This window comes from Rhinolophus hipposideros (assembly GCF_964194185.1).
Source record: "Rhinolophus hipposideros genome assembly, chromosome: 9".
NCBI classification, from domain to species: domain Eukaryota; kingdom Metazoa; phylum Chordata; class Mammalia; order Chiroptera; family Rhinolophidae; genus Rhinolophus; species Rhinolophus hipposideros.
In genome coordinates, this window is record NC_138055.1 from 22,151,885 (window position 1) to 22,223,973 (window position 72,089).

Sequence of the window (72,089 nt, forward strand, 5' to 3'; positions counted from 1 at the left end):
CTGCTGCCACTTAAGAGATACTTAGGATTTTTGAATACCAGCTTCCTAAACCATTCCCGCTGGTCTTGGGGGAAGGAATGCTAATAGGCTAAAATCACTGGGTGGGCGGTGGGGGGGGGGGCATAAGAAACCTGTCAGCGGGAGAAGTGGAAAAGAAAAGCGATCGCTCAAGTTTAAGAAATGGTAGGATCCGCCTCCATCCCCACCCCTAAAAAGAAAGTGAAACGAGGTAATTGTTTTAAGTGCAAATTGGAGCTGTTGCAAATTCTGCTAAGTGGATAATCTGCAGTTTTAATTCTGCAAATAAAAATAACAGTTTAGCGTGTTGGTAAAATCCCTTTATCCTCAAGCCTCCCTTACTCCCCACTTTTAAACCGTAATTGTCCTATCTTGCAAGTAACAGGGTTGTGAAATTAGATGGAAATACGACTTTCGAGGTCTGCACTTGAATTCCTTATTATCTGTTAAATAACTGCCTGCGGGGTAGTAACACTGGGCCTGGAATTCCGTTTTGAGATGTCCTTAAAAACAGCATTCGGTGTAAACAAGGAAAAATAAGGCTGTTCACTGTGATCAGATTCGGAAAGCCAAACCTGAGTTATGAACATGGTTATAGAATGTTTAATAATCAATGAGATTCAATTGTCCTGAAAGAGATGAAAACTTCGTATTTTGGCACCCTGATCTTTTTGTTCTTAATTTAGCACTTCAGAGTTTGAAAGAGATTTCAAAACATTTGGCTCATGTAGCTTCTCTCCCCCACCACTTAGATTTCTCCAGCTTTTTCTGTACTAAGTCATTAATTTTGCACTGGATGGCAGATTTTTCAATCCAGTATTTATCAGTAGACTATTACATGTTACAGTTTAGAAATATTCTGATATTGAACAAATAGTTCAATGCATACATCATAGAAAGTTGAAATGTTTTGGCTGTTTTGATGGTGCATTTTTTTCATCCAAAATAATAATTGTTGCAGACTTTTTTAACAAGTGATAGATGAATCCATGTTTAGCATAATACGCAGTGATACACTTTTTGGAATATGTAAACTGGAAAATCTGTTGAAGATTTGGGTTAAATATTTGAAATATGTTGTTCCTACCTAATTGTCTTTATCAACTTTTTCACAGAATTTTCTTCTTGTACTACAAAAGGAAAGGAATAAGCTTTCATATATATAACCTCTACCAAACTTTCCTCTACACACTTGAATTATATTAAGTAAGGTTCAAGAGGATTTTCTGCTCATTGTGTTGTTTTTTTGGATAAAGTCTGATTGTAATTTGTATCCCTAGCACCTGACTAACTGCTTGACATGGAGGAAAACCCTTGTCAATGTTTGTTGAATTGAGTTTTTGAATGGTACAGGGAGGGGTACAGAGAAAGACAACATTTTGGCTTCTTGGTAGCAGAAAAACCAGCTTTGAAGTTTTTCTCCTTCATACAATGTTAGACAGAATGTGGTTTCCAGATTCTAATGGAGTTGTCTGGTTGAGGGAGATTAAAGAGGGGCTGGGGCCACTGGTTTAGGAGTGTAATCGGGATGAGAAATGTGTGCCCAATCATTCTCTGGATTCAATAATGGGGGACAGTTTTGCCATTAGTCCCAGCCTAAATAGGTGACAAATAACTGAAATACAGGAGGATTCTACAAATACTGGCTTTCTGGCAAAGATTAAGATAATTGTAAGAAATACAATTGATTTTTCACAGCACTTTCAGACGTTATAAAAACTTTATTATGAAGGCCAAGTCATGGGTGTATTAGAATGATAAAGGGTCTAGGCGTTTTACATATATAAAATATTTGAACTCAATTTACCAGACCCATAATAGGACGTTCGATCTCTGTGTAAATGTCCCATCGTTATGAAGTTAGCTACAGTAGCTTGATGTGTAAGTATGATGGTGTGACACTAATAATAAATATTGTCCATGAATGAAATATAGGTAGTGATCGGTGAGGAATTCAAATAATCTGGTGGCAGAACTTGTTTTCCAGGGGCTTTTTTTCTTAGAACCTCATCAACTAGATTCAATCTGTGCTTCAGGAGAGGCATGTTAGAGAGATAAAGAAGGCCTAAGGAAAAAGGGTATCCTTTATTGTTTAATGAGGAGTTTCAAGGGAGATCAGGGTAATTATAGAGTCTGGATCTCTGGAGGAAGAAAGAATAACTATGGCCTTTCTAGAGATAAAGGAAAGGAAATACATCATGATTGACAAGGAGAGGTACCAAAGCACATAATAGGCATAATAGCATACCTAAGAGGAAGCAGGGAGAGTTTGAGAGCCTATTGTGTTCATTGGTTCAACAATTTGTTCATTCTTGAATGATAATACAGTATCTTTAATAAGAGAATATTAGAAAAGAAGTTAGTCTGTGAAGGCAAGATGTATAGGTATGCTGAGTTTGTAGTGTGTCTGAGAGTGGTTTAGAAAGGGTAGGGTTAAGGATAAAGACTTGGTAGCTATCTAGATCTGATTATCGAACTGTTGCTGGTTGGATGAGTTCATTATGACAAGAGGTTTGAAAAGTCATTAATATGGATCAGAAAGGTATTGTACATGCTTAAAGCCTAGATTGTACGTTGCAGTGAGTAAAAGAAAATTTCAGAAAATCCTCACTGGGTGATAAATAAAAGCAATTTTGTGCTGTTGAACTTTTAACAGGTTAAATATTTTACCTGTAATCTCACTTGATTTTTTTGTGCGATGTAAACCTTTGACTAAAGATACCATATCTGATTAGCTCTTCCGTTTTCCTTCTCTTCCATTCATTTTAGCTTTCTTCTTTTTTTTTGTAGGGAGGGTGCAGCTCACAGTAGCCCATGCGAGGATCAAACCGGCAACCTTGGTGCCATCAGCACCACACTCTAACCAACTGAGCTAACAGACCACCCCTTAGCTTTCTATTTAAAATTGCTTTAGTGATATGCTAACTCTATATTACAATAATTAGCTTTCAATAAGTCCAATACAGTTATTTTTAAACTTTAGAAATTTCCTGAAGGGGAATTTTTGCTCAGTTACATAGCATGAAAAGTTTGAATAGTTTGAATGGGTTTTGTTTTGTTTTTTAAACAATTTGAAATTTTTATTGTCTTTAAGCAGTGAAGAATGACAAAAAGCTTTCAAAATATTTATAAATGTATGTGTCTTTAAAATAAAAATTAGCGTACTTGGTTTAAAAACGTCCTTTCATAGCTAGTATTAATTTCAAGTGTGAGACATTTTTTAAATATATGAGAAAATGATAGTATAATTTTAATCTTTATATACAGATTTTATTAAAAACTTTTATATACTTTTATCTCGACTATTTTTATGTTGACATTGTGTATTAGTACAGGTAATATTTTATCAGAATTTATGTGAGGGATACAAAACTGTTTTGTTATCTCTTTAAAATGAATATACTGCCCTAAATCGCATATCCAGTCTGCTGGAGCCAGACTTAATCCATACATAGTTTCTCGGCATTGGATTAGCAAATGAAAAGAAGTGCCCTGAACCCAGTAGAGGAAAATAGGAAGTGTCAAGAAAATACTCCCATCCCCCTTTCTTTTCCTCCAAGCTTTTACATGTTTGAGTGATGAGGCCCCTTTGGGGATACCCTACTAACTGTCTTTGAGCTTTGGCTCCAAGCAGCAGAGCAAACTGGAGATCTGTGGTGCTAGCCCCCTGGCTCTCTAGCTCCTGCTTTCCTCCCTGCCCTTCCCTTGGTCATCCATCTCCTACTGGTTTCTTTCATAAGTAGACAGGGTAGATAGGCCCCCTACTCTAAAATATTAATCTCAGGATCTGTCATTCCACCATTCTGGTTTTACTTCTTTGGATTTTTTTTCCACTTTTTCCATCATTTTATTCTTTTTTGTCTTTTATTAAAGTTTATTGAGGTGATATTGTTAGTCAAGTTTCATAGATTTCAGGTGTACAATTCTGTAATATGTTATCTATATCTCACATTGTGTGTTCACCACCCAGAGTCAGTTCTCTTTCCATCATCGTATATTAGACCCCATTTACCCTCTTCTAGAGCCCTCTTCCCCCCTTACCCTCTGGTACTTTGGAGTTTTAAAAAGATTTTTATGTTTGAGCGATCCCCCTTTTAAAATGCAAATACCCCTGGGAGAGGTCAGACCTTAGTTCTCGGCTAACATCTTAATTATCAGTTAGCACCTTAGTTGGGCTTAGCACACATTTGGCTGAGAAGAAGGAACCCCTGACTAAAAGTGATGAAACTATAAGGAATTATTATTATTATTGTTATTATTATTGGAAGCTAAGATATACTGAGGGCCATATTATTTAGTGCCAGGAATTGTTCTAAATGATTTGCAAATATAAATTTTTCTAATAAGTCTGTCAACAACCCTATTGGTGTTATTTTACAGATAAGAAAACTGTGGTATGTGGAGCATAAATAATTTGTCTAGGTCACATAGTAAGTATAGCCAAGTGTTAAGCTCGGGCATTTGGATTACAGAGTGTGCTCTCTAACCATTTGCTGTGATACCATGCCCCTGCTATATTACCTGGCAGAGATGGCTTCTGATCAACATTTCACTCTATTCACAATTTTGCATCAAATGGAATCATGCTATTCAATTATAGGCCACTTCCTGTTGAAGGTCAGGGACTTTGCCATCATCTAAATAGTTATTTTTAGTAACAAATACAATGAAATAGAAAAATTCCTTGTAACCAAGGAATTTATTTGCAGAATATGGAGGAAAAGAGAGTGAATAAGCTGGTGTGTAATTTAGCATACTCGTATACGTAACATCATTCCTACTTAAAACTTACTATACAAGTAATATGTTCATTAAAATATGGATTAATTAAAATAAAATAATCTGCAGTCCCATGACCCAGAGATAACCCCAGGATATATATACCAGGGGGTGCCAAAAAATGTATACACATCACTTGTATTCATCTTCTGTCGGTATATTGAATTCTGATATATCATTCCGATTGATTCATATATCGGTATATATTGATTATTACAATTTTAATACAGCTTTTTCCTTTCTTAAAATGTGTATACATTTTTTGGCACCCTATATGTATGTGTGTGTATGTGTGTGTGTGTGTGTGTGTGTGTGTGTGTGTGTGTGTGTGATATATTTTTTCTAGGTTTTTAAAAATTTGAGCCACCTTTTCTGAATGTTGTACTAGGTGTCAACTCAACTCCTTTAAAATTTTAGAATGAAATAATTTTCCTTGAGTGTAAAGAAACAGCATTACCCTCTTCATCTTTTCAAACATTTGAGTTATTGTCAGTGACTTGCCAGAAACAATTGTTTAACTAAATTATCTGTTTTTATAAGATCCTTTTAAAATAAAAGTAAATAGAAGAGAACCCTAGATTCTTCTCTCAATCTCCATATTGAATCCGTTCTTTCAACCAATGTTTGTTTAGCACTGACCTACCTCTGCTACCATCTTTGCTTCAATACTTCTACAACTTTAATTTCCTTATAACATCTGGAGTAGTAGATGTTAATCACCCATCTCTTTTAATCACCCATCTCTCCTCTAGACCTGCAATTCAGATCCCTTTGCAACCTACATGTCTGATCATGTCATCTACCTCTGCAGAATTCTTAGTGGCTTTTTATTACCCATAGGCCCTGGAAGCAGGCTTGGGGATGATTGGGGCAGGGAATTCTACAGGTCCCAGGTACCAGTGAGTGGGTCCCAGGAACCAGGTAATACGTACTAGTGAAACAGGAGTTGGGGATATGTGCAGTTTCTAGATGGTCACATACCCTTGACTCTGCTGACTCCCCATAATGGGACAGGGCCAGAGCAGAGGCCCCCTAAAGTGTCAGGTCTGGGCCCTGGTTGTCTGAGTCTAAAGGCAGAGTGCGCTGCTGCTGTGTGGTGAGCAAACATTTGGTGGTAACAAGGATCCAAGCTGGGAGACCATGTAGGAGCCTTATTGCAGTACTTCAGGTTAGACTCTGTTGTGGCTTGGACCAGGGTTGTGGTAGTAGAGGTAATAAGTAGTCATATTCTAGATATATTTTGATGGTAGAGTCAACCATTTTTCCTGAAGGATTGGTGTGGGGAGAGTGAAAGAGGAGTCAAGAATGACTCCCAAGATTTGTAGCCTCAGTATCTGGAAAGATTTAGGATAATGGAACATATTAATCAGAGATGTCTTAATTTTGCCATTAGCAACTACTGTTGCGTGTTAGGAGTGCTAATAAAATATTATATTTGACCTCAGGAAATTTTGAGGAAAGAAAAGGAAACTTAAAATGTGTGTATGAAATGTGTGCACATGTGAGTGTTGTCACTGGTCAGTCTTAAGTCCATATTCAGGATACCCTATATTACAAGTTAAGAAATGCGGGCAGGTGCAGGCTCTCTGACTGCTAGGAGATTTTACAAAAACACAGGTGGAAAGGAACCAAAAATTAGCTTTACCTTTGCACTTTTCTTATGGTCTTGGAGGTAGCACCTGGAAGTACCATTGAAATTCATGTCTTTGCTGCCCTAAAAAAATTAAAGCATGGATCATGCTACATGCAGTGTTCCAAGTGTTCTATAAGTAGATCCCCACCTGTGACCTGAAATTTGTGTTCACTCTATGTTAAATCAATGAAGGAAATATTTTTGTGATCCCTACTTTTTAACTAGAATTTGGTTCACTATTTTTAGGACTTGTATCAGAAGTGTTCCTGATTTTACCTGTTAAAGGAACAAGTTTCGGGGTCAAAATCACATAGGTTTTTGTTTGTTTTGTTTTATTATGTTGGCTGTGTGTGTGTGTGTGTATGTATGTGTGTATGTGTTTTAGAATAAGCTTATAATTTCAGAAAATGCTTTGGCCTGCCAGAATGTGAAAGTTCATCATATGGCAATCCACTTAATATTCTTCCTCTTTTTTCTTTATTTGCTTACACATCCTTGCACATTCCTGTGAGTCTATTCAAACACAAAAGCATTCCCCCCTTCTGTCTTTCTATCTTCCTAAGGCAAACCGTCAAGTGTATCAAATCAGAGTATGTTATAGAATCATGAATTAACGGTCATTATTGATTTACTAATGGAAAGCCAAATTTAAAATGGTAATTAAGTGGAATATTTAATTTATTTGAATAAATAGAAGAGAATATTAAGGTTTATTCACGATAGCTACCATTTATTGAGCATTTACTATGTGTCAGATCAATACTCGTATTTTATGTTAATTCTTCTGCTTTTTGAACTTGGTATGATTTTCCTTGTTTTATAGATGAAGTTTAGAGAAGTTAAGCTATTTGCTCAAATCAGATATATAGTGATGTAGCAGAGGTAGAATTCAAACCAAATGTGGGATTTTTTGCTTCAAAACCTGTGCTTTTAACTATGATTATGCTATAGTAACGCCACATAGGGCTCTCAGAATGTAGGTACTATGGGAGATATATTTTGGCCTTGCCAGCCCCAATCTTAAACTGCCTTCAGACTATTGGGTAAAAAGGATGTATCTTATTCTAGTTCAGTGAAAAGTGGTCACTACCCATTATTCACCAATAGATGGTAGCAGAAAACTTAAAACATTTTTCAAGGGAACCCCTTTCAGAAAGTAAAGTGAAGAGTATATGTTCTTTCAGAGTTAAGATGGGTGAGAGATTAGAGAAGTCTAGAGCAAGAGAAATGTGAGAATTGCCTATGGTATTCTGACAGGCAGCCCAGAAATTGAGAGCAGAGGGAGTAAACTTATAAAATTATTCTTGGAAAAATACCTTGTAAAAAAAAGAAAAATATGGGCCTTTTGTTTTTATTTTATTAAAATTGGCATTGTTCTGCTTAGTTTTCAGATATTTCAGGTGCGAACAGAGACTTTTGGATTATGTGTTTCTCAGCTAGACTGACTAAATGTTAACAATGGATAAGTGCAAACACATTGGGCAGTTGCTGCTTGCTCAAGACCATTCCATCTTCAGCCCTCAGAAATGGCATTGTGTGGACTGCAATACAACTGAGTCGATTTGGGCGTGCCTGAGCTGTCCCCATGTTGCCTGTGGAAGGTATATTGAAGAACATGCACTGAAGCACTTTCAAGAAAGCAATCATCCTGTTGCATTAGAGGTGAACGAGATGTACGTTTTTTGTTACTTTTGTGATGATTATGTTCTTAATGATAATGCGACTGGAGACCTGAAGTTACTACGAAGTACATTAAATGCAATCAAAAGTCAAAATTATCACTGTACCACTCGTAGTGGGAGGATTTTACGGTCTATGGGAATAAGTGATGATGCTTGTTTCTTACATGATGGTGCCCAATCTCTGCTTCAAAATGAAGATCAAATGTATACTGCTCTGTGGCACAGGAGAAGGATCCTAATGGGTAAAATCTTTCGAATTTGGTTTGAACAATCACCCTTTGGAAGAAAAAGGCAAAAAGAACAATTTCAGGAAAAAATAGACAAAAAAGAAGTGAAAAAAAGACAGCAACAATTAGAGCATCAAGTTAAAGCAGAATTGGAAAGTATGCCTCCAAGAAAGAGCTTACGTTTGCAAGGTCTAGCTCAGTCCACTACCATAGAAATAGTTCCTATTCAAGAACCGCTACAAACCCCAGCATCACCAGCAAAAAAAGATAATGTGGTATCTACCTCAGAAGATGTAAAATTAAAAAAATCCAGTGACGACTCAGTTAAACGAAGGTCAATAGTAACTCCTGGTGTAACAGGGTTGAGAAATTTGGGAAACACTTGCTATATGAATTCTGTTCTCCAAGTGTTGAGTCATTTACTTATTTTTCGACAATGTTTCTTAAAACTTGATCTGAACCGATGGCTGGCTGTGACAGCTAGTGATAAGACAAGATCGTCTTGTAAGCATCTACCAGTCACAGATACAGTGTATCAAGTGAATGAATGCCAAGAAAAAGATACACGGTGTGTTCGCTCTAAACATCCAAGTTTATCATCCAGAGTAAGTGGTGGAGCATCAAAGAGTAGAAAGATGGAACTTATTCAGCTAAGGGAGTCAAGTTCACAATATATTTCTCTCTGTCATGAACTGCATACTTTGTTCCAAGTCATGTGGTCTGGCAAGTGGGCCTTGGTCTCACCATTCGCCATGCTACACTCGGTGTGGAGACTCATTCCTGCTTTCCGTGGTTATGCCCAGCAAGACGCTCAGGAATTTCTTTGTGAACTTTTGGATAAAATACAACATGAACTAGAGACAACTGGCACCAGGTTACCAGCTATTATCCCCACTTCCCAAAGGAAACTTATCAAACAGGTTCTGAATGTTGTGAATAACATTTTTCATGGACAACTTATTAGTCAGGTATGGATTTTTAAAAATAATCATTTTTATTGTGTGGGATTCATAAAGTGAAACCTAAAAAATGCGTATTCTCTGTATATCTAGTGTATGAGAACCAGTACTGTTTTCAGGTCAAAATCGCTTACAAATATGTATAAAGTCAGCTCACTTATTTACTGTTTCCTTCATAAATCATTATAAGTGGTTTTATGTCCACAGTATGAAAGCTTTTTTGTGGGAAGAGGGAATTAAAAAAACAGGGTTTTTTTTTGTTTTTTTTTAATTGGGGAAGGGGAACAGGACTTTATTGAGGAACAGTGTGTACTTCCAGGCCTTTTTTTTTTTCCAAGTCAAGTTGTTGTCCTTTCAGTCTTAGTTGTGGAGGGCACAGCTCAGCTCTAGGTACAGTTGCTGTTGCTAGTTGCAGGGGGCGCAGCCCACCATCCCTTGCTGGACTCGAGGTGTTGAACTGGCAACCTTGTGGTTGAGAGCCCACTGGTCCATGTGGGAATCGAACCTGCAGCTTTCAGAGTTAGGAGCATGGAGCTCTAACCACCTGAGCCACTGGGCTGGCCCCCAGAAACAGAGTTTCTTAGATTAAAAATACTACATTCATTCTCTGAGAGACTGAGAAGAGGGTTCAATCCCATAGGGAATAGATTAGAAGATCCTGATATACTGGGAATGAATTTGGTGCACACCTGAGTCATTTTAGGGACCAAGGAGTACTGTCTGAAAGCGTTAACAAGTAGGTAGGGAAATTTTAAGGTAAATAATGTGATTTTATCTAGAATAATCTTAAATGGATTATAGCTGTAAAAAATTTCCCTTGTGAAAAGGAATCATAAAACCAGAATCTTCCATCTAATTAATGATTATAATGAGTAGAGTTGTTAATAGACTATTACTAGACATAAGCTTCTCTATTTTTTCATAGCATAGAACTTTAAAAAAAATGGTTTTTAACTAAGGCAATTAAGTAGGTCATTTTCTTCTCCTGCATACCTGCCTGTTTCTCAGTTCAACTTTCATGGTAATGATACCACCTTTTGTTTTTATAGCATACTGTTCTGGAATGTATTTTAAATATTTCAAATGTAATTATTTTTGGGAATATCTGTCAAGTTTATTTCACTTAATGTTTCAGAAATGTAAAGATTCTACATGTGCCAATTAGCAGATAAGAGTTGTGCTTCTTGTGTTGCATGCAATTTTGTTTTTTCACCATCTTTCTCTGTCATTTCTAACTTTTATGCACAAGCTTAAAATAAACTATTATAAATAAAAGTAATATGTAGTCATAAAAAACCTATATGATACAGTAAATCTATGCGGAAGAAAAAAAAGTATCCTCTAACCCCACAACCCACACAAAAAACGATTAATATTTTAGTACATTCTATTTTTTTCTTCTGCACATTTGTGCATTTTTTTTTTGCTAATTGTGTTCTCGTGTTGAATATTACCTGCTTTCTTCATTTTTTCATTTAATGTAAAGATTTTTCAGTAATTAAAATTTTTGACAATTCTTTTCACACCATTTCAATGTCCATCATATGTATATACCACAGTTTATTTAACCATTCCCCCATTGTTAACTTGTAATCTATTTCCAATTTTTCCATTATTATAATTTCATGTTCAATTAACATATTTCTCCTAATGATTTCCTTAAGACAGGGTCCTAGAAGTAGAATTAATTACTTTGTGTAGAGTAGGACTTTTGATACTTAATTACATATTTCTTCCCAGAAAGTTACCATTTTGTATTTCAAATAATGTGAGAGTTCAGTATGTTCTTATTTTTTCTTTTATGGATGAATTTTGAAATTAATAAAAATTGTTTTGCTGGATTTTTGCTCTTGTCCCTTTAAACATGTAATAAACTCTTAGGCTTACCGGTCATCTCAGGAGATTGAGATGGTTAGTTGTTGAAATGGTTATTTTTGTTTTTTGTTTTTTTTAATTCCAGAAACTTCTTAAAAGGACAAATCTTGGCCGTAGTGAGTCCCCAGACTAAATGCCAGGAGTATTCTTTTCTTTGTGACAATTTTTTAAATCTTAAAATCTACATTACAATTGGCTCTTTATTTTGTTGCATGTTCCAGGAATGTAGCTTATATGAAAGAACTTAGTAACACAGTTGAATCTTGAACAACACAGGTTTGAACTATACAGGTCCGCTTATAAGGGGATTTTTTTCAATAAATACTGTAAATGTATTTTCTCTTCATTATGATTTTTCTTAATGACGTTTTCTTTTCTCAAGCTTACTGTACTATAAGAATACAGTATATAACACATATACAAAATATCTGTTAATCAACTTTATATTATCAGTAATGCTTCTGGTCAACAGTAGGCTATTAATAGTTAAGTTTTTGGGTAGTCAAAAGTTATATGCATTGTTCAAGTGTCAGCTGTATTTCATATTGTGTGGATTATTAGGTCTATAAAGCCTGTCTTCAATTATTTGCAGTGTTTGTTGACATTAAATCCTGCAGAATTCTTCACTGACGTTATTCTTTTCCTTTCCAGTTACTGTATTTCCTATGTAAATTGTTAGAGGTGCCTCATATTCTTTGTGGTTCCTATATGTTTATGAGGATTTTAATGTAGTGATGTTTGCTTTAAGTGGGAGTATGACATCATTATTTGTCATATGTGTTGTCTTTTGAAATTATCAGTTGGTAGGGCTTCAAAATCTGTATATAGAGTAATATACTGTATATAAAAATATACTAATAGTATTTTATGTGTATCATGGTTAAGAGGTTATAAGAATTTGGGGAGAGAATTCGTAAAAGACAAAGGAAAAAGGGCAAAGAACATCGAGTCTACTTATCTAAACACATTAAATTAAATGCACATAAATATCATATATACATATATACACAGACATAATGTATATTTGATTAAATGAGCCCATAGTTTGGTTTTTTACTTAAATTCAAATTTGACTAATGGCTTTGGAACTTTTTGAATGCCTAGTAGTTAAAGCCCACCAATGCATAATGGGTTTAATGGCAGTCTTTTGGAAGGAAAATTATAATAAAAAAACTCCCTAAAATAAAAAAACAGATTATTCAGAATTCTGATAGTGCATTTTCAGAAGAAAAGCTTCTTTTTTTATTGGCAATGACTTCTAGTGAAAGGAGTAAATGTTTTGATAGAAGGATTGTAATCTGAGAAACTAATATTTTTATTTGCAGGTTACATGTCTTGCATGTGACAACAAATCGAATACCATAGAATCTTTCTGGGACTTGTCATTGGAATTTCCAGAAAGATACCAATGCAGTGGAAAAGATACTGCTTCCCAGCCATGTCTAGTTACTGAAATGTTGGCCAAATTCACAGAAACAGAACCTTTAGAAGGAAAAATCTACGTATGTGACCAGTGTAACTGTAAGTAGAGACCATATATTCTCTTTGCTTTTCTAAGATTAGCAAAGAGAAACACAAATGAAAGGAAGCTTGGAAAAGTTCCTTGAATAGCAATTATGGAAATAAACTTCTTTGTTAGTTCTTCAGATGAAACTGGGCTAGATATTTCTATTTTATAATTGGCATTTGTGAACTCTGTGTATGTTTTGCCTTATTGATGACATTAAAATTGTTTTGATCCTGTAGTCAATTGTGGAAAGGACTCATAAAATAAAAAATTTAATAGGTGAGGCAGAATAAAATAGCAAAAGGAATAGTAAAAGGAAAGCATCATATTAGTACTGAAATAAATGGCAATAATATATGGCTGAATTCCTTATGTGGAGATTGACTTTATAAAAACCAAGATTTATTCAGAAACCGTCTACTATCTCTTCTATGCTAGTCATTGTTCTAGTTGCTATGGATCAAGGTAAGACACTTTCAAGGTACTCACATACCTAAAGGAGGAAACAGATAATTAAGATACACTGTGATAAGCTCTCTAATAGAGGTGAACACAGACACCCAACACTGGGGGATGAAACAGTTATTTCAATGAAAGAAAAGCATTATCCTCCAGGGGAACGGTGTATAAAAACACATTAGATCTGTTCTATTTTTATCTCTTCTATTAATGTGTACATGGCATTTTAGTGTTTATTTTCAGGTATTCTTCCTAATTTTCATATCTGAAAAAATGATTCTAGGGCTTTAGATATTAAACTTCTAAGGTGATGTAAAAGAAACATTGGATATTCCAGCATTGAAAAAATGTCTCCTCAGTTGGTGATTTTTATGGAACAATTTATACTAGCATTGTTTTCTGAGTGCTGTCTAATACGAACTCTGTTATAAGGAGCCTAAGATTTATAAGACTAGGAAAAAAATAAACCTTTATCATATTTGTATGGTGAAATATTTTTTTTCTTGGACATAAATGTGAATGGTTCAAGATGCTTTATCACCAAATCTGGGAATAGAACAGTATGATGAACAAATGCAGAATATGGTTTTATAATATGTTTGTGTGTGTCTGCTGGGTCTACCAAATGAAGGCTTGAAAGAGTTACTTTAATACCTAAAGGCAAATGCTTAAAATTATAAGTCAAGGAACTGAAATCCCTTATCCAGCTACACTTGGACCATATATTCTGGGAAATGATCCAAAGGTAGGTCCAGGTCATTCAACAGCAGCCAGATACCTGGATCTCAGGGCATAGACCTTAAAGGAAAGGCTTCTGGTGGCAAGTGGAGATGGCTTAGAGAACAGTTTCATAGTGGACTGATTTCACCTCCTACATGAGAAGCAGCTATTGCTAGGTTGGAATCAGAGCTGGTGTACAAGTTGCAAGACGGCTCCTGGACATCAAAAGCAAACTTTGGTAGCCAATGGCCCAGCTAGAGACTGCAGGACACTATCCATGGGTGGAATTCTAGAGAAGCAGAGGGGATAACAAAAAGAATCCTAAGTTCCACTCGTTTAAGATCTGGTGCTAAAATAACAAAAGCGAGACACTGCGGGAGGCCTCCGATGCAGAGCTAGTAAAGGTCTGGTTTCTCAGGCCTTGGCCAGTGCTGGGGTGGGTCCTCAGGAAGTGGGGATGGGTATTCTGGACAGTAAGGACCCATGCCCCTTGGTTAGCCTCAGTAAATGAACTGACCATGAAACTTGTAAATTGAGCATTTGGGAAGAGTATATATTAAAGTATGTTTAGGGAGAGTTTTAACTTTTCCTACTTGTCATAGCCAAATCTATTTTTAAATATTATAGCACTGTATCATTCTATTGCCTTATTTGCAAGATTACATTAAGTCCTTTACTTAATTGTTTACACATCTGTCCACCTTGACTAGCACCTAAGTTGTTTTGTTTTAATTGTGAGTATAAGTTTCTTGAGGGCAAGGCCATGTCTTTACCTGTAGCACAATACAATGTCTGTAACATGGTAGATATTTAAGTGCTAATACATGTGTGAATTTAAAGTTTACTCAGCTTTACTTTGTGTCCTTAAATTTGATTCTCATTCTGTCTTTGATATCACAGCAAAGCGTAGAAGGTTTTCCACAAAACCAGTTGTACTCACAGAAGCTCAAAAACAGCTTACGATTTGCCACCTACCTCAGGTTCTCAGACTACATCTCAAACGATTCAGGTTAGTAGTATTACTAGTAGTAGTAATAGTAGTTGTTGTAGTAGTAGTAACAGCAGCCTACCAACTATATACTTCTAACTTGATCATTTCGTATTTTATAGTGCTTCACATGTGATGAATTAAATGTTAATGCTATATACTTGGCTAGTAGATGACTTACATCTACTTCTGCTTTCTATTTTGCGAAAAGAAATTCTGTCATTATCTCTAGCCTTGACCAGGAGGCACCATATTCAATAACTAACCTTCTGATTAGCTTCCCTTGTAGAATGCATTGCTCATCAGCAGACCCCTCACATTTTGGCCAGTTGTGTAATATTCTCCTAAGTTTCTGCTTATAGTGTTCAGCATATTTTAGGTGTAAAATTTTTAAATCTATAACTTGAGAGTATTTGACTCAATTGCTTCATCCTTGGAAAATATTTAAACAAAGATACAGCAGTTCAATTCAAAGCAATTAAACAAAAACTCTAGTCTTCAGAAACGTATTTAGGCACGTGACTTAGTTGTCAAATCTGTTGGATCATCAAAGCATATGGTCTCATACCTTGCAATAACCATGTTAACCGGAGAGCCTGCTGTTCTCTTGAGGAATGAGAAGTTACTTTATGTGCTATGATTTGAAAACTATTGAAGACCATAGTTTAATTTTTTTTAACAATTGAAGGAATGAATATATGTTTAAAACTATTTCGAACATTACAGCATGAAGCCCAAAGTAAAAGTACCTCTTACACCTCAGTCCCACTTGCCGGAGATAATCACTGTTAACTTTTATCAGTTATTTCAGTTAGGTATAGTGAGCAAATATCATGGGAGTGCTTTTAAAGGCAGATGTTGTTCAATATTATTTGGGATGTATAAAATAGAATCCTTTTCTCAAGAAGCTTATAGTCAGGCATGCACAGAAACAATGGTGAAATAGAAATACTAAGTATCACAAACTATAAACAAATTGATTTGTCTGAGACTTGGAGGAGGTACTGTATTATACCGTGTATAATGCGCACGGTTTTGCCGAAATTTGTGAGGGAAAAATAAGGATGCACATATACATGGATAGTACTAATGCCATTTCCCTGCAAGTTTGGGCAAAAAACGTGGGTGCACATTATACATGACAAAATACGGTGGTTAGCTGATGTCTAAATGTTCCCAAAGCCTCTTTAATGGCAGATGGGGCTTTATATCATTCACGTCTCAATTCACATGTCATCTCTGTAGAAAGGACTCCCCTGAACATCATATTTAAAAGTAGCGCCACCCAACAACCCTCAGTATCACGTTACTCTATTTTGCTGACTGGCAAAAACTATAGTTTGCAATTAGTGCTTATTTCTCTCCCCTTCCACTGAACCAGCTTAGTAATGAGAGGGATTTTGTCTTTTTTCATCCCTGTAACCAAGGCCCAGCACCAACCTCTGCACACAGTAGATGCCAAAAATATCTATTAAGTGAATGAATGGGGGAGTATACGGAAGGAGGAGCACTTTAAGCCCAAGGGAGCAATAGGAACAAAGCTACGGAGGAAGGAACAGGGAAGGGTATACAAAAAAAGGTTTAGTGAAAAGGCAGGTGAGACCTGCCATTGTATATAAAATCAAGTGGAACGAAAACAGGAGGGTTAGTTAAAACGGTCATGCTGTATTCCAGGACCAGGTAACACGGGTCAGGGAGCATGGAGAGGTGAGAATATGTATGAGATTCAAATTGAAAGGATTTAAATTTTCTTACTTAAACTGATATCTTAATTGGCTACTTACTGTAAACTGTTGCAGAACCTCCTGTTCTTCATAATTGCTATGTAATCTGGCATTTGAAGCTCTCCTTAATATAAACCTATTTGACTCTTATTCTCTTCCATCTTCTGCCCAAACCACCCAAAACATTTTTGACCCTTCATGCTTTATTTCTGATTCACAGACATAGTTTATGCTGCCTTTACCCACCACATTTATCTTTCTCCTTTCTCTTTATCTATTTAAAAAGTACGATTGTATTTGCCAGTGTATAAAATATCTAGGGTGTGTAAAAGACAAAAGGAACCATGGGATTGTGCAGAGGCTCGCAGGAGCTCTCTGCAGAAGCCTAAGAAATGGAATAGTTCGAACAGCTCAGAAGCTCCCCGCGTGCCTCCCAGCCCTAGTCCTTTCCCCTCTCCTCGGAAGTGAATCATTATGAATTTCGGGTATAAATGTTATCTGTTGTTATTTTTAAGTATTTTAGCAGGAAAAAACTGGATATTCAATAATAGGGATGAACTTTTTCTATGTAGATGGCTTACAAGTATTTATTTAGCATAATTTTTTAAGGTTTGAATTCTGTGGGAAAGTAAAAGAGATAACTTGAGAATGACAGGGACTTCTCATGTTAAGCAGGTCCCATTATTTTATGTCTTGGTCTTCCATCTTTACTAAAGTCACAGGATCTTTCATACATTTCATGGGGAAAGATTGGGCGATGACTGCTGGTCCAGCAGATGCTATAAATAATGTGCAAGTCTCACCTTCAGCTCCATGCCTTTTTACATTGTACCAAGAAGCATTTTCACATTTTTTTCCTTTCCATAACCCGTCTGTATTCCTTTCTTCCTTCTCTATTTGTTTTAAAATCATGTTTTAGTACTTTAGTACTATCATTTTCATCTAAGTCTATCTTTTGTCTCTGCACACACCACCCTAAATGGATTATCACCTCTTGAAAGAACTACAATCCATATATTACATTATTTCTCCCCATAACACCAGGTCATACTATGTATCTGACAAAAACACTGATCGCTATGCTTGGCTCCAGTACGGGGAAGCATGAGTACCACATTGACAAAATGAAAGTCCAGGGGCATTATTTGAGTTTTGATACTAATGGTGTTGTGCTGACTTATACCCAGGAGAGGGCCACAATTCCCGTTTTTTCCTAGTCTGAAAAGGATTGAAGTATTAGGAAAAATGAGAGGTGCCCTGTTTGGTTCTTTTTTCCCACACCTGCCCAAGTAAGGTCTAGCTTATGACTCTCAAGAACAAATCTCTGGATAGTCTCTTCATGCTGTGACGATAAAGAATTAAAAACCCTTTGGTGCCTTGAATTTGTCTGTTAGAAGGGGTCAAATGTCACAGTCATAATTTTCAAAAGTTAATATTTTTCCTATATTATCATCTAATTACAGAAGGCAAATATTTAGTTTTAAAACCTGACCAGACCTTTTATTTATGTAGTAAATAAGCCTAAATTCCTCCATTTATAGCCAGCTTTAGTATATAAAATATTTTTCTATTTATATCCTTTATTTTATATATATATATTTATATATATATATATTTATATATATATATATTTGTATTCCGTACTCTGAGGCCTTTTTAAAATTTTATTATGACTGTCTAAACCAGTAAGTACATGGTTATTTTCCCTTGATTTTCTTAATAATTGTACCCTGGTTTGTTCATAGGTGGTCTGGACGTAATAATCGGGAGAAAATTGGTATTCATGTTGGCTTTGAAGAAATCTTAAACATGGAGCCCTATTGCTGCAGGGAGTCCCTGAAATCCCTCAGACCAGAATGTTTTATCTATGACTTATCTGCTGTAGTAATGCACCATGGGAAAGGATTTGGCTCAGGACACTACACTGCCTACTGCTATAACTCTGAAGGAGGTATAGATGGGAAAAAGCATTTTATCTTGGGTTGGACTTGGAAGCTGGAGTTCAGGCTTGAGTGATTTCTAAATTGGCCACTAAATCATCTGAAGCAAAGCCACTTGACGTCTTGTTTTCTTTCAAGAAAACAAATATTGTTAATAAAAAACTGAGGGCCTGTGCAGAAAATAGGGCATTTTCTGCGGGATTGCAGTTTTCACTTCTAAGCGCTGTTAAGATAGGATAATAAGGATGGTCTCATTATTTATAGGTTAGAGAGTGTGCTGTCTTTTCTTAAAGGCACATTTGCAAGAGCAGGTCCTCTGCTTACTGGTTTCTTAATCAACTAAGCATCTAATGAACCAGGGGATCATAGGCATTGAGCTTTAACATATAAAACTCACTTTTATTTACTGCCTCCGTGGACCCTTCATAGGTAGCAAAAATGATTGGATTTAGGGTTCACATTTTGTTTCCTCTTTCCCTACAAAGAATGAGTGTCCTCCTCCTTCCTATTTCTCCTGGCCCCATCACATACAAAAAAACAGAGAAGAGGTGTGGACAAAACATCCAAATAATCCAGGAAGACAATTTAAACTATCAAGAGTTAGTTGTACACTATTTGCTTTATAGTATGATAAACAGCAAAAGCAATAACTGGTAAGATTATACCAGAAATTAAAGATAGTGTCAAGCAAACTAATCAGATTCTATAACTTCAAGTTACTTCTAGGATAAAGGTAGATAGACAATTCGAGTAACATACTGCCCATACATTTCTCATTAAAAGAAGTGAATTGTCTAGACGATTATTTTCCCTTCAAAAATAGCTTAACTCAACCTGATTGTCCAATGATAGATGAATGGATAAAGGTTTAGTGTACACACACACACACACAGGAATATTACACAGCCATGAAAAAAATAAATTCTTGTCACTTGTGACAACATGGATCGAGGTAGAGGCTATTATGCTAAGTGAAAGAAGTTGGAAAGACAAATATCATGATTTCACTTAACATGTGGGGTCTGAAAAACAAAGGAACAAACTCACAGAGAACAAATTAATGACCCCCAGATGGGAGGGGGTTTGGGAGGATGGGTGAAAAAGGTGAAAGGGATTAAGTACAAATTCCCAATTATAAAAGTAGTCAAGGGGATAAGTAGTTAACGTACAGCATAGGGAATAGTCAGTAATATTGTAATAACTATCTAGTACCAGATGGGTACTAGACTAGTCAGGGTATATAAATGTCTAATTACCGTTGTACACCAGAAGCTAATATTGTATGTCAGCTATAATTGAAAAATAAATTTAAAACAACTCACTGAAACTAATGCCTCTAAATCCATGTTTTAATTTATACTAGAAATTTCTAAAATTCCTTTATAAACGTTAAGGTGTATTTCTGTGCTTCACTCTAGGATTCTGGGTACACTGCAATGATTCCAAGCTAAGCATGTGCACTATGGATGAAGTATGCAAGGCCCAAGCTTATATCTTGTTTTATACCCAGCGAGTTACTGAGAATGGACATTCTAAACTCTTGCCTGCAGAACTGTCTGGTAGCCTACATCCCAATGAAGAAGCTGATACCTCTAATGAAATCCTTAGCTGATCCAAAGACTGGGGCTTCTTGCGATTTGTATATATACTTTTTTTAAAGGGCTGACATAAAATTTTGAGCTTCATTGTTTTTATTTTTTACTTATGAATCAGTGCACACTATGTTTATACATTTTGAATCTAACTTCAAATCTTTTTACAGGGACAAAATTAGCATCAATACATGTATTTCAATGTCAGCAGCTAACTAAACTTTTTTCAAGTAGTTGGGAGTTTTAAGCTTTTAGTGTTTACCTCAGACTGTTGTTACCTCTCTTATATTTTGATGTTTTCAATTGGCTCAGATCATGAATTTGCAATCTTGGACTGAAGAAGTTCAGGTGGCATCATTTTATACATTTCTTATTTATGTTTTATAGCTATTTTGTATACAAATTCTTATTCAATTAAAAATTAGAGACACTTTCTTCACTAATAGTCTTACCAAAAAGAAAAAAGAAGAGGCATTTATTTCAGGACATTTGCATATTGAAGTTACCTTTGCCCCTTAACAGAAGTTAAACAACTACTTTCAAAGACAAGTATCACAGTATCATCTAAATACTCATCAATCACACTCATGGATGTTCCTGAGACTTTGTGTTACAGGACTCGACAGGACTCGAAGACATTATTTTCATTAATGGAACTTCATTTTTTTTTTCCAAAAATTTAAGTTTTAATAATTGTTCTTTATTTGGCATAGTCAAACTATACAAATGAAAATGACAGCTTTATAAGTAGTATGTTTAAGTGACTTCAGTACTATGGACATGAAAACAATGATGGCTGAGACTTATAATGTTGATTTGTCTAGCAGCAAACAGGTTTGTCTGATTCTAATCAAGCAGTCATATCAAAAATTTGAATTTACTAAACTGTATTGTTATACAAGTACAATTTAACTTGAATGAGTCCATTTTAATGTTTAACATTAGATCTTAACGCTTTGTACATCATTTCTTGAGATTTTTAAAGGAATAAAAATGTCTTGAGAAAAAAATTACATAGGGCAAAGATAACTGTTCATAACTGGCAACTGGGCAACACGCATCTAATTTTCCTAAATAACTAAAGCCTGGATTACTTCATCTTGCTGGGATTATGTGAATACTAGGAGCCTCTTAGATATTCAGACACTGGACTCTGACATTTTAAAAAATTATCTAAACTTGAATTTTATTAAAAATGTATACTTTGCTCTTCCCTAATAATCTTACTAGATCTCTTTAAAATCCTGCTGCTAATTTTATCTCAGAAATAGGAGAATCCACTAAATTCTATTAATCATGTGTGTAAGATCTGAGCTCAGTGTTAACCACTGGAAGATCATTTATCATTTTTTTCTTCAGTGGATTTGTTTGCAGGTTGAAATTTTAATGAGACAATATCCTATAGAATGCTGTTGTCCACTAGTGATCATCTACACTAGTGATGATACTAGGACCTCTATTAGCAAATTTCCCTTCAATTTCAGAGAACAAGTCATCTGGGGCAGCTGATTGTGAAGTGCAATGAAAATTTATCACTGAACAGACCAATCATTTAATGCCAAAAATACAGCTTGAGTGTTAAATGACCAAGGTTTAAAATCATTAAATACCTATGCAAGTTGTTACCTCAACTGTTAATGTAATTATACCTCATTAAAGATTTATGTGGTCAAGATACCTGAGTCTGGCCTTTTCTAATTTCAAGGATTAGTTTATACTTAGGTTAACTTTTGTACATTTTAGCATCTGATTTTAGTGGGATATTTTAAAAACAAACATGGAAGCTATGTTGTTTATAATGGTATAGTTGCTTGTCTCAGTACTTATTCCAATGTAATATACGAGAAAGAAACGAAATGGCTTAGCCTTATTTAATCCCTTAAAACTAAAACCTATGGGGGAGACTGTGTGAGGTCAGGGGGGTAGATGGGAACTCTGCACTTTCTGCTCAATTATGCTGCAAACCTAAATCTGATCTAAAAAGAAAACCAGTATATTAAAATAAAAGTAAAACCTAGACAAGGAACAGAAATTTAGATTTCTTACTGTACTTCTCAATGTGGACTTCTACATTCTGCTAGGTTGATCTAACAAAGAACAACATGTTTTGGTTGTAAATTCATTTACTAAAGGCACTACTGTTAAACATTCCAACTAATAATTTGTTACCAATAACGTACATCATTAAAAACATGACAAAATGAGAGATACATGGCTAGTAGGTAAACGATACAATTTTTTTCTTAAGTGACAGCTTTCCTATTTACAAGATCATATCCCTTCCAGCCATTCCACGGGCATGCAGTGATGGATGTCATTGCTCCCAACAGTTACTTGGGAAGGGAGCTTGGAGCTCTTAATTGGCGTGAGAACACTACTGCTAAAAGGTCTTACAAAGCTCCAAAATTCTTCACTCACAGGGCAATTCTAAAATTCTTGGGCTTACAAGTCAAGATACTTTATACCTCCCACCAAAGCACATCAAAATGATACGGACCCCAAACCCCAAAACAGTAAGCTGGAGGGCCCAAGCCCTGTAACACGTCCAGGCATGAATTGGTGAGCTCTGCCACTTGCACATCACAGAAAACGGAGAACTTATTCAAAGGTAGCTACTGAACATTAGCACCGTAATAAACATGGCTCATATAGCTAAACTGGATTGTTTACCCCACAAGATAACATTCATTTATAGCTCTAACGCTGAAAGCAACTTTTTAATGTATAATAAATGATCTAAATACAGAAGTCAGGTTTCTCTTCCTAAGAGAAAAACATTAAACAAAATACAAATCAGCATCCCAGAGGCAATCTTATTGTGCTAAAGCATACAAATTAAGGCTTTACCTGGGTACACAACAAGTTTGAAATTATGTTGGAACATTCTCAACAAATCATTTACATAGAACTCAAACAGTTCAAGAATTGGTAGTGGGGCTCAGTTCAACCAGTATGCATCTTACATTCAACTTATGCACTTAGCTGCTGTAATGAGTCACTGTTAACCTCACTTCCTGAAATACCACCCATGTTATAAATTCAAGCCAGTCAAGGGGCAGAGTGCTAAAGAATTTGGTTCACTAATGAAAAAATCTAATAATTCAATTTAACTTTTCTCACTAGAATAAGACCTAATCATGGGAAGTTTTCCGGTTTTTTTCTTTCTGTGGTTTTAAATGTCCTTTTGGTTTATTGAGCAAACTGAATATATTCCTGATAAATGTACACCACTGGACAAAGGATCTAAATGCTGAGATTTTACTAAAGTTTCAGGTTGGTATAATGTTCCTACTAAGTTGTGTTTCAGTTAGATCTTTCCAATGTCATGGACAAAAAAAGACAAGGACTAATATGGTCCTAAAAAGAAAGGCAAAGTATTCCTAAAGCTGTAAATTTATGAAGCTTCTCCCACTTTATGCATGTATAGAGCTTGTTTTAGCCACTGTCAGAAGAAAAGTTTCAGTGTAGAGGTCTACAATCCAGATGAAAGGTTCTATATTTCCCTACATTAAGTTTAGCTATTTCCTGTGTAAAATTATAACCACAGACATTAAAATGTAGCTCTCAGATCTGAAAATGTCTTTATTTTTTTAGAAAATGGATTCCAGGAAGGTTAAAAAGCAAAGGTATAGGTGCAGAATTGGATGTAGTCATTCAAAGCATTCAATTAAGAATATGGCAATATAAATACCTGAAAAGCATCTCTTAGGTTTTCAAAACAAAACGTGTATGTCATTCCTAACTAATCTCAACGTTATAGCATTTTCTAGACAGAAGAAAAACAGTTAACATTTGAAAGTCCTGAAAGCTTTTTCCTTGGTTAATTACATTAGATGGCTTGCTTTTGATCAACTTCCTTCCTTTTTAAACATGGATAAAAGCATTACATAGGTCCACTGTTAAACAGACAACATGTTGCAAATTATTTCTGGTATAATGTATTCCAACAAAGCTTAGAAAATAAAAGATGTTGCGATGGCTTTGGACTAAGTTTAATAGTCATCTCCTCTGCTGACAACTTCTTTACATGTTGGACGCAACAGTATAGTATGTTCAAACTGCGCTGTATATGATCCCTTAATGTCACATAATGGTGGGTATGGATCTACAATGCCCAAGTCACACAAATTCTTCAGAGCCATCAAGTATTTACTTTCTCCCAAGCGATCCAACCATCTGCGGCAGAAGGCAAGGGTGCCAAAGTTTTCATTGATGACATTTAACAAGTGTTTTGTTCTTGGAAGCCTAAGAGGAGAAAATATAACATTAATACTTGGCTAAAAAGTTACCAAAATTCATTTCCCCCATCAAGGAAAACTCACACTGTAGCGTGGCTTTACTTAGTAATTAAAGTTCAAAAAACTTTTGGTTGCCTCTTTCAACATTCAAAAGCGAGGATGTGTAATAGCCCATACCTAATCATAGATGGCAGCTGAATAGGAAGCCAGCTGAAGGCTATCTTATGTTTATGTGTCTATGCATGTGTGAAATTCCCAGTACAGACTCATCAACAGTATTATGGTGGGAATTTCCTCTTTTGTGCATCAAGCTGAAATACCTGCACATAAAGTAGCTATAAATCTATCCTAATCACTTATCCAAAAAGATTTTTTTTTAAGTAGGTAAATAGTAAGAACAAAAATCTAGAAATACCAGCAAAATGATAATCTCTGAAATTATTACGATTATTAGAAACTGGACCTAAAGAAAATGCTTGCCTATATCATTTTCATCTCAGTTAAAATTACTAACAGGCCAATTTCTTTGCTGTATTATAGAAATCCACAGAACTTACTGTAAGGCAATAAAACTGTCTTTACCACTGTGAATATCTGTCACATCTTGAAAATGCTGTTAACTGGGAAGAGTAACTCACTAGTCATATAAAAATGAGAGTCTCTCACCTTATTGGAACATGTCCAACATCAAAATTTTTCATGTAATGTGAACATTCCATATCATCATGAACAACACCTTTTCCTGTGCTACCGAAGGTTTCAATGGCATATACTTCTCCTTCCTAAAAAATACATTAGGGTCAAGGACAGACAAGAAAAATTCAGAACTAACCAAATTATCATTACCTTAGCTTCAGGCTGAGGTACTCCCTACTTCATATAAGAAACAACATGAAATATCCCGGCAGTCCTTACCCACCTTTCCCTGCTTTATCTCTAGCACTTTTCAGTCTGTGTCCTCCTATTAGAATGTAGGCTTTAACATGGGCTGGGAATTTTATTTTGTTCACTACTACTTCCTCAGTGCCTATTCAAGAGACTAGCACCTACAAGATACTCAATAAATATTCACTACTGGTTGAATAAACTTGACATACCCAACTTCCACAGCTGATTTGAGTCCTGATCTGGCTAGACACAATTTGCACTCACATGGCCCAATTCCTGTCAAGGTGAGTATGGATGGCAAGTTCATTTTGCTCAACATACTATGTATTCAACTCTCACTAACTTTAGTTTGGAAAACATCAAAATGAAAATGCTTCACAAAGAGCAGTATTAATGGCATACGCACCTCCATTCTTGTTGCCTCTCCTCCTTTTACAATGGGCACTGTTTTCCCAGCATGTATTCTATATGGCCCAATTGAATGTCCATTTAGATTACGGATTGGTTTCACTGGCATGATATATAGAAAAAAAACATAAGTTATTCAGGGTCTCTAGAAGCACAAACAGATCTCTTGGCCTTTAGGTACAGAGTTCAAGCTTTTATTTTAAAAAAAAAGATATGGCTCTACTAAATAACCTCAAATTATGGTAGTTAAAATACAAAACTGGAAAACTAATATAAAAAGATGTTTATTACAACGTTACTGATGAAAACTAGAAGGGAGTAAGAGGAGATGGTGGAAAAAGAATAAACTATGTAATGAAGACACAACGAGGGTCATCTAAGGAGGTATTGTTAATTAATAAAAAGTTGAAATGCCATGTACATAATGATTACAAACATGAACATTATGTATTTTTATGGTTATGAACTAAAAGGTAATGCAAAAATGAGGATTCTGTGTCAAAATGATAAGATTCTGAACCTTAATTTTATTACATCAACATTTCAAATGTTAAAAAGGAAAATCTAAACAATCCTAAGGTCCTGAGATCAATGATAGAATAAACAAATTGTATATTCACACAATGGAACACTACTCAACAATAAAAACAAAAAGCTAAAGATACACTGAACTGAAATAAAACCTAAAGATCAAATAAGCAAAAGGCAGCACAATTACACACATACTGTGCAATTCTATATATATGGAATATATATATATTATATATATAGTTCAAAATTAAGCATAACTGTATTACTGTTTAGAAATACACGACTGGATGGTAAAAGGCATGAAGAAAAGCAAATGCAAATACTTTAGTACTTGAGATAGTGCTTTAATAGAGGAAGGCTGCTGTAATTGGGAAGGGCTATATAGGATGGGGGCTTCTGGGATGTTGGCAATATTCTATTTCTCAATGGGTGAGGTTACATAGCTTTTATAATTGTGTGGTTGAAGTCTTATGTTGTATTTTCAGTGTTTACTGTATTCCACAATTTTTTAAAAAGGTTTTAAAAAATCTAGTCCTATAGTGCTAGAATCCTCCCTACAAGCTATCTTTCTTCTAGGGCAGAATTAGGTAGCAAGGTTTTTTCAAATCTGTAAAAAACAAAACAATGACAAGTATGTTACAAATTCAGGGGGTGGTACAGAAAAATAAAACTCTCAACTGGCTCTTCAAAAAAATCTTCCTTTGGGGTGGCCAGCTGTTCAATTGGTTAGAGCTCGGTGCTCTTAACAAGATTATTGGTTCGATCCCCACATGGGCCACTGTGAGCTGCACCCTACACAACTAGATTGAAACAACTACTTGACTTGGAGCTGATGCGTCCTGGAAAAACACATTTAAAATAAATAAGAGTTAAAAAAAAAACCCTTCTTATATAAATGATAAGCTAAATTTATTTAAAATTCAGCTAGTGTTAACTATTTCTCTAAGACTTGGCAAACTGAGCCCACAGGCCAATGAAAAACCACATTTAATTAAAATAAATTTTTTTTCTTAAAAAAAGATTTTTAAACAAAAAATTCATTTAAATAAATAAATAAATGCAAGCTAACATATAACCAAATTACACAGAAAAAGCAGGGCAAAGTGGTATCCATTTTTATATTATATAGATTTGAGCAACAGGCTAATTATTCTGGGACCAATAGCTGTAAAGGTAACTTTGCAATTCTATATCTTCCTGCTCAAGGTAAATAAAATCCCTCCCTTGATAGCCCAGTTCTGTTATGTGGTTTTTGGGAATTGCTTCTGCAAGTTCAGCCTGCCCATCATCCATTTCCTCATCTTCCCAATGTCATGATTTGTCTATGCCCTTTCTGCTTAAACTAGTAAAAGTGATTTCTGTCACCTTCAACTAAAAGCCCTGATCAGTACAATAACTGATATCAAAAAAGGGGTGCCAAAAGACTAGAACCTCAAATGTTATACTGACTTAGTGGCAGATAGTAAGGATTACAATATTGCAGGCTGGGATTACTACGTGGTAACTGAACTGTCACCTAATATATCTTAAAAGGCAAGCCAACCAAAGTTGAATTAGGAGAAAATAGAAGGGAAGATGATTTAAGAGGGACTTGAATAACCATTGGGATGGGAAATAACAAATATGTGTTGAATATTTATAAATGTCAGGCACTTTCATAAAACTTACATTTCTAAACAAAACAAAAAACCCCATGATATCATTAATCCTTTTTCAGTCAAAGAGCCTTGGGTTCTTAGAGGTTAGAGGATTTATCTAAGATCAACGATAGACCTGCGAGACCCCAAAGCATGTTTTCTTCATTATCCCGTAACCCCTCCCATCCAAGTGTGAGAAGCCTTCAGACTTTTTTGATTTGTACGAATGTTCATAGGATTAGAAAACTGCATGAGAGCAACAAGGACAGGTACTGTCAGGTCTCAGAGGAAGAACCACTTTTGCAGTTGGTGGAAATACAATAGTTTGTAAGTATCAACAGCGTAATGCAAAGAATGCTGAGTGATGTGAATTTACTGAAGGGCCAAGAAGCATAGTCCACTCAAAGGACTATAAAGGAGAGATGGGATTTGGTTAAAGGAAATGCAGGAGATATTCTGTAAGTTATTTGAACAGGGGTTACAGAGAGGAACAAATCTATTCGACTAGGAAGGATGGTGCTTGAAGAGTGGTCAGATAGACACTGGGAGTCAGAGGACGACTGGGCTGATGAAGAGTACCACAGAGCTCAGGTGACTCTGGGACTGTGTGCCTACGGCAGTGGCTGGGAAAGACTAGGAGGCAAAGGGAATACAGCTTAAAGGAAGGACACACAAGGAACTACAGTGGTACCTCGGTTTTCAAATGTCTCCATTGACGAACATTTTGGTTTATGAATGCCGTAAACCCGAAAGTAAATGCTTCGGTTTTCGAACACGCCTCAGAAGTCGAACATGTCACATGGCTTTCGCTGAGTGCAAGATCCTGAGGCCTAGCTGTCGGCTGTTTTTTTGGAACGTTTCAAAACTTGTGGATTACATTTGAAAACCAAGGTACCACTGTAACTGACCTCTAAATTTTGAATTCAATTTTGAATTAAAAAAAAAAAATTTGTGGGAGTCATCAATGGAAAGGGCCTCTGGCATCTCTCTGAGCCTTGCTTAGACTAGTCTCAGAAAACCCAGTCTGTGTTTTGGCCATCCTGGAATAAATCCCCAGATGTCTTCCCAGTTACCAGAGGAGCTTGGAGGCAGTTCCCAGCTAGTGAACACATATTCTTACCATGAGCAGGTCCTTTCCTCATTTCCCCTCTGTATAGTCCCAAGATATAAAGATGAAGAAGCTAACCCAAAGAAGTCCTCAACACTATTTTTTAAAATTAATTCTGCAAAGGTCACATGCATTTCAAATAAAATACATTTTTTTAAACAACACACCTTGGTATGTCTTCCCATCTATTTCAACCTCATAAGATTCCATAACTTCTTGGATGGCCTCACCAACATCACAGAGACGGACATCAATTCCAGCACACTTAAGACAGAGTAATGTATACTTTGTTATTCAAAGCGTAGAATTTTACAGCAACTTAACTTCTTAATATTTTAAAATAAGAACAATCAGAAAAACTGCCTGGCACATAACTTCCTCTATAAAAACCTTTGGAACATTAATATAATTATATAATTACCCACTTAAAACCCTAAGGGCAGTGGACCAGTCTTACACAGCCCCGAAACATTAAACAAGCTATAATGTGCACCAAATGCGTTGAATGAAATGGTGCTTACAATTCACATACCTTTATTCCAGTGTTAGTGGCATCTTTTACAGCTTTTAATAATGTATCATATTTGGGATTAAAAGTGACAGTAAAAGCACAGTCAATAATCCTACCTGAAAGAGAAAATTCTTCTTTAAGCTTACTTATCAGCTAGTCAATTTATCTACTTTATAGCATCTACTCTATTGATTATCCTTACTAGTTAACAAGAAAATAAAATGATGAGCTCAAATGAAAGCAGAACTCCAGGTACCTATATAGCATTCATAATCAAACGGGAGGAAACTATAAGTAAGTTACATACAAAGGTTTTGGAATGAAAAGATTAATTCCAGGGTTAGTATATATTACTTCAAGATAGCACCAATTCAGTACTCAGGCAGTTGCGCAAAAATATAAACAGAAACAAATCAAAGTGAGAAAATCCTAGGGAACTAAGAAATAGCAACGCAGGCAGAGAAAATGTGTAGGTCTACAAGATGTTAGCCATCAGCCCAGCTTCTCTAATTTAGTAAAAGCGCAGGTAAGTATTTAAGCTTTGCTTTCTCACCTATTAAGTGAGATTAAAAAGGTACTTATAAAATAAGGCTGGGGGGAGGGATTTAGAAAAGTTAACAAGTATATAAAAGGTTGGTAAACTTAAAGGTTCTAAGTCAACACTTGCTATTATATGAATAAATGTCTGAAACTATGACCTGAAGAAATGTAAGATTCTATTTTTCATGCTTTGATATAAAGGGTAAACGTCAATTATGTTACAGTTTTCATTATACTCCATTTAGTAGGATGCTTTAAAGTAAATCTCAAAATCTGCCTCACTCTTGTGAAAAGCGAGGCATCAAGAAGAAATTTTGGGATTTCAGTTATCTATAGCCCCATCCAACAGAGCCCCATCCAACAGAGCCCCATCCAACAGACTAGTCTTTTAGGGAGAGAGTGGGGTGAAAATTTCGAAGAACTCACCACTTATATGTGTTCCAAAGTCTATCTTACAGATATCATCATATTGTAATACTGTTGTGTCACCAGCATTGGGAGTATAATGGGCAGCACAGTTATTGAGAGAACACCCAGTAGGAAATGCCAATCCTGCATTTAATCCATTCTCTTTTATTAGCTTTCGTGAACAGTCTTCCAACTTTTCACTAAAAAATAATAAGGAAATTTGTTTACTTTATATTTCATATAAGGTACAACCTTGCATAACATACAACTCTTAATATTCAGCAAGTTAACTAAAATTTAATTTACTTTCTGGGAGTGATCTGAGCACTTTCTGAATGTGACTAACTGTTCTCTGAAGCTATGAAAATAGAAGCTCATCTCTAAAAGATAAAGAATTTAATTCCACTAGAAATCTGGAGAAACAAAATGACACAATCCATTTCTAAATTAGTTTCCTAGGAAGTAACATTCTTGATTTAGACAAATTTAAATGCTGATTACATTTATTTGCTCAATGTTACATATTTTGAAAATTGTCTGAATCAGAGAATTAGGTTGCCTTTTACAGCTAATTATTTCTCAAGAGGAAAACTGGAGAAATAATTACTTACATTAGTTTCTTCATTGCATTATAAATGTTTCGTACCCAAGAATTTTTAATTTAGTATGAATTGCTAGATAGCAAAGTATTAGATTTCTAGACAGAAAACAAGAAGCAATGATGTGTACATTTGCACATGAGTGTACGAGTACAAAATAGGGTGGCTGAAGCACAAATGTCCTCTTATGGTTTTCTTGTTACATCGATATTACAAGAATTTAGAAGACATTTCTAGAAGCTTCATTTAAAGTTTCAGCAAAGTAGAAATGAAAGCCAAACATTACAATTGAAAAATCAGCTCTTAAAAGAGATTTTGTTTTTTATCATGTTCTTACAAAAACATATTCCTTTTACCAGATTTCTATCATTGTCATCCCAGGCTTGATCCAACTCATAACATATTTTCTAACTTGTCGATGTGCTTCCGCAGCTTCTCGAAAATCATTCCAAATCTCTTCACTAGCTTGATCTAATGCTTTCTTTTCTTCGCTTGTAGTTCTCCAAGCAGCTGTTCGCCTTTACAGTATGCATAGCATAGTATTAGTCATTTAAGAAACAGCACAAAAGCATAAAAGCTGAGAGATAAAAATATAGTAATAAAATTGAGGTAAAACTATTATATATTTAGTTTCTTTCACTAAATGTCAGCAAAATTTCTGAAATACAAGTAGCCACACACCTGCCATCAAGTTAAATAAAATTAAACCTTTTCTAAGAATCTCAGGGGAAAATATCCTCAAGTGAAATTCCATTCAGTCAGAGGGACTAATACCCTGCCACAGAAAATAACGAAAGAAGAGAACCAGAAAAGTCAGAAAAAGAGTCCTAGAAATCAGTAGGTGGAAGAAACAAGTCACCCTTCCTCTCAAGGTAATATATACGCATTAAGAGACTTCAAAAGAACACACCAAAAATTAGCATTTAACTTCACCAATAGGGCAGACACTAATCCAAAGACTTTACCTGGAAATCTACATATACCTTCCTCAAAGCATAAAATGTTATGACTTTTGCCGGATTTTTCTAATTGTACATATATATTAAAGGTAATCTTCCTTGCAGGACATGGTTCACATTTTAAAACTGCCAGGAGAAACAGATTTTTACTGTCACTATCTGGGAATGAGGAGATCTACTGGTTCCCTGTAAGCAGAGTATTTTCAAAACAGTAACTGTATTCAAATGACAATCTTTTTAGAAGTTAAAAGCTTTCACACATTCTTAATAAATACTGAATATACAGTTCACAATTCAGTGATCACTGAGGTATATAAATTATACTTAGTATAAAAGTAATGCCTTCAAGGAATTACTCCTACTGTCTTAGAGCTAGTGGCTGGCAAACTATGGCCTGCAGGCAAATGCAGCCTGGCACCTGTTTTGTAAATAAAATTGTACTGCAACAGTTATGGCACCTCATTTACATACTGTCTATCGCTACTTTCTTGCTACAAGGGCAGAACTGAATAATATTCAAAGCTTGAAATATTTACTATATGGCTCATTATAGAGACAATTCACCCAACTGTTCTAAACTATAGGCCCCTATGTTAGACACCAAAATGCTTTCTGAGTTTTTCTGCATGCCACTATTAAGTTCATTACAGTTACTTTGTACTACAGCAGCTACCTGTGTGCCAACATCTAGCACCTCCAATTTGCTACAAAGACCCAAAGGAGCTGTCCTATGTGAACTTAGTGTACTTAAAAAACATTACAAAGGCTTCTCTGGCTTGTTTTCTGCCAGGAAATGTATTTTGGATCTATACTGATTTTAGCAGTTAACTGAAATATTACAGTATCAGTTTAATGTGTTTTAAGACTTCGTAACTACCTAAATGCATATGAATTACTTTCACAGGAATAGTGAAAACTCAAGAGGTAACTTTTAATCAAAGTATTGAAAAGAACACCCTTAGACTAGAATAGGATAAGATTCTTAAAAAGGGGGCGGACGGGTGGCTCAGTTGGTTAGAGCGTGAGCTCTGGGCAACAGGGGTGCCAGTTCGATTCCCACATGCGCCAGTGAGCTGTGTTCTCCGCAACAAGAATGAAGTCAATGAGCTGCCGCTGAGCTCCTGGGTAGCCTGATGGCTCAGTTGGTTGGATCGCGGGCTCTCAACCACAAGGTTGCCTGTTAGACTCCTGCAAGGGATGGTGGGCTGCGCCCCCTGCAACTGACAACTGCGACTGGACCTGGATCTGGGCTGTGCCCTCCACAACTAAGATTGAAAGGACAACAACTTGACTTGGATGGAGCTGATGAGTCCTGGGAAAAACACACTACTGTTCCCCAATAAAAAGTCCTGGAAAGACACAAAGTTCCCCAATAAAGTCCTGTTCCCCTTCCCCAATAAAATCTTTTTAAAAAGATACTTAAAAAGTATATTCAAGATGTGGCTCATCCTTTTTTTTCATCTGCAGTACACTTACCGTATTTTTTCGTGTATAATGCACTTTTTTGCCCAAATTTGTGAGGGAAAAATAAGGATGTGCATTATACTTGGGTAGTCTAATTCTGTGTGTGTGTGTGTATGTATATATATGTGTGTGTGTGTGTGTATATATATATATAAATGTTTTTAATTCTTTTATTTAGACTTATGAGTTAAAAGTGTAACTCTAGAAATCAGTAACGATATCATATGCAAAATAATACCCTGGAATACGATAATCGGTTTTGTTGATCTTACGACAAATTTGCAACGAAGAAGAGTTCTTGGACTTCTATGATACATAAGTATTGTAAATTTGTTACCGGTACATAAAATTTCTTGTACCTTGTATCTGTTCTTGTGTTTTGTTATGATTTGTTACATAAAATTTCTTGTACCATAATCTGTTTTTAAAAATGCTAAAATTCTTTTATAATACAAAAAAAAAAAAAACCCACCCAAGTACCTAAACGTAAACAAATAAAAATTTGAATTAAAACAAAAGATTTTTTTCCCTGAAAGTTTGGGCCAAAAATGTGGGTGCGCATTATGCATGGCAAAATACGCTAGTTGCTCACCTCCGTGACAGACAAGTCACAATCTCTTGACTTCTATCTGTAACTCCAACCCTTTCTTCCACGAACCCAAAAATCTTTCCTGGGAACCAAGAACCCAAATGTTCTTTTTTTAAAAAGATTTTATTGGGGAAGGGGAACAGGACTTTATTGGGGAACTTTGTGTACTTCCAGGACTTTTTCCAAGTCAAGTTGTTGTCCTTTCAGTCTTAGTTGTGGAGGGCACGGCTCAGCTCCAGGTCCAGTTGCCGTTGCTAGTTGCAGGGGGCACAGCCCACCATCCCTTGTGGGAGTCAAGGAATTGGACTGGCAACCTTTCGTGGTTGAGAGGATGCGCTCAAACCAACTGAGCCATCCGGGAGGCAGCTCAGCTCAAGGTGCCGTGTTCAATCTTAGTTGCATGGGGCGGAGCCCACCATCCCTTGTGGGACTTGAGGAAATGAATGGCAACCTTGTGGTTGAGAGCCCATTGGCCCATGTGGGAATCGACCGGCAGCCTTCGGAGTTAGGAGCATGGAGCTCTAACTGCCTGAGCCACCGGGCTGGCCTGAGAACCCAAATGTTCTAAGACTAAATTATTTTCAGGCATAAGAGTACTGGCTATATTCTCAGATCAATTTTTAAACAAAATACATCAGAAGTCTTCATGTTTTACATGGGCCACAATTCTGGCACACATACCACAGCCACACCTGGTAATAAAGGTTGAAGCAACCCTGCCTCAGAAGCCAAAAATTTTGTGAAATGTAAAAATATCAGCAAATATTTACTCTACAGTGGTAAGATGAAAGACTGTCCACAGGGAACTAGTGGATATTATGCATGTAGGACTGTGAAAATAGAAGTGGTCATTGTCAATTCCCATTACTTCTCAATCCAACCCTCAGATTCTTCAAATCCACTTCAAGTACCATGTTTCCCTGAAAATACGACCTAGCTGGACAATAAGCTTTAATATGTCTTTTGGAGCAAAAATTAATATGAAACCCAGTCTTATTTTACTATAATTAATATAAGACCCGGTCTTATATAGTGTATATGTAATAATACATATAATATAATATATAATATAATATATAAGACCGGGTCTTATATTAATTTTTGCTCCAAAAGACATATTACAGCTGATTGTCCGGCTAGGTCGTATTTTCAGGGAAACATGGTATAATTAAATTTCAATGCTTTGACTAGTTTAGAATTAGAACATAATACAATAAAGATCTCCAATACTGGAACCAACAGATGTCACATGAGTATCTTACACTTCTGAAGGTTACATGGCTGATTCTTAGAAACAGTGGATTCTTCAAAACATTATGAAATGTTCTGCATTGTTGGTAAAGAACCATCAATCAGAAATTGGGTTAAAGACATTCTTTTGCTAAGTCTTGAGTTCAAACTAAAAGTCGTTAGTAATATTCAAAAAACCTACCGCCAGAGTCTGTAATTCCAGGCCTAAATGAAAGACAAAAAATATTATGGAGTCTCTCCCTTTTCTTAAGTTTTATCTTTTGATGTTTAGTCTACTTAACAAAACTATAGGAATTAATAAAATGAAAACAAATTCTGAACACATAACAATTATTCTAAAGAGCAATTAATTCATCCAACTGACAGAAGCAGATTAGAAATGTTTGCCTATGTGAAACATTTTAAAATGTCCATAAAACAAAACTATCAAAACAACTGCTTGGAAGAGAATTTTTGTAACAAGTGTTTAGAGAATATGTAAATTCTTCACACCTCTTTGATACTTCTGAGTCTTTTTAATATTTAATCATTATTACCAGTGGAATATATTAACAGCAGAAAAATATAGTAAGTAAAATCAACATACAAATGTATCTGATTATTAATTTCAAACAGTCCTAAATATTTTTAAATTTATTGCATGGATAACTTAAAAGATAATTAATTGTATTTGTATTTTTAAAGCATGGTATGACAAAACAAAACAAAAAACACTACATGCCATGTTCAAACACTATTTTAAAGTACACATCTTTAGCCCAGAAATAATTAAGAATGCTTGCAGATATGACACCAATTCCTTCCTCTGAAAACTAAAACTTAAAGAGAAAAATAAAGCACATTTCAACTCTGCCTATAAGAACTATAGTTGCTCTCTAGGTAAGAAAATTCTTCTATAGAATATAAGCTAATAAATGCAGAATGAACGATAAAATTAGAAATTCACCACAGTGCAGTCTCCAATAAAATAATTGATAAAGCATCATCAATGGATATTAAAATAATTAAGTGAAAGGTTGCTGAAGACAAGGATATTCCAATGGTACCAAAGTACCCCAACAGATTACATGGGAACTGCAAAAATAAAAAAGTACCTTTAAGAAATAGAGCTGGCTGTCACATTAACCAAGTGATCAAATACAGTAAAACTGATAGAACAACCTGAAATTACATCCGATGCAACAGACTTATGATATATGAATTACATATCATTTATGATAAATCCTTGTCAAAAATATTTAATCTGAATCTAATCTAAGCCTTTATAACTAATTCCAGTTTACAGAAAACAAAGAAATAGAGAAAAAAGTTTAATGACACCACAAGGAAACAACTGGAAAAATTCCAGAATATGACATTTTTAAAATTCCCTGGTCTGTTCAAAGTCAGTGCAATGGAAAAGGTGGGGATTTTAACCATATGCAAGGTATGAACCTTGACTGGATCCTGGTTTAGAGGGAAAAATATAGCTAAAAAGATGTTCCAGAGACAACGGGAAAAAAAATTCTAAACATGAATTAGTTATTTATACGACACTGGAAAATTATTGTCAATTTACTTAGATGTGATAATTTGGAGAATGTTGAATTCTTAGGAGATACTTGAAGTTTTTCGAAATGAGGACTCAAAATAAATGACACTTATTTTATATGGCCCAAACAAAACAAAGAAAGAAACAAAAAACAGTAAGAAAAAAACCACATACATATACACATATAAAGCACATATGGTAAAATGTTAAGAACTGTTTAATCCAGGCAGTGAGTTCACTATCTTTAAATCTTTTTGTTTGGAATTCACTAGAAAAGTTGAAAACAACATAAAGATACTTATCCTAACATTGTTTACAATAGTAAACAACTAGAAATAAACTATGTCCAATAAGAGAGGACTGGACAAATAAATTATGGCATGCACACAGATGTGCAAAATTATTAAGCCATTCGAAGTATGGGGGGTTTCTTTACTAACATAAAAACAAATTTTAAACGCAGTGCTCTTTGCAGTATAGTTCTATCATGAAAAACATTCCGAAGTATTTATAACAGACATTTATATAGAGAGACTTCAAAAAAAGAAGTACCAGAATGTTAACAGTGGTTTTAATTCATGGGCAGAATTAAGGAGATTTTTGGTTTTTTTATTTTTGCTTATCTGTATTTGCTAACTGTTCTATAGTGAATATGTATTATGTATTCTGTGTAAACATTTTTTCCCCAAAAAATTTTCTACTAAATTTAGAAATAGATATTAAAAACTTCAAAATAATTCTTCATTCTACTTCAAGAGATCCACAATAAGAGAAAAATCAGGTCCAATTGATATACTATGATGTTCATCAGAGATGTTTTTTTTTCTAATGATAAAAAACTGAAAGCAGTATAGATGTTCAAAAATAGGGAAATAGCTAATAAAGTTATGCTAGATAACAGAAATAGAATAGCATGATAGCCATTGAAAATGTTTAAAAAATTTTTAGTAACACAGGAAATGCACACAAAATGTAATTTAGAAAAAATGGTAACAACCATCATAGTAAAAACTGATTCAGACAAAGATTACCTATGGATGCTACATGCGAGGAGGACGTGCATAAGTAATGAGGTATTCATATAGTCACAAAGTAATCTTCCACAAATCAGTAAGTATAAGAGGAAAAAATTGTATTGATACACTATAGAGAAACTGGATAATACCTTATCCAAGTGATAAAAATTGACATTGTGTGCCTCCAGATGTGACAACCCTAAAAAGGACACAGTATCTACCTAGTATTCCATCCAAAAATGCATAACCTACTCTCAAATAGTTCAGAAAAAATAGTATGTATACAGATTCACCAATATAACATTTGACGTCTATCTTTCTATCTTCCAAGGAGAAAATAGAATGCTATTTGTATATCACACATAATATGTATAATTGTCATATCCCATTGAGAGAACAAAAGTGACAAAATGTTAAAGAGAATCTGAATTAAGGGTATGCAGGAGTTCTTTGTACTATTCTCAGAATATGGAACTATTTCTATTAAGAATGTAATTATTTCAAAATAAAAAGTTAAAATAATGTATTCAACCCGGGTGGTAGTTACATAGGTGAGAGTTCTTTGTGATAATTCATGAAATTTTTAATAAGTTTATTAAGAAAAACAATAAGGGCAAGATACAGAACTATATTTAATATTTTACCAAATCTCTAAGACTATTCTGATCTATTTGCAAATAGTCAAAACTAGTTCTTTGAATGTCAAAAAATATTGAGATTTATTAAAAAGCAAACATAACAATATCGTAATTTCTTCTGTATTTCTCCAGGATAGCACACAGCATTGCTTTCAATTTTTAAGAAAAGTATCATCCCAAGAGATATTATAATGTATAATTAACATCTTCCACTATTGTTTCAAAAACAGAAGTTATTCTACCAATATGTTTAATTTGCAATAGAAAATGATAGTAAAAAGGAAAAAGTAGTTTTTAAGATTGATGAAATCTCAGTATTTTTTTTTTATAAAACATTACTTTGAGTGTTCCACCATTCCACCATATTCACAACATTAAAAATATTAACAATCTGTTAACAAATACAGGAAACCAATGGCTTTCCTACACTTTAGCAATAAGCATATAGAAATGGAAACAAATAAAAATATCTTGTTCACATCAATAACAGTATCATAAAACACATAAAAATAAATTTAACAAGAAAGGGACAGGACCTGCCTTAAAAAAAAATCAAAGTGGGGAAATATATCATGATACTGGGTAAGACAATGTGACAACTTTCATTTTTAAAAAAACCAAATATGTAAATATAATGCAATTCTGATCAGAATTCTAACAAGCACATTTCTCTGTGGGTATGTGTGTTAAGACTATATGACTGAAAAATAGCTAAGAAAGAGTATAAAAAAACTGTGGTTGGTTTTATGTGGCAGAGGAGAAAGATGCCTTATCAAATTATCAAAATAGTTTCTGATATCAAATCAAAATTGTATTAGCATAGAAATAGACAAATCAAAGGAACAAAATAAATAATAAAAAAAACTGGTTCCACTACATGAGAATATACAGTTGACCCTTGAACACCCACCCACATAGTCGAAAATCCGTATATAACTTAACTAGACCTTCTGCATGCGCAGCTTCCCAACCATGGATGGAAAATATGTAGTACCATTATATGAGAATATTGTATATGGCAAGGTGGTCATTCAGTTCAGTAGTATGAATTATTTAACAAACAACTCCAGCACAAATGGCTATCCATTTGGAAGAAAATAAAATTAGCGCTCCCAACCTTACATGAAAAATTCCAGACCAATTAAAAATGTAATAAAACACAAAACAAAGAGTTTGAGAAAATCTAAGAGACTGCTAGGAACCCAGAAGTACAAAATATAAACATATACTATATATAATAAGTAAAGCTTCCGGAAGCGCAAAAGAACAAAGCCAGCAATCAAAAGACGCTCAAAATCACTAGTAGTCTGGGAATCATAAACTAAAGTATTAAATATTCTTTGATTCGGCAATCATATTTCTGGAAAACTGTCACATAATAAAAGTGCCAGCACATAGACAGACAGACACACACACACAAATGTATACATATATATGTATTTAAGAGAGAGATATTCACTGCAGAATGGTTTATAATGGCAAAAAATATTGGAGACAAAGTGAATGCTCATCTATTAGAAAATGGTGGAATCAAGAATGGTATATTCACATCATGGAATATTATAAGGCCATTCAAAAGAATTACAGGCTATTCTGACTGACTTGGAAGGACTTCCAAGAGGTAGTACCAAATGAAAAAAGCAAGGTGGAGGAAACTGTGCCTATGATTTCATTTTTTGTAAAACAAACAATGACCAAAACACTCTTCTTACATAAACAGACATAGTTTACACGTATATGAGCATAGAAAAATATGGAAGGCTACCTGCTAGGTGCTTACATGAGTCTGGAAGGGAAGGAAGAAGGAACAAGCAAAAAAAAAAAAATTTTATTTAAAAATAAATGTGATCGCATCATATGTACTATGAAAATTTATGAAATTAACGTAAAATTACGTGTGTGGGACACTTTAAAACCAGATGCTTCTAGGGATATTGACTGATGAATTCAATTTAAAGAAAACACACCCATACCATAAAATTCCACATCTTTACAGTCTTATTCTGTAAGACTGGGGTAAAAAATATAACAATGTCATGTTCTTTTCTAATTTTAAAGAAAAACAATGCCTTTACAGTTAAATGAAACAATGCTACAGTAGAAGTTTTCTTAACCAACTATTGCAACCACTCAATTAAGGCTCTTGATCCCCTCTGTAAAACATACTGACCAATGCCCACTGTGTTCTGAATTATTAGTGGGTAACAGGCTCCCACTCTGAACAGCAGCAGCCAATACCTACTTACTGCTTACTATGTGTCTGCTACTCTTCTAAGTGCTTTACATACATTATTATTTCTCACAACAACCTTATGAAGTGCTCCTTTTATGGATGAGGAAATAAAACCAGACACGATAAATTACTTGCCAAAGTCACAAAGCTAATAAGTGCTAGAGCTGGAATTCAAAAGCAGATAGCTTAGTCCCCGCTTCCATGCTCTAAAACAGTCTACATAAAGCCACTATGAGTGTCTACTGACCAGCTGAAATGTATCCGTTTAGAACACTTCTAAAAAATCAGGTGATTTGTTCTCAAGCCTGTGAGTCATCTGTACGTATTACTATAATTACATAATTTAATTACATATTACATAAAGTAATGATTTCTATGAAAACTAAATTGATTACTCAGAAAAATCTCAACTAAGGCAAATCATCAAAAAATACTTCTGTCAAATTAAGTAAAGGTAAGAACTGTAAATGATTTCAGGGAAAAAAAAAGTAAAGATACAGGCACCAGCCCTCAGATCACTTAGTTCTTGCTTTTTATAGAAACTCAAAATGGAATAGACTCTTGGACAACGCATTATGGATATAGCTTATGGGGAAAAAAGTGGAATTCAATGCAAATCCATGCTCAAATATCGAGAATGATGAAAAACAAGTGTTTGTTTTAAGTTAATTTTTATCATTAAAGTTTTGTAATATTTTTTTGTGATCCCCACTTTAACAAACTTTTTTTTTCCGACTAATCAAACTACTACTGGTCCCAATCATTTTGGATAAGAGGGCTTCTACTGTATCTTCTCTGCAACCAATTCACAAGCTTTTATTAAGGTAGAGGAGCAAGTTCTAAGAAAAATCAAATCTGTGTTATTGCTAAGCCACAACTTTAATAAGTCAAACTGGAAGTTATTTTATGATCCTTACCCATCTTGTGTGGGTGGGTATTCACACTCTTGTCCTTTGGGAAATACACCGTTAGGATACAGGTCACATATTGGAACTGAGGGAGGGTCTGTTTGAACTTTTGCTGTGAGATACAAATAAAGCATTAACTTCTGTAGTTAAAAATAAAATTAAGCAGTTATAATTACAGTTTTTCTCAGTTCCTAATGGTTGTCGTATGTTCTGATCTTAAGGAACTTCCTTGCTGTTGTCTTACAATTAAAAACACCATGCTGGTCCCCTCCTCTCTGATTTACTATTGCTTGGGAATAAAAATATTCAATTCCTCAGAACTTCATTATGTATTTAAACAGTATATGCCTTGGCAGAAAGCACATTTCTCATGTTTTTGTCTTCATTTACTATACTGGAAAAGGAATAACATATAGAGGCTGACTTTCACAAATGAAAATCAAAAAAGTAACAAGAAAATGAGAAAGAAATCCTATAATAATAAAGTAAAAATATAAGGCTTTTATGTATTAATAAAACAAGTAAAAAACTTACTTCAATGGTATATTAGGTATAAAAGTTAAGAGTATACATACCCAATACTAAAAGACTTTAGGTAGCCATATACAAATTTACAGATACTCAAAAAGTTACAATACCTACGAGTACATTTTAAAGACATTATTTCCCAAGCTATATTCTAAGACACCAGTGTTTCAAGATGCTTTTAAAAGGTACCTAGAGATTTGTCTTCTAAAGTTTTTAAAAAATCTATAAGAACTAGTTGTATAGTTCTTATTATATGAAGAACTACCTTTTAGTAACAAATGCTGTATACAAGGAATGTCAATAAGTTGCATGAGTTAATTTATACAGTAATATATGCCTTTCTATGTATACCTGCTGCATTTACCAACTACGGAGCTGAAGTATGTGGTTTCCCTTTGATTATTACTGGTCTTATTTATTGATTTTGCCTTAAATTTTAACACATATTTTGCTTTTTGTTCTGCAATGGGGAAAAAAGGATGCATATAAGTAAAAATAACTGTTTATTGAGCCAAATCATTTATCTATGAAACCATTTTTTGGTTCCCTCCTTTAATTCAAATGCTGAATATTATGAGCATCAACTGGTTTTCCCTTTTTATATAATGTTTAAAAGTATTCTACGGGCAAGTAAACTTGGAAAACAGTTTCAGGTTCCTCCTAAGAGAGAACATTATAATTTAAAATAAAAATCTTAGAGGTCATCTAATTTAGCTTCACACTCAAATCTAGGAATCCTGTTTTACACTGACATTTGGCACTGAGCTCCTAACAGTGGAGGAAGTCACTATCTTCCAAACTAAATCCATTCATTTTGGGAGAGCTGTAACTGTTAGAAAGCTCTTCCTATACGAATCTGTTTCCCTGTTACTTTCATGTGCTAATTCTTACTTGATTCTTTATAGTTTAAAAAATTTTACTTTTCATTTCTGATGCCTTTCTTTCTATGATGAGATACCATTTGAAGAGATACGGTTCTTAACACTTTCACCTAAACTTGCAATCTTGAATTTGTCAGTGTTCCTTTTAAGTTGGTTCTACAATTGACTTATATTAAAAGTCCAAAAAGGTATAATTAGTATAAGACTATACTACTGATTCTAAAAATCCTATTGCTATTGAAAAGTTAAGACTCCTTGCTTTTTGGTTCACAAAGAATTAGCACTCCATTCCTTAGAACCCTAGCACCTTGTATTAACTTTATATATGTCTATTATTCAGCTTGTTAATATTAGCCAATTGTCTCAGTTTTTCCAATATTTTGAAATACTAATTTTTGTCAAAGTATTATCACTCTCAGCATTATCTAATCTACAAATCTGATAAAGATGCCTTTAATATTGTCCACAAATTATTAAGACAGAACACTTACGAGACTCAAAAAGATCATTAGAGAAATAAAGAATCGGTAATCAAAATATCAAGAGTTGAAATCTAGCCTTTACCACTTTATTAGCTGTGACGTGGACAAATGGCTGTATGTGCCAAGCCTCAGTTTCCTCATCTACAAAATGAAGAACCAGATAAAATTTTGGATAACCTTTGAAAATTATAATGTACTATATCCAATTATCTAAAACTATGAATAATTATAATAATCTGTACTGCTGTTATCATTATCATTTATAATTCTCTTTCTCTCACTTTATAGATAAGGAAAATGAGGACAGTGAACTGCCCACATACATTATTTAGTTTATTCTAGAAATGATTTATGATAGCTTACAAGGATATCTAAAATACACCAATAAGAGACATATTCAAAGTAAATTAGAGAGCAAGAATCAAAAAACGGAAAAAGCAAAACAGAACCTGAAATAAGGCTAACACAAACCTACAGATTTGGCTCCAAGCACCAGCAGCCAAACAAACCAAACCAAAACAAAACAAAACCTAGGTTATTTGCAGTTCATGATATTTCTGAGACAAAATTAACAACTACTCAGCAAAAACACAATTCTTCTTGATACTAAGACCAGACAAAAGAGTATCTCTTGAGAGTGCTCATAAAGAAATATAAAAACCAGTAAGTTTAATAACATCCTCAGAGGAGGCATAATAAAGGCTGATGGCATCATACTAAAACACCTGTCAGGGTGGAAGAATTCTACCAAGAGCAAATAGAAAGCAACTCCTTAACATTCCTCCCTGCTTATCTACCTTCATTAGGGATCAATTTTAGAGCATTTCAAGAAATAGATATCTTGCAAGCCATTCTTGGGTAATACCATGTCTCACAGGCACACTTTTAACAATTTTTGAATGGAAGAAATATGACATCATAATCCCTAGGAGATTCCTGTAATGCAAGTATAACCTATGTTCATTAAATACAGACTATGCTAGGGGCAGAACTAACATCCTATGAGTAGAAGAATCTAACAAGCACAGATACCTGAATAGAAAGAAAGCTATCCATCTCTACCTGAAGACATATCAGGGGAATAGCTACAGAGCCAACATCTTTCTTAATAAATAATTTAAGTATTTCTTTCAACACGGTAATAAAAATGGAAGTTAAGCCCCAATATTTTGATTCCTAAAATTTTAGCCTAAAAGATTTTAAAGGAAGGTATAACCAGAACTCTGTGGCCCCCAACAGTGCAAGAGGCATTCAAGATTAGAACTTGTGATTCTCAACCCAACCTTTATCCCCCAATACTATACAGTCTCCCCTTAGTCTCCCTAATTGTTTCAGGTCCCTAAGGACATTTGGTTATGCCATTTACAGCACAAGTAGGATCATATTTTAAGTGAATCTGAAATAGTGCAATATAAACATTATTAATAAAATTTCACTATATGGAAAAATTTTAAATAATGGGATTCCTCATTAAATATTCAGCAAGAATCTCATAATTTCAAAGCTGGCAAGTGAACTGCAAACTTTGTTTATCCTAACCACATAGTGGCACTTTAGTCATTCCCGACAGAATTATTATTTGAACTATTCAAATTTTAAATTATAAAGTTTTTAGGAATTCATCCCTAACTTGCAGGAAAATGTAACCAACTTATTAACATCCGTTAGCTGAATTAACAGCCAAAAATAAATGCTATCAAGATTGTTAAACCAAAGTACCTGCAAAACAGTTCTGAGTTTCATTTCACTAAATTCTCTCTCTATTAAGCCTAAATTTATTTCCCTGACATACACTAGGATCTTAAGCAATTTCAAACCTCCTGGTCAATACCCACTTCTAACCTGTCAAGTAAGATTAAATTAGGATACTAACGTCCTCTCTTCTTCTTCTTCTTCTTCTTCTTCTTTCCAGTTGCTCCGTCTCCATCGCCATCTCCATCTCCATCTCCATCTAAGAAAAGACATTTCAAGTACATATTCATTTTAAGCCCATAAACAGAGGAATAACGCAAGCACAGAAGGACAAATGTGTACACACACACAAAGCATCTTAAATAGCATGACAAAATTGACCTAATATTCTTAGAATTTTGTATATTGCTAGCTTTAAGTATCAGAACTGATTTGTCAAAACAAGTAATCAAAAACACTAGCAAACTTTACTTTGACTTACTCTAATAAATGTTGAATATTTTTAAGAATAAAAAATTGTATTAAATAACATCATTTTTTAAAACTAGGAAAAATAACTAGTGTTAGCTTAATACCAATAATGACTATGTGGCTTCAAATAACACTAGCTACAGTTCACACATGCTTTGCAGCTGAACACTTGTATTTCCTGACCTCATGTGAGCCTCATAACAACCCTATAAAGTAACAAGGAGTGTTTAACGAACATGCCGAAGATAATCCCAACCTTATGGTAAATGGCAGAATTGGACCAAGAATATATCACCTGATTCTTAACCCAGTGTGCGGTATTTGGGATCTCATACTTTAAAGTATATTTTCCTGCATAGTTATTACTAGAGAAAAAGTTCTCCCTCTGGGTCAAATTGTACGCAAAAATCAGAGGACATAATTACTTTTCCTAGGTTCAGAGTTCTCAGATTCTCTGATACCCAAAAATGAGGGTTAAGAACTATTTTGAAAAATAGTTGGCAAAAGAGTACCCAAAATAGCCATGATCTGCCCATCAGTTTTTATAACAATCTTCTATGCCCATACCTTTGAACTTTGAGAAAAGATAAAGGATATTATTACCGCCAAGATTAAATAGTGACTTAAAGTATTTTAAATAAAGGTATCAAACATAGACTTAAGAGTCTGAATTTCTAAAAATGGTACTTAATAAATTTCAACAATCATGTCTCAAGTATGCTAATCCACCCATAAGGCAAACTGCTACGAAACAGGAATGAATAGGATGCTATCTCTGTTAGAAGCTGACAGTTTAATAGTATGCTCACCACAGAGTATTCTTTTAAACGTTTCACCTAATGGCAGTAACTCATGATTAGTATCAATAAATTCAGATGGTGAAATCCATACCCATAAAATAATGTGAAATGACTGCTTACATTTTCTGCTCAAAGAGCTCCATTTTTATTTCCAGACTGATAGGTAGAAGCCTTCATAGAAATTCTCTCACCATTCTACCTACTATATTCTTCTATTATAATTATCACACAAAATTGTAATCACTGGCTTACACTGACCCCTAACTCATCTGTAAGCTCCTCAAGGATTAGACACCATTTCTTAAATTAAGCACAGTGTCAAGCATGTAATAAATATTCAGTCTATTCAATAAATGAATGTTCTTTAATTTTCTCTGGTTTGTATTTATTTTTACCTAAATGAGAAACAAGAAACAGCAGTTTAGAAAGAGAGAGGTAACATGATCTACAACTTTAAATGGGTTGAGTCATAGGAAATTGCCAGTATTTGACTTTCAAAATTGTAATTTCTTATGTTCAATTCTATAAAATAACAAGAACACTGTGGAAACACAAATATTGCTGACTTACTCATTATTGGTTTCTAGGTTCAAAAGCCTAACAAAAATAACATGAAAAATTTTTGGAAAACACAACTTTCACTTTCCACGTATGTCATATAATTTAGTTCACATACCCTGTACTACAATTTTAACAGTAACCTTCTTTATTCATCAAATAAACGTTTGCTGAGTTCTTAAATGACAGGCAATAGGAAGAGAATGGTAAACATAGTCTTTGCTCTGGAAGAATATTCAGTGTCTAGCATACTGCCACATACACTAGATTCAACCTATGCTTCAAGATGTACATCGTTTTAAATACACACTAAAAATCCTTCCAGCTTTGTGATCTTGGGCAAATTACGTAGCCTTTCTCTGCCATGGTTTCTTCATCTTTAAAATGGGCTAAGATGAAACTTCTCTTTGATATTCGATCCTCCTTCTGAGGCTAATTACTTTATCCAATACGCAAGGTCTGTATTTAGTCAAGAATAACACCCGCCGTTTATTGAACCCTTGGTGCCAGGATTGTGGTAAAGCCAGGATCTGAATATTAAACTATGTATGTTTATAGTTCTACCCATCATACCATGCTGCTATTTAGGTTTTTACATGGCTTTCTTTCACAACATACCAGGAAATTTTTAACAGGCAGAGGCTGTTCATATTTATTTCTGAGTCCAAACCAATTAATATTTATTGAATAACAATTGGACATCCATATGCAAACAAGGTATCTCATCCTTACCTTGCACTGTATACAAAAAATAATTCTAAATGGAACACAGACCTAAACGTTAACAGCTAAAAATGTACAAAATTTCTTGAAGAGAACATAAGAGAAAATCTTCATGACAACAATTATTTAACTTTTTGGAAAAAAGCATGACCCATAAAGGAAAAGAATAGATAAACTGGACCTCATCAAAATTAAAATCTTTTCTGTTGTAAATACTAGCACAGGAGAAAATATTTGTAAAACATGTATCTGATAAAGAACTTATATCAAGAATATATAAAGAACTATTACAACTCAGTAAGATAACAAATAACCCAACTGAAAAATGGACAAAAGCTATGAACACTTCACCAAAGATATATGAAAGGTAAGTAAAAACATGAAAAGATGTTCAACATCATCAGTCATTAGGAAAATGCAAATTAAAACCACAATGACATACCTCGACACACCTATTAGAAAGGCTAAAATTTTTAAACTAGTAATACCAAGTACTTATGAGGATCCAAAGGACCCGATACTCTCCACCACTGCTGATAAAGGTAGGAATGCAAAATGGTACGGACACTTTGGAAAAATCTGAGTTTCTTAAGAGACTAAACATACACTCAACGTATGACCCGCAACCCTACTCCTTGGTATTTACCTAGAAGAAATGCAAACATGTCTACACAAAGACCTGTATGCAAATGCTCACAGTAATAGACAAAAACTGGAAATATCCATCAACTAGCAAATGGATAAACAAATTTGGAATACTACTCAGCAATAAAAAGTAATGAACTACTGGTATGCAACAACTAGATGACTCTCAAAAGTATTATGCTGAGTAAAACAAGCCAGACACACAAAAAGCTGTATATTATAATAATTCCATTTATATGATATTGTAGGAAAAAACTAAAGGAACAGATAACATATCAGTGGTTTCCAGCGGTCAGGGTGTAGAGCAAGAAAACTGATTACAAAGAAGCACAAGGAAATTTTTGGTGGAGGTAGAAATGTTATATGGAAGTGGTTGTTATCTTCGTTGTGGTAGTGGTTACGCAATTGCATACATTTGTCAAAACTCACCATACACTTAAAAAGGTGAATATATAGAACTTACATCAAGAGTAAATCCTAATGTGGGGCTGGCCCGGTGGCTCAGGCAGTTGGAGCTCTGTGCTCCTAATGCCGAAGGCTGCCGGTTCGATTCCCACGTGGGCCAGTGGGCTCTCAACCACAAGGTTGCTGGTTGGACTCCTCGACTTCCACAAGGGATGGTGGGCTGCGCCCCCTGCAACTAACAACAGCAACTGGACCTGGAGCTAAACTGCGCCCTCCACAACTAAGACTGAAAGGACAACAACTTGACTTGGAAAAAGTCCTGGAAGTACACACTGTTCCCCAATAAAGTCATGTTCCCCTTCCCCAATTAAAAAAAAAAAAAAGAGTAAACCCTATGTGATACCTCTCATAAAGGATGTTGATTATGGGAAAAGCTATGTATGCTTGGTGGTGGAGGGTATATGACAAATCTCTGTACCTTCTGCTCAACATTGCTGTGAATCTAAAACCGCTCTAAAATGTAAAGTCCACTTTTTAAATGAATGAATATTATCCTAGGCAAATAATATCTTAACAAACCTGACTTAAAATTGTATTGAATGAATTACCTCTATCACATTGGTCAGTTAACTTTTCAAACCAATACCCCCAGTATCAAGTTAAACACATCTAAAATTAAACTCGATACCTTCTTCTTTGCCTGCAAACCCCCTCCCCCAATTAACCAGCTCTCTCCTCCCTATTTCACCATGTGAGTCAACAGCATCAACATCTGTCACCTAAGTTCAACCCCTGGAGTCTACTAAAGCTTCTCCTTCTTCCTTCTTCCCAGATTGAAAGTCTTCAAGTCCTTTGAATTCTGCTTCCCCAACCACTGTACCATTGGATCCTTCCTTTCCATTCTCATTTTTGCGCACCAATTTAAATTGCCATTGTCTCCAAAATGATCTCCCTACCTTTTCTGTTTGTTTCCTCTTTTCTAATAATCCTGTACATATAAAGACTAAATTATTTTTTCATAACATTCTTCTTTTAAAAACGCTCAAAGGCTCCCTTAACAAATCTCATATAGCCAGTCTGCACTGTTACTATACTTTGAATACTTTCTCAGTATTGTTCCACTCCCAAATAGTCTTTTCTGTTTGATTTTATTCAAGTCCCATTCATTCCAATGAGCTTTCCTTCAGCATTTAGCCCACAATTCCATCCCCAAATTTCAATACACACGACTGCAGCTTATCTTTTCACCTCTGTTTTCTTTCTACCACGCCACCAATTTTCCTTTAGAACAAAGATTCTGAAATACCAGCTTTCCACCCCCTCAGAGACCTCTCATACCAGGTTAGTACTACTGGCTGATATTGACTATCAAAATGAATTTGGAAGACAATTAGCCCAAACTGGAGGAAACTACTAATATTCTTAACGTCTTCTTTAATGCACTGAAGATTTCCAATCTAACAAGCAAGTTTCCCCTTCATTGTCAAGCGATTCATACAACTTTGTAGAGATGCAACGGACCAAGGTACACTCAAGATCAGCACTGTGATATCCTACACATAGTGGGTCTACAGCAACCTATATTAATTACCTTGAATTTATACACCCCTTTATTGTTAAAGAGCTCAAAGTATGTTCATAATCTGAAGTATAACCAAAGGTACAATGGACAAAAGTTTTGCTTAAGGAAATGGAGAAGCTAGTGATTCCTTGAATTTTGGTACCTTTTCCACCAAATTTTGACTATAAGCTCCTTGAAGGCAGAGAAAATTTCTCTAAAGGAAAAACAACCCTGCATTTTCCTAACATAATAATTACAGTACAGTATGTATTTGTTGCTAAGGGTTGGAAGGCATAAGCCCAAGGTGGCTTGAGGTAGAGCAGTAGATCACAGCAGTAAATAATTGAGAATTGGAAAGCCGCAATTCCGCTTTGCCAAAAAAGATCATATAATAGTATAATAATAACCACTCCATCCATTGTCTTATTGATAGCATCAATTCCTAGAATTCCAAGAATTGCCATCTTTAAAGAAATCTAACAGCACCAAAATACCACCAAGAGCTAGGGTCAGAGAATTTATGATAGTTTAGAAACACTCCAATACGCTCCTTTGAAAATAAAGAAAGGTAGGTTTGGTACAAAGTGTAAAAGGAATGGACTTGGAATCAGGTGCTAGGTTTGAAACTCTGGTTCTAGTCTACACATACTAGCTGTGTCACATTGGGAAAATCACATAACTATCATTTCCTGAGAAGAACACCTACTTTCGTTTGTGAGAGTAAAATAAGAATGCATGTGCAAGGATCCTAGGCTAGTGCCTAATACATATTAGTTGTTCAATAAATGTTAGTTAAATAAACAGTCCTTCAGTTTTATAATCTCACCCACTTCTTGGCCTTTTACCAAGTATATTTTTAAAAGTTAAGCAGTCATTCAATATATCCAACTTTCTGAAGAGTTGCTAATACCTTTTCCTTTTTATCCGTGACATTAATTGCGGCTTTACTGTCAATTAAGAAAAACATCAAATAATACACTATAAGGACATATAAGTAAATTTTACTTAAAGAATGTCATATTTTCTTGTTTTTCTTAACCACAAACATCAAATTAATGATTTACCTTCATCGTCATCTTCTCTTTCTTTCTCTTCCAATGCTTGTCTTTCCAATTGTCTTGCTACCTCATCAACTGAGGCTCCTGATTCTTTGTCAGGATCCTGCTGCCCTGCTGACAGAATACAATAACATAAATCAAATCTAATAGATACTTTCCCAGTAGACTATGTCTAAAGATACTGTAGAACACACAAGTCCTTTCCTGATAAATGTTTAGGAAACAAAAACAGAAATATTATTGTGAACATAATAGAATTTATTTAATGACAGAGAAAAATCTTCCATATCTAAGTTGTATTGTCCAACAAAATATTACACTTTCTCTCTGTAAGCAGCTAAAGGATAAACAAAAATGTGAGTTGGTCCCTATCCTTAAGTAGTTTAACTTTTTAAAGTATTTAACAATTAGACTACAATATTTTATTAACCAAACAGGTACTTAACATAGGCAGTAAATAATGAAGGCCTTAGTTAAGAAGAGGATTTCTGTGGGATCCCAGGGGCTTTAAGGATTCATGAAGAGAGAAGTTGTCAATCTGGACTGGCTAAAATCAAAATAAATAGAAAAAGATATTCCATTACTAAAAAGCAAAATTCCTGAACAGCCAAGCAAAAGACCAGGCCCCTGCTCTGGAAGGGATTACAATCTAGTCGGAGGATCCAGATTTTCATGTAGAAAGAGATAGCATTACCAGGTAGTATATAATGAAGTGACATTCTGGCTACTTACTAGAGAGAATTCATAATGGTTGACAGATACATTAACATATTAAAAATATATTAGGGTCAGCCTGCTAAACACCTTACACGACAAACAGAAGTGTGGACTTCATCTGAAAGCCAGGAAGAGCCAGTAGCCTAGGTCCTGGGGTTAAATTTTGTTCTGGAAGTATCCCAGCACCTACAAGTCTTCCACTTCAACTCCCATCTGATCAAAATTTCAGAAATTTTCAGAACTCCAACCTCTCAACTCAACGTTCATCACTTCTGGCCTGTCCATTTTCCTTTCGTTCTTTCTGTGGCTGACTTTAATTAAAACAGGTACAAACAATTTTTCCTAAAATGAAGGACCGGGTGCAAGGAAAACAATGACTCCTCAAAATATGTACGTTCCTAACTCATAATACAATCCAAGTATAAACTTTCACCTGTTTTCCTTGCCTTACCGGTGGATTTAGAGAAATTCCTCAGACTATCCTATGTAGACTGCCTGCCAATGAAACATAATTTAAGCCTAAAAGCTGTAAAGCTTGATGATGCTGTGGGATGTGGCAGGTGAAAATTCACACCACCACCACCACCACACATTCTGAAATTACAACTCCAAGTGACACGAGTGCGTGGTCATACACACGCCAAAAGTGCAGCCCACAACAAAAATCCATCTGTGAACGGGGATGGAAGGTGCAGTCGAGGCACTAGGACTTGCTCACTTCAACGCCACCCTGAAAAGAGTAAGTCCCAGGACGTTCCAGCAGAGAGGTCAGAACAAGATTTTTGAGGAGGCCAAACCGAGAAGGGGGTGGTGGAAGGGCTGGGCCCCGTGCACAGCTTCTTGTCCGTTGCACCGTCCGTGTGGGGGATGAGTTCCCGCAATACAGAGGCTCGGGCCTACTGACCCCCGAGCTACCTCACAAGCAGCTGAGGTACGTTTTTCTCCCCCATCTCGCCCCCACTAGCTTCCACACGGGACGAGAAACCGCGTCTCCTCAGTACTGGAAACCTATAGCCCGCCCTTGACATACACTCAAGTCCTGGGAATCAGTCCAGTCCAGGGCTCCAAGTCTCCAGTCCCAGTCACTCCCGCCGCGCCGGAGCCGAGCCGTTCGGCCATCCCTGGCGGTGACTGGGAAAACTCCCCTTACCTGTGGCAGCCCCTTTGCTCTTTTTCTTCTTTCGTCTTTTTTTCTTGGCTGCCTCCTCGGCCGTAGAGGCAGCTCCCTCCTCCCGGTCGTCTGGATCCAGGTCGCCATTCAGGTGGCTCCCGGAGGACGCTGCCTCCTCCACGCCCGCCATGTTGCCCGAGAGAGCGCGAGGGAGTGAGACAGAGCGCCCACGGCCCGCTCCTTCTTCACCCACCTACACCAGCGACGCCGGAAGCTGCTCTCGATGGTGGGGCGCAGGGAATGCTGGGACGGCGGAGGACTCGATTGTGGGCTTCGCGCGCGGTTGGGCGAGTGGCTAACGTTGCGGCTGCCGCGGTACTTAATCTGGGTGCGGGCGGGCCTGGCTGCGGTTGGCTGGGGCCAGACCCGACGCCTCCCTCTCCCCGCGCCGCGGCGTTCGCCGGGCGGAGCCGCCCTCCTTGAATCAAGTTGAATGCCTGTGCCTGTGGACAGGCGCAGTCTGCAAGAGAGGGGCGTCTCTGTTGGAACAGAAAAGTTTTATATTCGCGGTTTTAGAAAGCGTACCGGAAGCGAGGAAAGGGGCTAAAAAAATGTGCTCACATGTCTACACTCCTTTTTCATGACTGAGAAGGACTGTGTTGTTATTCCCAGTTACAGCTCACGGCAAGGCCGTCCGGGCACTTGCGATAAATCTGCTGAGGGGACTGAAGAGGCAGTCAGAGAGGAAGAGATCAGGAGGCGTTTATTATTAGAGAAGCCAAGAGAATACGGCATCGCCAGGAGGGAGTGATCCGCTGCGTTGAGTACTGCCAAGAGGTGAAGTAAGAGGACTGAAAAATGTCACGTATATAGTAACATGGAAAGCGTTGGTGACCTTTGAAAGAGAGAGAGAAATGGAAGCCTGACTAAAGTGAGTTGAGGAACGTGAGGAAAGAGAATCTCCTCATCCTTCAAGTTTCAGTTTAAATGCCACTCCCTCAGAGAATCCATCCTCAACTACAATCTAAGGCCCTGTGCTGAGAACCTCTCACTGAATTCTTAACCTTTTCTTCATGACAATTTTTAATTAGTTTGTGTGATTATTTGTTTTACGTATGTCTCCTCAGTACCTGGAGCTCTGTGAAGACAGGAATTCTGCATATTTTGTACTCATCACCAGCACCTACCTCTCGATTAGAGCATAACAGGAACTTAGTAAATAATTGTGTAAATAGCACTTGAGAAGTGCCAAGTACTTTACATTCATTATCTCATTTAATCCACTTCTGAGCTGAGTAGATTAGAGTTTTGGTAATTTGTACCAGGTTGTACAGCAGGTAAACAGAGTTAGAATCCAAACCCAGGACACCAGGCACCAAACTTTTAATAATTCTGTATTCTGCCTTCCCAACTGAAGTTGCAAATCACTTCAGTAAATATTGATTGATAGGAGACTAGAAGTAATTTTTTTGGTGGAAGATAAAAAATGAATAAGACACAAACCCGTACCCTCAAGAAAGTTTAGCATTCAACAAAAAAGACATGTGAAGAAATATAATAAGTGCTCATCCTTTCCTTACATTATTTATTAATTACTTTCTGTTCCATGTTAGTCTCACACAAAACTGAGAAATTTATTTTTTTTTAATTTTATTGGGGAATATTGGGGAACAGTGTGTTTCTCCAGGGCTCATCAGCTCCAAGTCAGTGTCCTTCAATCTAGTTGTGGAGGGCGCAGCTCAGCTCCAAGTCCGTTTGCCATTTTTCTCAACCTTTAGTTGCAGAGGGTGCAGCCCACCATCCCATGTGGGAATTGAACTGGCAACATGGTTGAGAGCGCGCGCTGTAACAACTGAGCCATCCTGCCGCCCCTCCAGCTCAGTGGCAGCTCGTTGTCTTCAATCTAGCTGTGGAGGGCGCAGCTCACTGACCCATGTGGGAATCAAACCAGCAACCCTCTTGTTCAGAGCTCATACTCTAATCAACTGAGCCATCCAGCTGCCCAAAACAGCAATTTTTAAAGGGTCTAAAAGATGTTTAGATTGAGGGTAAGGATGTAGTTGGTTAACCTGAGAAAGAATCAAAGCTCACCTGTGTTGTGCAAAGGTACTGCCAGAAGCTATTAACATCCTTATAAGTAATATCTACTACATCAGAAACGCCTTTAAGCTTTATTGTGAATCTTCCCAGTTTCTCCCTACGTTCTGGGAACACTTGGGTCACAGCTATTACGTCAGACACACCCCAGGAGACACGGGATCCTGGGGTACAGAACCTATAGGTTTGATCGATGAATTTTGACAAAGAGGTGCTTGAAATATAAGTTGATCCACAGTTTTCATGTCAAAATAAAGTTTGTTCAGTGAGAAAAAAAAGCTAAAATACAATAATAAAATACTGTTTCTTTGCTACTAAGGGATTATACTCTACTTCTCCCCCTTTCTTTCCTGAAAAGAGGCAAGAAAACAAAACTTGAAGGTAGTAGTAAAAAACAATATGTATATTAACACGTTGGTAATGGGTATTTGCTGGATGATTATTTTCCAAGACACTGAAGAGTTTGAGGTAATTAAGTTAACTGTACTTAAAATAACAGCCCATGACGCTGCTTATTTTCATTGCTTTTCTTCATTTGGTTTTCTCTGCAAGAGGAAATTGAATAAGATAAAAGAATGAGAAATGTTGAAAACCTAAGTAAGAATCTTAAGAGAACCTGTAATAAATGTAACTCAATACCAGCCCAGGGTAGGATATTTTTTCTAGCTAATTACATGAAGTCATTTTGTTTCAGATGGTTAACTAGATAAGTAGACTAAAGCAAATTTCTTTTTTCCTTGGACAGATATTTGTCCTATTATAAAGTCAATGCATTGTAATAAGATATATTTATTACTTTGTCCAAAAAATGTATTTTTGCTGAGAAAAGTATGATTCCAAAATGGACAATATAATAGGCCCCTGCCTTATTTTCTTTGAAGTCCTTGCTACTAGTATGGCTTTGGACAAGTTACTTAATCTCTCCAAATTTCGGTTTCCTCATTTGTAAAATGAGGATAATAATAGTACCACATCACAGGATATAAAAATAAAATTTCAAAATGGAAAGCGCTTATGCTAGTGCAATGTCTGATACAATAGTGATATGTTTGCTAACATTACTGTTAGTAAGCCATGCTCTTGAAAATTTTTCCATTTGTGGATTATACAATGGTCTAAATATTTTAAGGCACACTTATGTATTATGTGATCTTTGGCAATGAGTTAACAAGAAATATGCTAAGAAAAAAATTAGGAAAGCTTTATTGCTTAACATTAAGGGAAATACTAAGGATTTTTTTTCATATCTCTATGGTTAAAAATGCTATACATATACCTTTAAAATGTATAGATAGTATGATATATGTGTGTATATGTGTAGTATACATATGTACATATACACACACACATATATATATATATACATACATATGTATATATATTTAATCTCCAAATGCAGTCACATTGGAGGTTAGGACTTCAAGATGGATTTGGGAGGAAACACAATTCGGACCATAACAGACATTGTCAAACGTCCCCTTTGAGAAGGGGGCAAGGAATTGCTTCTAGCTGAGAATCGCTGGCATAAAAGCATGAAAGAATGTGGTATGTTTAGGGGAAGTTCTTGCTGAGGAGTAAGTAAATTGAGATCAGATTGTAAAGGGCCTTCTATGTTACCGTAAAGAGTATGCTTTTTATTGTAAGGCCTCGAGGTGATATGTAACAAAGGATATTTAAATTTCAAAATTAAAAAAAAATACCTAAATTATAAGACCACAGCAGACATGTCAATAGCATGTCAACACAATGCATACTGAGTATCCATTAAAAGCTAGTAAAATGACATGCATGTAGATTATGTGGATAAATTGAAGTGTTTATATAATACAAACCGGTTTTCAAGCTAGGGAAAATTAGTCGTTTTTACTTTGCAAAAGAAGACTCTAATGGCAGTCTAGATTCTAGAGCAGTGGTTCCCTCCAGCAAACTGTGTTTCATTTGAAAAGCCTAATATATTTAAAGAACTGTTTTCTATTCTGAGAATATGGTACTTTCTATTTTTTGTAGTTGAACAGTCTTCTAAAATTATTATTATGAAATGACGGTGAGAGTAGATGATGTTGGTTTTTGTGCCCTGTCAAAAAAAATTTTTTTTGACATACTATGTCAGTTCTCAAAACTGTGTCTTAAGCTTTTCTCAATAATGAAATCCCTAAGTCTGATGTCCTCTATTCTAAAGAAAGAATTGTAAATGGCAGAGCCTGGTAATAGGGGAGACTTGCTATGATGTTATTTTTGATAAAAATATTGATAAGAATTTAGGCAGAGGTTTTTTTTTTTTTTTTTTTTTTTAATTAATTTATTTATTAGTTTCAGGTGTACAAAACAAGGTAATACTTAGACGTTCATCATTTATATCCCTCATACTGTGAACCCCCCTCCCCCCATCCACTATCCCTCCGACCTCACACTGAACCATCACATTATATATATAAAATTATAGTTGGCATTCATTAATGTTTAGCTTCTGATGTACAATGCCATGATCAGGTATCCACAGTATCCCTAGGCAGAGGTTTTTAGGGGGCTAGAGAGGAGAAATTGGATTGCAGAAATATTTCTAATGTAGAACTAAGAAAACTTAATGGTCCACTGAATGTGGAGAGGGAAGAGTTGAGGATGTCACCCAGGTTTCTTTCTGGCTTGGGTTCTTGGGTGGGTAATGATACCACTCCCTGAGATAAGGAATGGAAGAGGAGGAGTAGGTTTTGGAGGTGGTGGAGGGGAAGATAAGCTTTGGGCATTTTAAGTTCGAGATGCCTGTAGGGCAACCAGGCAAAGATACCTAGTAGTCAGTTAGAAACATGGATATGGAGATAGAGGATTATTAGAGCTTGAATGTGAAAGAAGGCTATGAATGAGGTAGCTCAGGAAGAAGAGAAAAGGACTAAAAACAGAACACAACCCCCGAAGGACACTAATGTCTTGGCAATGTCTTGGCGGTTTGTTTGTTTGTTTATAACAAACAAGGGTGGGAAATTCTGTTAAGGAAATTACAAAGGAATGATAGAACAAGAAGGAGAAAATGCTTTAGAGAATCACATGGAAGTGAGAGAAAAAGTTTTACAAAAAACAAATTTTGCTCAGCTCCATCAACTGTTGGAGAAAGATCAAATAGTACAAAGTCTATACCACTGATTTTAGCCATTAGGAGGCCACTGTTGACTTTAGTGAGAGCAATTTTATTAGAGGGCCATAAAAGGATCCTCACAAGAGACTGGGATGCACTATCCTGGACACCAGCTGGAGGAACAAAGTATCCTTTTTCTCAAACCCACTTCATCAGTGACTCTTGCAATGCTCTCCTCTTTTGTTCTCTTGGAGAGCACCTTTCATGAAATTAAAGGTGGCTCTCTAACCACATTCTCTTCCGTAATTTCCCTATTTTAGATCTGTCCAAAGGCATCCTAAATTACCTTTTATTTTATAATATAATCTCCTTTTGTAACTGGAGAATAGTTAGATAATAATAGAACTTCTTTACCTTCCCCATAATCTCTATGTAGCATCCATGAATTTAGGCTAGACTTTGGGAAGGACATACATAATTCCAAGAAATATTCCTATAGCCAAGATGTCATGAATATCATGACGCACGTGGAAGTTTCAAGTGTTTATTGGCCAAGGCTCCGTGGGAATCAGTGGTTCACAAAAGAAAGAAGAGCTACATACTGGAGGACAAATGACAGTGCTATTCATGGGCCCTGTCTTCTTATCTCTTCTGATAATGGCTCCCACAACCAATTAAAGAAAGATTATTTTGGTGTTGAAAGCAAAGGTGGGTAGAGGTGAATCCTAAGAATATATTGTGAATGAGGCTGTATATGGAAAAAGTTTAAATAGAGGATCTCAAACTTTTGGTCTCAGGACCCTTTTACATTTGCAAAATTACAGAGGACCCCACAGACTTTTTGAATAGTCTTGTCTTCCCAAAACTCATGTTGAAACCTGATCCCCAGTGTGATGTGTATTTGGAGGCAGGGCTTCTGGGAAGTGATTAGGTCATAAGGACAGAGCCCTCATGAATAGGATTAGTACTCATTAAAAAAAAACTACAACAACAACAAAACCCCAGAGAGCTCCCTTGCCCCCTTCTACTATGTGAGGACACAGTGAGAAGACAGCTCTCTATGAACCAGGAAGCTGGACTTCACCAGACATTGAATCAGACAACTTGATAATGTCCCATAGTCACTGAGACTTGGTTGATTTTGGTTTTGTTTTTTGTTTTTTTCTTTCATTTCAGTTTGGGTGGTTTCCATTGCTTTGCCTTCAAATTCACTTGTCTTTTATTCTGTAATGTCTAATTCCTGTCAAACCCATCCAGTTAATTTTTCATTTCAAATACGATATTTTTCAGTTCTAGAATTTCCATTTGTCTCTTTTTTGTAGTTTCCATTTCTCTGTTCAGATTTTCTATTTATTCCCTTATTTATTTTCTTTTAAATATTTAAACACATTTTAGCTACTTTAAAGCTCTTATCCCCTATTTTCACCCTCCCTCCTCATTTCTGAGTTCACAATTTTTTTCTTCTGGTTAAGAGTCCCATTTTCCAATTCTTAGGTCTAATAAGACTTAAGACAGTACTTTGACTTTTGTTGTCTTTCTTAATAAAGTGTTGAATATTGTTCAAGTAGTCAGTTAATTTACTTGCATCTTAGTGTGACACTTTCAAGGTTTGCTTTAAAGCTTTTTTTAAACAGAACTAGAATAGCCTTTACACTTGGGCACCACTGTCCAATATGAAATCCACTAGCCATGGATGGCTCTTAAGCACTTGAAATGTGACCAATCCAAATTGAAGTGTGCTGTAAGTGAAAAATGAACACTGAGTTTCAGACTTAGTATGAAAAAGAGATTGTAAAACAGCTCATTAATAATATCCTATATTAGTTACATGTTGAAATGATAATATTTTGGACATATTTGGTTAAATAAAATGTTTTATTAACATTAATTTTATCCGTTGATCTTTACTTTCTTCAAGAAGTTACTAGAAAATTTTAAGTTACATTTGTGATATATTTCTCTTGAATAGTACTGCTGTAGTGCTAGATTAGCCCTATTTCTAAAACCCAGCCTTTCTGGGGTGTCTACTAAATTCCTGGGGTAATTCATGAGATTTCTCCATATGGCTGGCTGGAACACCAACATCTCTGGTCATTGTTCAGCCTCTAGCTCCCGAGTAGTTGTTCTCTCCTAATGGTAATTTGCCTAGTGTTGTGGAGTCTTTCCCTGTGCTGTCTTCTCTATGCAGCTTCCTTCTCGCTGAGATTTGATCTTCATCTCCTCAGTGACACCACCATGCTTTGTCTGGCCCTTCCTTGTGCTGTGGTCTGGAAAGTGCCTCCATGCAAAAAGCTGTGGTGATCATGAAGCTTGTTCATTTGTTTTTCTTCTATTAGCTATCACAGTTCTATATTTTCTGTTGACCAAGGTCTAAAAACAGTTATTTTAATTATTTTTCCTATTTGATAATTGCATTCATGGAAGGTTTGTGTCCAATACCAGTTACTATATTATGATTGAAAATGGAAGTCCTTATCATGATCTTTCACTTCCATGTTGCAGGTGTTCCTTAAATGTCTGATGTGCTTTGCTTGCCAGTTTATATTTTAAAATGATGCCGTAGAAAAACTGACTGGGATCTCTGTGTTTGTGGGCAGGACTTTGTGAACTGGGGAGTTTAGCTTTAATGTGATTGGATGAAAAGCAAACTCTAGAAGTTGGATCCCTGTAATAGACACTGTTGGATGCCTACCCAGAATTCATTTTCAGTTTTTCCCTTGCTAATATCACCTTTCCTGCCTACCCAGGTGCCTAACCAGGTGGATCTATCCTTAACTCAAGGGTACATCCTGATTGGGCTAACCTAATACACAATTCCAATCCCTCTTCCCAGTGGTTTCATTAGGCACAGACATGTGGTGCAATTTTGATCAATGAGACATGAAGGAAAACTATTGAGAACTTCTGGAAAAGGTTTACTAAATCTTAAAAAAATCAGACAAAAGAAAATATAGTCCTGTTTCTTCTTTTGGAGTCTGATAATGATTCCATACTGGGGATGAAATCTGAAGAACACAGAAGGGTGGAAAAATGCTGTGCCCTTGTTGATGTTATTCAGCCACAGATTCGGGAAACGCTAGGCTAGTCACTGTTCCTCCAAACATGTAAGATATCACATTTCTGTGCTGTTCAAACAGAGATTTCTGATACAAATTCCAGACGGTAAAGGACCTGGTGCTCAGTCGGCTGTCTTAATCTAGAAATTGCAAGTTTGCATTTCCAGTGAGTGAGGATGACTGAGATAAAAGACATGAATGGAATCAACTGCTCTTGAGGTTTTGAATGGAACACAGGTGTAGAGTTATTTTGGGGTCAGAACCAATAGATATCTAATGTTCTTTGGGTCTGAAAATGGCAGCAGCTAGTGGGACAGAAGATAGGTACATTTTAAGGCACTCAGATATTTTCAAGAACCTGATCTCTGGAAGTTGACATTTCTAGATTGGTATGGGTAAAAGCTGGAACTAGTTGAGGTGTATGCCTGGAAAAAAAATAATAATTGACATGCCATAAAACTCACTATTTTAAAGTGTACAATTCAGGGGGGTTAGTAATTATAAGTGTATAACCACCACCACTAACTAATTACAGGACACTTTCCATTCATCAGTTGATAGATATATGAATTGTTTCTACTTTTTGATTTATAAATAATGTTATGAACTTTCCTGTACAAGTGTTGTTGTGGATATGTTTTTATTTCTCTTGGGCATTATCTACGAATATAATTGCTAAGTCACATGGCAACTTTATGTTTAACCTTTTGATTAATTGCCAGACTTTTTTCTTAATTAAAAAATTTTTTTTTCAATTACAGTTGACAGTCAATATTATATTAGTTTCTGGTGTATACCATAGTGGTTAGACATTTATGTAACTTATGAAGTTATCCCTCTGATAAGTCTAGTATCGACCTGACACCATACATAGTTATCACAATATTATTGACTGTATTCCCTGTGCTGTACTTTACATCCTCATGACTGTTTTGTAACTATCAACTTGTACTTCTTAATTTCTTCCCCTTTTCCTCCAAAATCCCTCCCATCTGGCAGCCATCGGTTTGTTCTCTGCATCCAAGTTTGTTTCTGTTTTGTTTGTTCTTTTGTTTTTCAGATTCCACGTATAAGTGAGATCATATGGTATTTGTCTTTCTCTGACTGACTTATTTTACTTAGCATAATACCCTCTAGGTCCATTCATGTTTTTGCAAATGGTAAGATTTCATTCGTTTTTATAGCAAGTAATATTCCCTTCTATATATGTACCACATCTTCTTTATCCAGTTGTCTATCAGTGGACACTTAGGTTGCTTCTGTATCTTGTCTATTGTAAATAATTCTCCAATGAACATAGGGTGCATATATCTTTTCAAATTAGTCTTTTACCACCAGGCTTTTTTCAATAGCAACTGTACCATTTTACATTCCTACAAGCATGAATTTTCTTCATATCCTTGTCAACACTTATTGTCTGTTCTTTTTTAACTATAGCCATCTTGGTGTGAAGTAGTATCTCATCATAGTTTTGATTGGTGTTTATCTAATGACTAATGATGTAGAGCATCTTTTCATGTGTTACTGTCCATTTGCGTATGTTCTTTGGAGAAATGTCTATCCAAATCTTTTGCCCATTTTAAATTGAGTTGTCTTTTTACTGTTGAGTTTAAGAGTTCTTCATATATTCTGAATATTAGACCCTTATGACATATATGATTTGCAAATATTTTTCCATTTCTATGATCGATTCGCAGTTAATGTTTTGTATATGGTGTGAAGTAAGGGTTCAACTCATTCTTTTCCACGTGGATAACCATTTGCTCCATTACCACATATTGAAAAGACTATTCTTTGTTCCATTGCATTGTCTTAGCATCCTTGTCAAAAATTGATTGACCATAAATATGAGGGTTTATTTCTAGACCCAATTCTAATCCATTGATCTATTAATATACATATATATCCTCATGTCAGTACCACATTTGATTACTCTAGCTTTTGTAGTAACTTTTGAAATTGTAATTTGTTTTTCGTTTTTTCCAAGATTGTTTTGGTTATTCTGGGTCTTTGAATTTCCATATGAATTTTAGAAATTATAGCTTGTTATGCTGCAAAAAGGACCATTGGGATTTTGACAGAGATTGCAATGAGTCTGTAAATCAATTTGGGGAGTATTGCCATCTTAACAATATTAAGTCTTCCAATCATAAATACAGGATACCTTTCCATGTATTTAAGTCTTCTTTAATTTCTTTCAATAGTGTTTTGTAATTTTCAGTGTTACAAGTCTTGTACTTCTCTAATTTATTCTTAAGTAGTTTATTCTTTTTGATGCTATTGTCAATGGAGTTTCCTAAATTTTACTTTTAGATTGTTTATTGCAGGTGTATAGAAATACAACTGATTTTTCTATATTGATTTTAAATTTTGCAACCTTGCTGACTTTATGTATTATCTCTAATAAATTCTTCATTAATTCCTTAGGGTTTTCTATATGCAAGATCATTTCATGTACGAATAGTTTTACTTCTTTCTATCCGAATGGAATGCTTTCTTCTTCTTTTTTTTTCCTAATTGCCATGGCAAGAACTTCCAGTACAATACTAAATGGAAGTTGTGAGAATGGACACCTTGTCCTTTTATTGTTCCTGAGTTTAGGGGGAAAACTTGTAGTCTTTCACCATTAAATATGTTTGCTGTGGGTTTTTTGCAGATGCCCTTTGTGGGATTGAGGAAGTTCACTTCTATTCATAGTTTGTTGAATGTTTTTATCATAATAGGGTGTTGGTTTTGCCATATACTTTTTGTGTATCTATAAGGATGATCCTGTGGTTTCTTGTCCTTTATTCTGTTGATATGATTGTTACATTGATAGATTTTTGCCTTCTGGGATCAATCCCGCTTGGATATAGTATATATCCTTTTTATATGATGCTGGATTTGGTTTGCTAGTATTTTATTAAGGATATTTGAGTTGATTCTCATAAGGGATATTGGCTGTAGTTTTCTTTTTTATGATGCCTTTGGTTTTTTGTATCAGGATAATGCTGGCCTCACAGACTGAGTTGGGAATATTTTCCTCTTCTATTTTTGGAAGAATCTAGTGTACTCTTATTGCTTGCAGATGCCTTTTATGAGAATAAGAGTTCAAACTTTCCTTTTGCTGTGGATCTAGACTAGAACAGTTGAAAGTTCTTTGATGTTCTCAGGATCATCCCTTTACTGCCTTCTTCTTGCCATACTACCTCCCTGATTTTGTCAGTGTCTTACCTCTGTGTTGCAAGGTGATAATGACCTCATTTGAAATACTATGCATTTATTTGTTTTAGCTATTTCTTCTCTCCTCCGAAGGAAACATATACAGTCTGTTTTATCACAATTTGTGTTTCAATAATGCAAACTAGCTAATGATTATTAAATAAGGGAATGATGGCACTATACCGTGGAAGTTGCCATCCTTTATTTTTCATACTTGACGTTTCTAGTGAAAGGGGGGCTACTGTAGAGGTAATAGAATTATAGCATTTATTAGGACAGAAGAAAAAACCTTCAGTTCAGTTGCATAGGCAAGCACTCTTTCAACTCTTAAAAAAATAAAAAATAAAAATAAAAAATGAACACTGGTACCCAGGGAGCCCATCCCAGAAAGGCATACCGCCAGACTTACAGTTCTCAGCTTCTGGCATGTTCCACTTTTTCTATGCCCACCTAAAAGTCAGTCCCACTGGTGAGGATATCCACTTCAACCACATTATTTTAGTACCCATAAGTTTGCATTTCTACTCTGTTGTTTTTAAAAAGTATCCCCTGAAGCAGCCCTGGCCATAAGTGCCTGTCTAGACTGTTTAAGTTACTCCTGAGGTACCAGTTATTGTTTTTCTTTTGTACTATGGTTCCAAAGTCAATAGCATAAATTTTAAGTGGTGTGCTCTCACCCTATTTTCCCCATGAGCTCTATTATTTTTAGTGTACAATTTTGCAGGACATGAGGATTTTCACAAATGTATATACTCGTATCATGTTACAGTCTTAATCCTGTGTTTACATTTTAACCAGCGATTTTGGAGATATTGGATTTACTCTGTGGGGGAGGAACACACTTTCCTCTACCCTCAAGGTTCTTCTGGCTGGTCTAATAATCAAATAAACCCGAGACAGATTAGCAAGAGAAAATAACTAAATTTAATACATACATATGTAAGGGGCCCCTGCATACATGAGAGAGTCAGACACCCCACATGCACGAGAGGTTCAGAGATAGAAAGAGAATATGGGCATAGGGATGAGGTAAGGTGACTTTGGGACTTAAAAGGGTCATTGCAGGATAAAAAGAAGATGCTTAGTAAATAGAAGTTTGTCCTGCCCTATAGATAGGTCAAAAGGGGTTATCTCTTATTTCTTATTATGGGGAAAGCCCATAATAATTCAAGCCCAAACTAATTCAAGTTCTTCGGGATAGTTAAGGGAGGGGCAGAAGTTTCTCTTGAGCCTAGGCTGAAGTCTTTAGCTCAAAACAATCTATATACCAAAGAGGCACATCTTGGAGTGACTCGTTCTGAACCCCCATAACCCAAAACGGAATCTTGAGCAACAGTGGCAGGACAATGAGCTAGAAATGTTTATATAAAATGGAGTTTTTGATGTCCTTTAAATCTCATTTTAAACAGATTCACTTCTCTTTAAGGAGGGGCTAGTCAAGTCTAAGCCTTGGGAAATTTCACTTATTAATAATAAATTATATTAATAAATTAATATAATTATTGATATCATTAGCTATTAACTAATGATGCTCAGTCCTCTGCGTATCCCATCCATCCTTTGGTACTGTTGCTGCTGCCCAGTCATCTACTGCGTGCTCATATTCTTCATTGCAAACCCAAGAGGCCCATTACCTTTAATTAGCCAGCCCCAGACATCCCCTTCAGTCACGATTGTGTGATTTTCACAACCTGCTTGGTAAAATCTGTCCCTTTGTCAGTGGTTCCCAAACTTGACATTAATCAGTATCATCTGAAGGACTTGTTCAACCACAGGTTCCTGGATGCCATGTCTGGAGATCCTAACACATTATGGTACCTTAGGTCTGGGTGAGTATTTGCGTTTCTAACAAGGTGTAGGGTGATACTGATGTTGCTGACCCAGTGACCACATTTTGAATGGCATTGCTCTAATGTCTCTTCCGGTAGCAGTATCACTCATCCTCACAGGCAGCTGTTCCTTTCCGATCAAGCCTTTTTGTTTGTTTGTTTGCCTAGTGTGTCAGCACAGTCATTCTCAGCTGGGGACAATTTTGATCCCCAGGAGACATTCGGAATGTCACGAGACACTTTTGTTGTCATAACTAGGTAAGAAGGCATGCTACTGGCATTTGGTAGGTAGAGGCCAGAGACCCTGCTAAACATCCTACAATGCACAAGACAGCTCCTTACCACAAAGAATTATCTGGCGCAAAATGTCAAAGCGCCAAGGTTGAGAAACCTGGACAGGACATTGCTTTATTTCCAATAGCATGAAATCTTTCTAATTGTATCTATGTCAAGTCGATAGCCTATGACGTGAAAATGAAATGGTTGTGTACCTGCCCCCCCAATATTTTTTTAAATAATTCATTGAAAATAAAATATCTAAACTTTAAAATCATCGAGTACTTTGAAATACCACTTACAGACATGATAATTTGTCTTCAGATTTCCAACTTTTCCTTCTTAGAGCTCATGGAAGAATGGAAGACTTTACTGAAGCTAAACCTTTGGACATTGGACCTATCTATTTCTTTGAGCAGGTAATAATATTTCAGTCTCATGAATTGTACTTTACTTTTTTAAAAAAAATTCATTTTAACCAGTATTTTTCTCTACTTTTTAATCAGAAAGATTTCTTTCATTTTAGGTGAAACCAAAAAGGAAAAAATGGGAAAAGAGAATGCGAAGACCATTTCCTCATTTGAGACACACCTTAGGAACTATGTATAGGTAAAACATTTTCAAAGGCTTATAAGGTGCTTAGAACTAATTCTTCCCTATTCCCCCACCTTTCCCCCGCCCCCCAAGAAACTAAATCAAGGAATTACCCCTTCAAGGCTGACCATGAAATCAATGAGAGAATTTTATTTTAGCCAGATCAGTGGTAATTTAAGCATAATCAATTAAATTGTACATTCTGGGTTTTTTTGCTATTCCACAACAAACCCAGCCCCATTCTTGCTTTAGGGAGTTTTCACTAGATATTCCTTTCGCTTTTTGCATTGCTTACTACCTGTTTCCTTAAGTTTTTATTTAAACATCTGTCACCTTTGTGGTGAGACTTTATTTCAAATTTCTATCCTGTTCCCACCTTGGCAATTTCTATCCCCCTTCCTAACTTTTCTTTTGTCCTTATCACTTTCTAACATTGTAAATGATATCTTTTTTATTTGTTTGCCTTCTCTCTCCTCATAAGAATATCAGGTCTATAAGGGCAGATTTTTTATCTGCTTGATCACTTCTCTATCTCCAATTCCAAGAACAGTGCTCGGCACATAGGATGTGCTTAATAGAGATTTGTGATTAACAGCCAGAGAATTGTGTCAAGCCCACAGAGATGAATGAAATAATGGAACTAGTCATTCCACAACATTTTTACCCTCTAGTTACTACAATTTCTTAACTTGTAAAGTGGAAATTAAAATACCCAACCTGTCTTAGAACATATATCACTAGGCTGCATGAAGTTAAAAGTTATCAGTTATACCAGTGATTTCTTGAGCTGGGGTGATTTTTGCCCCACCTAGGACTTTGAGCAATTTCTGGAGACACTTTTGGTTGTCACAACTAGGGTGTATAGTGCTATTGTCATCTAGTGTATACGTAGAGACCAGGGATGCTGCTAAACATCGTACAATACACAGGACAGCCCCGCCACGACAGAGAATTATCTGGTCCAAAATGTCAACAGTGCCAGGTTGAGAAACCCTGGTATACACTAATCTGTATTATTTTTTTTTAGCCTATTATAATTTTTTTCAATACCACTGCAGGTTGCTGCTATTTTCAGAAGTCCATTGTGTCTTCATTTCCAATTCTGCTTGAAAAGCAGTTCGGCATGACTTGGTCATCTTGTATCCACAGTTCTTGGCAATCAATGAATTCAGATCGTCATATGAGTGATAAGTAGGTCTGTTTATTATAGAGCTGCAGGGGTTTATTGGTTTCCCAGGAATACATTTGATGTATTCCTCAGGGTATGTCTTAAGCATTGCTTCTGTCCACTTTGCTTGAAAACACCCCATTTGGTCCACCGGCAATCCTGTTGCTGCTATTACACCAAGAATAAAATCCACCTGCAAGCCCTTCTGTCATTTTCTATCCTCCTTGCCCTTTGACCTCCTTGCATATCCCTCCATGTCACTCACTGCTCCCCAGCCATTATGGCCTATCTATTCCCTTAACAACCAAATTCATTTCTGCTTTAGGTTCTTTGCATTTGCTGTGCACTCTGCTTTGAATGTTTTCCCACCATATTATTTTGTGGTTGGCTCTTCCTTATCATTTGAGTCTAACTGAAATGTTGCCTCTTCAGAAATGGCCATCGATGATCTCCCAAATCCAAAGAAGGCAATTCATCATTGCAGTTATCACTATCTGCTTGTTTTCTTTTTTTCGTTTTTCCTTCACTTTCTCCTTTCTCCCTTCATTCTTTTCTTCCTGTCTTTCCCCAACTAGAATATAAGATCTGTGAGGACAGAGGTCTGTCCTCTTCACCATGTCTCCCCAGCACCTAGAACTGTGTCTAATGAATATTTATCGAATGAATGAATCACTTCTTCACATGTGCTGTGCCTAGAGAAGTGGGGCTACTTTAAGACTGAGCCAGGTGCCAAGGACTTCATTGTTAGTTCTCTCTTGTTAAGATTGTTAAGTCTGATTTTGAATTGGACAGTCCATTATTTGAGCTTCTGTCTGAAAAATAAACCAAACATATCAATATTATTGTTTTAAATGCACATTAAATTTGTTAACGTTTTAACAACCCTCTGAGGAGGTACAATTATTAACCCCATTTTATATATGATAAAACTGAGGCAATTAATAAATGATAAGTGTTACTATTTTATTATAAGTACAGTCTTTATCATTTTATTTGAACAATAGGTAAATCTGACAGTTATGGGATGTTACAAAGAAAATTTAAGGATGTTACAAAGAAAATACCATGAAATGGAGATAACAGTAGCTGTCTCCTATGGTAAGTTTTAGAGTCTGGTAAAATGATGTTTATGAGAGCAACTTTGAAAGCTTATTATAAAGGGATATTGAAATTTATGAGTTATTATAATGATATATTTAAAGTTTTCAAAAATGGGTCTTTTACCTTTTAAATATCAATGTGAAAATATAATCAGTGCCCAAAGATCAAAGATTTAAGATCTACATTTAGAAGTCTTATGCCAATTCAATACCTTTTGATCTAAAACAAGTTCCCTTTTATTTCACATTAAATCCTTAGTTGGGAAACCAATGTTATTTTTCAAACTATGCTAATGGAACCACCATTTAGAAGAAAAATGCAAGTGGCTCTTTAGTGCTGTGTACCGTTTTACAAAAACTTTATTCATGTAAAACTCCATTGGGTGTTGACATCTTTCACCACATTGACTTGGTGAGAGAAAACTCTTTGAAATTGTAATGACTAGGGCAGCTGTCTTAGAAACCTTTGAGCAACTGGTTTGGAGGAGAACATTTCAGAGGACAGCTCATTTAAAGTTGTTTTGTTCATGCCTCCGAGAGTGCAGTGAAATCAGTTTTGGTTTCTTGTGTGATAGATATTTGTCGAATGAATGAATGAATGAATGAATGAATGAATGAATGAATGAATGAAGATGGTGGCCAAATTACAGATTTTAAGCTCCTATGAAAGGAAGGGCTGTGTCTTCCTCTCTTTGTATTCCAGATAACATAGTGCCCACGGAATGTTGGCTTGATTATCCTCTTAGATTTTATTGTATCAACTATCGAGAGGCTTGGGGATTCCTCCGAGGCTACTTAGTAAAATATGTGCTTAGGATGTAAATATTCTGTATTCAACCCATGGTTTCTGTCTTGAAAAAGAATCACATCTGAGCAAGGCTTAAACCCAGTAAAGTCAGCTACCTGGACCTAACTATCTTATATTTGCTGAGCAGCTATGTGCTAGAGAAACAGCAGCGAACAAAATAAAGTCTCTGCTTCAAGAAGCTTTCACTGAAGCAAAAGGAAACATATGAAAGCCAAACAAACAAGTAAATATATAGAATATCAAATAGCAATATGTGCCTTGGAGAAAACAAAACAGATTTAAGGGGATGGGAGTGATGCTATTTTATATATTCCTACAGTGATATTTGAGCAGAGACTTGGAGAATGTGAGGGAACACGGTATGTAAAAGTGGGAAGCATCCTTGGTACGTTTTAGAACAACAAAAGGGCCAGTGTGGCTGAGGCAGAATGAATTGGGAGAATATAGTAGTAGGGGATAAGACCATAATAAGAGGAAAGGGAGAGGGGTCAGATCATGAAAGATCTTGAAGGCCATGGTTATACAGGCTTTTACAATGAGTGAGATGAGAAGCATTTGGAGAATCTGAGCAGAGAAGGTTACTAGACATGATTAAAATGACCTAGCTTCTGTGCTGAGATTCAGTTTTAAGGAGTGGGGGAAAAGGCAGAAGAAAGACCAGACAAGAGGCTATCTATAGTAATGATCTATGTGAGAGATGATGGTAGATCAGCCAAGTATGATAGTTGTGAAAAAGTGACAAAGGGGTTGGATTCTGGATATAGTTTAAGATAGAGATGACTGGATTCAATTTGGAATTTATGTGAGAGAGAGGAGTCAAAGATAACTTCAGAGACTTTGTGCTGAGCAGTTGGAAGAATGGAGTCGCTGTTTATTTAAATAAATAAAAACTAAGGGAAGAGCAGGTTTGGCGTGAAAAATCAGGAGTTCAGTTTTAGACATGTTAGATAAGTTGAATTTGAGATGCCTATTCGATATGTTATATAGGAAGTTGGATATACAAGTCTGGAGGTCAGGTGAGAGTTCAGAGCTGGATGTATATATTTATGAGTAATCAGGGTCTAAATGGTTTTAAAGCCAATCAGTTGGGTAAGATCACCTAGTGAGTACAGGTAGAGAGGAGAAAAGAGGTGTGAGAGGGAAAAATGGACTCAGAGATGAAGAGAAACCAGCAAAGAGTTGGAGAAGGATAGCTAGTGAGGGAGGAAATCCAAGAAAAAGTGTTATCTAGAAAACCAAATGAAGAAAATGTTTCAAGAATGTTCCATCATGTCAAATGCTGCGTGAGATGTGGCTTGTTTGAGTTGAGGACTGAATAGTGACCATTGGATGTAGCATTATAAAGGATTTGGGTGACTTTAAAAGAAGTTTATCTGTGGAATGATGGGGACAAATAGAGTGGGTTGAATAAAGAATGGAACACGTATAAACAACTTTCAAAGACTTGCTGTATACCACTTCACAACCATTAGGATGGCTATTATAAAAAATAAAAAAAACACATAAGATAACAATTGTTAGCAAGGATGTAGAGGAATTGAAACCCTTGTTCATTGCTGATGGGACTGTAAAATAGTGCAGTAGCTGTGGAAAATGGTATGGCAATTTCTCAAAAATTTAAACATAGAAATTTCATATGATCTTGCAATTCCACTTCTGTGTATATACCCAAAAGAAGTGAAACAGGGACTTGAACAG

At 35.7% G+C, this 72,089-nt stretch overlaps 2 protein-coding genes across 4 annotated transcripts in view; one reads left to right on the forward strand and one right to left on the reverse strand.

Moving 5' to 3' along the window:
- Positions 1-21,779, forward strand: part of USP44 (ubiquitin specific peptidase 44) — a 22,736-nt gene extending 957 nt beyond the window's left edge. For both annotated transcript variants that reach the window (XM_081060397.1, XM_081060398.1), the window contains exons 2-6: positions 7,815-9,307; positions 12,499-12,694; positions 14,760-14,868; positions 18,317-18,522; positions 19,930-21,779. In XM_081060397.1, coding sequence (XP_080916523.1) covers positions 7,880-9,307; positions 12,499-12,694; positions 14,760-14,868; positions 18,317-18,522; positions 19,930-20,123 — 2,133 coding nt within the window. In that variant the 5' untranslated portion in view covers positions 7,815-7,879 and the 3' untranslated portion in view covers positions 20,124-21,779. The remainder of the gene's footprint in view (positions 1-7,814; positions 9,308-12,498; positions 12,695-14,759; positions 14,869-18,316; positions 18,523-19,929) is intronic.
- Positions 21,780-23,665: 1,886 nt separating this feature from the next.
- Positions 23,666-53,678, reverse strand: METAP2 (methionyl aminopeptidase 2). Of its 2 annotated transcripts, none has more exons than XM_081060400.1 (11): positions 53,232-53,678; positions 51,371-51,475; positions 45,325-45,402; positions 41,570-41,672; positions 31,328-31,489; positions 30,391-30,572; positions 29,446-29,540; positions 29,081-29,177; positions 25,636-25,739; positions 25,008-25,123; positions 23,666-24,348 (listed from the first exon to the last, which is right to left on the reverse strand). In XM_081060400.1, the coding sequence occupies exons 1-11, from the start codon at positions 53,380-53,382 to the stop codon at positions 24,096-24,098; spliced, it is 1,446 nt and encodes a 481-aa protein (XP_080916526.1). In that variant the 5' UTR covers positions 53,383-53,678; the 3' UTR covers positions 23,666-24,095. The 2 variants fall into 2 exon arrangements, with proteins under 2 accessions (XP_080916526.1, XP_080916525.1); XM_081060399.1 differs by having other exon boundaries at positions 51,371-51,478; positions 53,232-53,474.
- Positions 53,679-72,089: the final 18,411 nt, after the last annotated feature.

Bases quoted from the DNA above. Each gene is read 5' to 3' on its own strand.
- METAP2 (XM_081060399.1), bottom strand. From the start codon at position 53,382: ATGGCGGGCGTGGAGGAGGCAGCGTCCTCCGGGAGCCACCTGAATGGC. The intron at 45,403-51,370 runs GTAAATCATTAA...GTCTTTTCTTAG, and splicing joins AAGAGAAGATGACGATGAAG to ATGGAGATGGAGATGGAGAT. The intron at 24,349-25,007 runs GTGAGAGACTCT...TTCTCCTCTTAG, and splicing joins GTTGGACATGTTCCAATAAG to GCTTCCAAGAACAAAACACT.